The 72,089-nt window shown below is 40.5% G+C and overlaps 2 protein-coding genes across 2 annotated transcripts; one reads left to right on the top strand and one right to left on the bottom strand.

Moving 5' to 3' along the window:
• Nucleotides 1-15,543: 15,543 nt before the first annotated feature.
• LOC143035230 (uncharacterized) lies at nucleotides 15,544-37,000 on the top strand. The gene is made up of 3 exons (XM_076202003.1): nucleotides 15,544-16,009; nucleotides 21,168-21,345; nucleotides 36,523-37,000. The coding sequence occupies exons 1-3, from the start codon at nucleotides 15,817-15,819 to the stop codon at nucleotides 36,953-36,955; spliced, it is 804 nt and encodes a 267-aa protein (XP_076058118.1). The 5' UTR covers nucleotides 15,544-15,816; the 3' UTR covers nucleotides 36,956-37,000.
• Nucleotides 37,001-54,717: 17,717 nt separating this feature from the next.
• LOC143034949 (52 kDa repressor of the inhibitor of the protein kinase-like) lies at nucleotides 54,718-57,267 on the bottom strand. Its single transcript, XM_076201297.1, has 2 exons — nucleotides 56,252-57,267; nucleotides 54,718-56,150 (listed from the first exon to the last, which is right to left on the bottom strand). The coding sequence occupies exons 1-2, from the start codon at nucleotides 56,610-56,612 to the stop codon at nucleotides 54,718-54,720; spliced, it is 1,794 nt and encodes a 597-aa protein (XP_076057412.1). The 5' UTR covers nucleotides 56,613-57,267.
• Between the last annotated feature and the right edge of the window lie 14,822 nt (nucleotides 57,268-72,089).

Raw genomic sequence — 72,089 nt, 5'->3', positions numbered from 1 at the left:
ACCTCTGTTTTAATGCGACCTCTTCGGTATTTTCCACGATAAACCTCAACAAAATGCAACACAGGGTCAAATCTTCAGCGTGGCATGAGTAGTTGTATCAGGAAGACCAGCCCTCACTTGAAGAACGTCCTTTGGGAAACAAAGATTGTTCCCCCCTCCCCTTTGCAGACTCGCTACCCAACGAATACTGAGTCGGAGAGATACCACCAACCTTACTTCCTGACGATTCAATGCGGACATTCGATGAAAGAAATCTCAAAGGATCGCCGTAGTTCTCCCTCCCCGGGATGACAGCATACCGCGGTTACAGAAGTCTTCTGTCACGTGCACTCCGGATATCACTCGCCTATTTTTCTTTGTCCATACTGTGGTACTTTAGGAAAGAGGCCAAACGCAAATTGTGTGTACACCATTTTTATGTTTGTTTCTCCCCGCAAGCTCGGGCTATATAAGGAGTAAAATGTTTCTCAACTGTGTTATTTCTGAAGAAGCCCTGCTGGGCGAAACGTCAAATATATTGGATCCCATACTCTGCGTTTGGCCTCTCTCCTACAGTGCTGTTGCAGTCGTTGTTGCTTTTACTCAACTGTGGTATTTGTTGGTTTCTAGCGAACTGCGAGCAAACTTCAACCAGATCATCTATAATAAACGTGTTCAAGAAACAGGAATTCCATGGACCTACCATCAAGTGAAAGATGAAGAAGGGAGAGGAAAAAAGTAAAGACAGAAGAAAAAAATGAGAGATCAAGGATGAGAAAAGAGAAGGAAGTGTGAAGGGAAGAAGAAGAACACGGGGAGTAGAATAAGAAATGATAAACGTCGGAATAAAGAAGTGGTAGGAAAGAAAAACGAGAGGAGAAAAGAGATTAAGGAAGAACGATGAAAAAAGAAAAGAAAGAAGAAAGGAAGAAAAAAAAAGTCAAAAGAGCTAAAGGAAAAGTGGGAAAGAAAATAAATTATTGAAGGAAAATAGATGGACAAAGAAGAAGTGAGAGGAGAAGAAACAGAAGAAAGGGTGGAAAAAGAAGAACAAAGAAAGAAAAGAAACGTGAAAGGGGAAAGAAAAAAAGAGTAAATAAAGAAGAAAAGACACAGGAAAAGAGAAAATAGAGAGACTGAAAGAGAAAAGGAAGAATAGAAAGGAAGAGTGACGAAATATGTAAACAGGAAAAAAAAAATCAAGAGGAATGAAAAAATAATGGAGAGAGAAAAATAGAGGGAATTGAATGAGGGATGAAGGAAAAGAGGCAAGCAAGAAAAGAGAAGAAGTAAAGGAAAGGAAAAAAGAGGAAGGAAAGAATATAAGATGAAAAACAGAATAGAAAAAGTTCTTGACAAGAAAGAAAAATAAAGAAAAGACAAAAAAATAATCAGAAAAGTAAAAGAAGGCAGAAATAGAGAAGAAAAGAAAATAAGAGGTAAGACAGAAAGGGAAGAAGTAAAGAAAATGGGAAACAAGAGAAACATTAAAGAAGGGGAAAAGGATGAAAGAACGAAAAGAGAATAAAAGAAAAATAACAAAAAAGAAAGAGAATAGGGAAGAAAGAAAATAAGATGTATAGAAAATAAGAAAAATGTGATTAAAGAAGGAAAGGAGTAAAAAGGAAAATAGGATGAAAAAGTAAAAAAAGAAGTGGGGAAAGGAAAAAAAGAATAATAGAAAACAAGTGAAGGAGGAGAAAGCAAGGAATGGGAAGAAAAGAAAAGAAACACACACACACACAAACACACACACACACACACACACACACACACACACACACACACACACACACACACACACACACACACACACACACACACACACACACACACACACACACACACACACACACACACACACACACACACACACACACACACACACACACACACACACACACACACACACACACACACACACACACACACACACACACACACACACACAGGGGAAGGGGAGAGGGAGGGAGGAAGGGACGGAGGGAAAGAGAGAAAGAGGGAGGGAGGTCAATATTTAAGGTATACTTTCGCTATTTGAGTAAGTCGTTCTTATTTCAGGGAATCTCTCCTAGTACCCGCTATAGTTTTCCCAAGGATATATACAGTGTATATGTATATATATATATATATATATATATTATATATATATATATACATATATATAACAACGGCCTTTTCCCCCTTATAAAAGAGGTAAAAAAAAAAAAACATAAAATCCACTCCCACCCATTCCATGTGTGTGCATGTGATTCTATTGTAATTTAAATTATGTACACACGTTATTAATACTAATCACAAAATCAATCTCAGCTGTCCGCGACTTAATGTCACTTCGTATGCGAACCACGGCGAGTCATAAAAACTTTGGACGATTCTTTTTAACACTCGAAAAGGCTTCCCCACTTTCCCGACGGCGAGCATCTGAGGCAGGACACCAAAAGACCTGTCGAGTCTCGTAGGTCGCGCGACCGAGCCGCGAGACAGCCCAAGACTGAGAAACCTTAAAGGGGTTGGGTTCGTCTCCTTATGGGTCTAGACCCAAGGGCTTCTGAGGACAGGTCCGTGAGGACTCTTCACCTTTGAGGGAATTGACGGGGTCATCTTCCATCGTCGCAGGTCCACGTAAGGATCCTCCAGGCACTTCTTCTGTAGGGGCGAGGGGGTTTCTTTAGTGGGGTTCTCCGGCCCATAGTCGGCGCACTGTCTGGGTGACTCCTTCTCCCTCTTCTTCTTCTTCTTTCTCCTCTTCTTCTTTCTCTTCTTCTTCTTTCTCTTCTTTTTCTTTTTCTTCTTCTTTCCCTTCTTCTTTCTCTTCTTCTTTCTCTTTTTCTTTCTCTTCTTCCTCTTTCCCTTCTTCTTTCATTTCTTTCTCTTCTTTCTCTTCTTTTTTTCCTTCTTTCTCTACTTTCTCTTATTCTTTCTCTTCTTCTTCTTTCCCTTCTTCTTTCTTTTCTTTCTCTTCTTTTTTTCCCTTCTTCCTTTCCTTTCTCTTATTCTTTCTCTTCTTCTCTTCTTTCTCTTCTTCTTCTTTCCCTTCTTCTTTCTTTTCTTTCTTTTATTTTTCCCCTTCTTCCTTTCCTTTCTCTTTTTCTTTCTCTTCTTCTCTTCTTTCTCTTCCTCTTTCTCTTCTTCTTCTTTCCCTTCTCTCTTTTCTTTCTCTTCTTTCTCTTCTTTTTTTCCCCTTCTTTCTCTCCTTTCTCTTATTCTTTCTCTTCTTCTTTCTCTTTTTTCTCTTCTTCTTTCCCTTTCCCTTTCTTTTCTTTCTCTTCTTCTTCCTCCTCCTGATGAGGAACCTGGGCAACCTAGATGCCCAGCGCTTCGGAGGGAATCCCAAAGGAGCCTGAAGAACGGATGAGAGTCCCTCGGGACATTGGGCTCTTAAGAAAAGGACTTACTGAAATGGGCTCTTAAGAGCCGAGCTTACTGAAATGGTGTCTCAGAAACAGGCTTTTAGGAACGGACGTATAGAAAAGGCTTATTTAAAAGCGGGCCTATAAAGAAACGGGTTTATTGAAGCGGGCTTATAAAGAAACGGGTTTATTGAAACGAGCTAATTAAAATGGGCTCACAGAAACGGGCTCAGCAAAATGGGCTCTTAGAAACGCGCTCATAGGAAAAGGCTTATAGAAAAGGGCTTCAAGAAACGGGCTTAAAAAATGGTTTCATAGGAAAATGTTCATAGAAACGGGCTCTTAGAAATGGGATCATAGATACGGGTTTATAGAAAATGGCTTCAAGAAAACGGGCTTATACAAAATGGCTTCAAGGAACGGGCTTATTGAAATGGACTCGTAGAAACAGACTTCAAGAATTGGACTTTACGAAGTGGGCTTTGTGAGCCTTTGTACAAGAGAAGAAAATGAGACAGAGGCACATCTGTTTGACTTCTGCAAATGAGCCTTTAGTACGGCCTTGACCGTAGGAGGTTTCCCCTCAGGCGAATGTAGTCGCCGTGTGGCAACCAGAACAAAGTCGATGCGACTTCAGCCTCTGACCACAAGAGAATTTCACTTCAGCTTAACATGATCGACTGGCGACAGAGTATTACAAGTGGAATTTAATCCTTTGAACACATGTGGTTTCTCTCTGTTTGATATATATACATATATATATATATATATATATATATATACATATATATATACATATATATATATATGCATATATATATGCATATATATATACATATATATATGTATACATACATACATATATATATATATATATATACATATATATGTATATATATATACATATATATATATATGTGTAACATATATATATACATATATGTATATATATATATATATATATATATATATATATATATATATATATATATATATATATATATATATATATATATTCCGGATATTATGTTCGGAGTCCACAGCTCCTTTGAAATACTGATATTGGGAATATGTTCTATTAATGTGGATTCAACCATCTTCCTCCTGAACCCGCAACCAGATATAAGGTCATTTTTGTCCCAGTTGAGACGGTGATTAAACTGATTCACGTGTTAGAACATTCCCGAATTTTCTTGCCCTTATCTGATTGAATGTTTTTGTTCATTCAGCCTTGTCCCCAAATCTCTCCCTGTCTGGCCAATGTAAGCTAGATTACAATCCTTAAATGGGACCGAATATACACCTGGATTGTGTTCTTCTTTCAACCTTTGATGAACGTTAACTACTTTTTTATTTATGGTATTCGGGTAATTGAGAACTAAGTGTAACATATATTTGGGAAGAATTTTGGTCAATTGGTTAATGATTCGGAAAAGGGAATAATAATGGAACTTTTATGGATGAATGGTTTGGCAGTATCGGAGGGGGTGTTCAGAAACTAGTTTTGACTTGGCTGAGGATTTTATACAGGAACCAAGACGGGTAAGCTACTTAAACTAGCTGGGACCTGATCGAATTTAATTGATCTAAAGATTGGGGGCTACAAATTCTAAGTACTCGAAGAAAAAGTCCCGAACCTACACTTCTTTTAACGTTTTCTGGATGTTAACTGCAAAAGGTGACACAAAGAAACCAAATAACTACAGGCCTATAAGCTTGAATTCAATCGTAGGAAATATGATGGAAACTATCATCAGAGATGCTATCGAACACCATTTAGAAAGTAACAGTTTGATAAATGATAGCCAGCATGGATTCAGACGGAAACGTTCTTGCGTGACTAATTTACTCGAATTCTACAACAGTCATTTCGAATTATGACAAAAACAATGTAGATTTAAAATATCTAGAATTTGCAAAAGCTTTTGATATCGTCCCCCACGAAAGACTACTTACTAAATTAGCTTCACACAGAATAAGTGGTAGCCTTAAGTTGGACTAGTAATTGGTTAAACGATCGAAAACAGAGTTGTTTTAAATGGTAAAACTTCTAGATGGAAAAAAGGTTACTAGTTGAGTTCCTCAGGGTTCTGTTCTTGGACCACCTCTATTCATAGTATATATAAATGATATAGAGCACGGACTGAAATCTATTGTCTCCAAATTTGCTCATAATACAAAACTGTGCGGAATAGCAAATGATCACTTAAACCAATTAGATATTTAAGTAAACATTGTATCACTATTTCGACTTTGCCCTGCCGTTCACACGGTTGCTCTGCTACTGTCTGGACGACAGGACAATGAAAACAAAATGGCGGGGCTGCCTGTCCCGACATTTTGTGTCGAAGGCTGGAGTGCCTCAAGGGTCAGTCCTTGCACCCTCTCTATACAATCTATTTACAAATAACCTGCCAGAGCCGGCTTACCCACGCAACCAGGCTCTTGCTCTTTCGTATGCGGACGACACTAATCAGATTTGCAGACACAAAAACGCTGAAGGGAGCGTTACACGTAAAGCAGAACGTGCTAGACGGGGCACACGCATGGGAGCAGCAGTGACGCATTAAGACCAGCACATCGAAATGCAAATCTTTATACTTACGTTGCAAGAAAGCCAACAGAACAATCATAAATACTTCTCTTAAGATAAACAAGACAAACATCCCAGTGAAAGATCATGTCTGTGTACTGGGTAGCACACCGGACAGTGACCTTACCTGGACCCCACACTTCCGTAGACAGGGAGTGAGAGCTATTGCTGTGTTGGGAAGGCTTAAGCGCTTCAGAACCGCAAAACCTTCATCCAAGCGTCGTTTTGTACTTAGGTTTATTCAGACCGCCCTTGTGCCAGTCCCCTAGATTAAGCCAGATATATCCCACAAACAACTGCGAGCATCAGAAGGTTCAGAATGTTGCAGTCCGATTCATCACGGGTTCTTGATGGAGCGACTGCAGAACATCTGAGTTTCTACACATATCTGCCAACATCCGTCCACTCAACCAACACCAATATAAACTACACATGAGGCATCTAGAAAGACTGTACGCCAAACACAAACACCTGATCCAACACATCACACCCAGACTTCACCATACAGACTATTTGTCAGATGCGCCAATTCCCCCGTGCTGTATACACAAGAAACCGTGTATAACCGTGTCTTCATACACCGCTGTATACTGTAACTAGAGGGCGTTAATGTCAACTTTTACCAGCTTAGACTGACCGTGACCAGACGCTCCACGATGTGCTGGGTCCTGTCTGACCGAGTACTCGTACCACGGACATAATCCGTCTGGAACCAGCGGCATGCGTGAGGATAGGTAGCTGGTTCTCAGTCCACGTGACTTGGATAATCAATTGGTGACTGCAGCTTACTCTTGTTGATGAAACATTAAGGAGGGAGCGAAGAGCGCTGTATCAACAGTGGAATTGCTTCCGAGATATTCTTCAATCAAGTAATCAAGTAATCAAGCTATGGCTGGCAGGGACCAGTCCTCGCTGGATACATTCACTCATGTTGTGTGCTCTACTCATGCTTGTCTCCCCGGCAAAACTGTTCCGCTACTTTAGGTCTGTTTTGCCGGGAGAGGACAGGCTATGGCTCAAACATTATATTATGAGGCAGCAACCTTCCCTGCGTGGCACACATACACAAGCGCATCGCAAACAAAAAACGCTACTACACCCACAAGCATCTACATACACTTTCACTCCTACTAAAGAGTTCTTTCCAACTTTCTCTACTACTGCATCTTCTCATTTCAATTTAACCTTCCACTAAATATCTGTTCATCTTTCTAGCTATCCCTATGACTCCTCCGACTCCTTTCCTAACTTTGTTAGGATGTTAATTAATATTAAATGTTCCAAAATGAATTCCCTACAATACCGAAGCACGCTTCGCACTCCAGGTTCCCTGAGCCACGACACAAACTTCAATAAATATCCCTGAATACCGCCCAGTGTCAATAGTCCCCTTTTATAAACAACTATCTTTTCATTTTACTACAGATTTCGCTTCCCCTCCTACAAATACCGATCCCATGCGAGCTTGTCTTCTCTAGATACTTAGTCCATTACCACGAAAGATGTGCGTCATTTTGTGAATGATTTGTTATTTGTAAATGATAACCAAAGTTTATGTACATAATTTTCTACGTGCAATGGAAACCGACTTAAAGCGTGTGGGAAGTTCATTATGAAAATGTTGTTTCAGTCATATGCGCGTTATTTCAATGTATCGGTATATATATATATTTTTTTTTTGGGGGGGGTTGCATGTATAAATTATCCTTGTATTGAAAAGTCGTAGGACGTGTGTGTGATACTTTGGTAAATGTGAAAATCTAGTCAGAGAAGTGTGTCATTCCTTAGGTAATAATTTGCTGTTTGACAGGCAATTACTACCTTGCATTGAAAAGTCACCAAAGTCTGTGTACAGAATATTCTATGTGTGCTAGTGTAAATTAATAAAGAGAGTGTGATATCTACAGTATGTGATATTTATGGCAGAATTTGCTAGGGCAGGCTGTAACGTAATTATATCATTTCATGGGCTTGAGGGTTTTATATCTCTGATTGTTATTCTCGTTTAGCTAATTTACTAGTGTACTTAAACAAACGTTAAATAACCTCAGCAGCCAGTCCACCATAACTGTACCTCCTTTCTTCAGACATTCTGCATAGCATCCATCCAACCCAGGTGCCTTACCTGCTCTCATCATCTTAACAGCTGCTTTCACTTCATCTTTCCCTATTTCTCCTCCATTTTCCTCACTCATCACTCTCATTTTCTTAGCGCTTCCCACTGCAACTACCTTTCCCTCCCTATCCTCCTTCACATCTAACAACTCCCTAAAATACTCTGCCCACCTTCCTCTCACTGCCCTCTCTTCCATTATCATCTCACCATCTGCACCTTTTACCTTTTCTTCTCTACTTGATTCGCCTCCTCTTCCTCTCTTAATTTCTTTCCAAAACATCTTTTTATTACTTTCAAAATTTTCTGTCATACTCTTACCCCATTTCACATCTGCTCTCCTCTTTGCTTCCTTTATCATATGCTTAACTTCCCTTCTCTTTACTTTCTACCTCTCATACGATTCCCTCGTCCTAATTTGTATCCGATCTATGAAAGCCTGATTCTTCTCTTCTACACCTTTATTTGCTTCCTCATCCCACCACTTACTACCCTTCCTTCTATTTCCTCTCGCCCTCCTTGTTCCACACACCATCTTTGCACACCTTAAGACTCCCTCCTTGAACCATCCCCATTCTTCCTCCACTCCTAGTTCTACTCTATCCTTCACTCCCTCCCACTCCTCTCTCAGCTTCTTTTTATACTCATTCTCCTTTTCTTTCTCATTTAAGCAGTTCACTCTAAATACTTTCCTACTTTCTGCCCTCTTCCTCTACCTATTCTCCACTCTCAAATTACCTTCCACCAGAAAATGATCTGATATTCCCCCACTCTCTCCCCTTAGAACATGTACATCCTTAACTCTTCCTACCATACTCCTGGTCACCACTACATAGTCCATTAACGCTCTATCTGCCACCCTTCCATCCACCACCCTCTCCCATGTGTACTTATCCTTGACTTTCTTCCTAAACACTGTATCTGCTATCATCAACTCTCTTTCAAGACACATCTCCACCATCGATTCTCCACTACGATTTTTCCTGGAACTCCATACTTCCCAATCACTCCGTCTATTGGTTCGTTTCCTACCCTAGCATTAAGGTCTCCTAATACAACTACATTGACATTTCTCCCTAATCCCTCTATGCACTCATTTAAATCTACCCAAAAATCCTCCCTATCCTCTATGATCTTCTCACTACCAGGCCCACACGCACTTACAAAAACCAACATCTCCCCTCCTAGCTTCACCTTCATCCACATCAACCTTGAAGAAACCTTCTTCCATTCCACTACACGCTTACCTATCTCTTCACTTACTAGTATAGCCACTCCTTCTCTCCTGAGAACCTCACAACTACACTCCCAAACTCACACTCGCCCCTCCTTCTCAATTTAGTTTTACTCAAAGCCAGCACGTCCATCTTTCTTCTCACAAACATACTGCCTATCTCTTTCCTTTTACTCTCATCTGTACCACATCCACACACATTAAAAGACACAACTCTTAGGGTATTGGTTGGAAAACTCCTAGACCCTCTTATACCTTTATTTATTTATTTATTTATTTTTTTTTTATTTTTTTTTTTTTTTTAGGAATGTCCCCTGTGGGGCTACAGGTAGCAGGGTTCCTAGTCCTAACCCCCGTCCCGTTTTTTTGTCGCTTGGTGGCAGCATTCTATCCCCCACCACAAGGTAGGCGAAAAATGGAAATGAATATTCAGAGAAATAGTACAGAACAGTAACAAGGGGTTGGGGGACAGCATAACGGAGGGACAGTCGTAATATAATAAAAGAGGTGTGGAAGGCAGAGGTCGAAGGAGTGAATATGAGGGGGCGTCCTAGGATGAGATGGGTGGATGGGGTAAAAGGGGCATTACGAAAGAGGAATCTCTGTTGAGGAAGGAAAGGAGAGGACAGAAGATAGGGGTGAATGGAGAAGGGTTGTGTATGCATGATGCTGTGATGCATAAGGGGGAGTGGGTGGGGGATGGGGGGTGAGGAAGTATGTATGAGAAATAAATTGACGCAGCCCGAAGGGATTTCTCCCCGTCTTCTCCTTTTCTGCATGAGGGGACGGAGAGGGGGGGTTGCCAAATTAATGAAGCGGCCTTGCTGTCGATGTGCTGTCTTGCGACACTGCTTCTGACCCAGGGTAGTGGACAGAATGCAGGGATGACCCGTTATCCAGGAAGTGCAAAGATGAAAGGGAGGGAGGAGGGTGGAGGGGAGTGGAGTATGTAGGGGATGGAATGGGTGGGAGTGGTTTCTATGCCTTTTTCTTTTTTGCTACCCCCCGTGTAAAGGGGAAAAAAGCCTTTGGTATATGTATGTATGTACTAGTGTACTGGTTTTTTTTATTATTATAAAAATATTTTGAAGATTAAAAGAAAGTGACCTTTTGTATTCTATTTTATCAGTGTTTTCCATCATGTGCCAAGTAATTGAATGTGAATAAATTGATAATACCTATATTCGTGTTGGTGTTTTCACCTCAGGGTTCCCTTTTGTGGGACTCGGATAGGGAACGGATCTTATGTGACTGGCGAAACAGCTAAGATCAATCTATGGCTTGTAGCCTAATATTGGGTCATTTTAAAATGGAATCATTGAGCCACAGAAAGCGGTCCACAAATATTTTAAGCCCCCCCCCCCCCCACCTTCCCCCTTTGATTAAACGACTTTGGGGAAAGGAGATCGATCGTTCTCTCAAACACACCGGCACAATACATGTACGATTGATCCTCATTTTTCTCTCTTTCTCTCTCTCTCTTTGATCTCTTTGAAGAATTCCGCTCTCGGTTTGCCTCCGCTGCGACCGGTCAACTCTGCTTCTCCAACGCTGTGTAGGCTGTCCAGACAGTTTGTAGCAGTGTTGGATTATCCCGGTGCTCGGGAGCTCATAAGATATCACCAGCCATCTGTCCAGTTGACGCTTGAAAGAGTCGGTTTGGACCCATGTCTGCTCCCGAATTGCCTTTGGTGCGGCATTGAAAAGACGAATTCCTTCCATGTATAGCTGTTGTGGTTTGTGGCTTCTGTTCTCTTGATGAAGCATAGTTGTAATTTTCTTAAATGGTTGTTTAATTAAGTCCCACATTAGGAACAAGGCCTTTCAAGATCTTCCACACATAGATATGTAGCGTTCAAGTCTTCTCTGCAAAGATTTCAAATTTAACTCGGCCAGCCGCTCCCGATAGTTCATATGTTGAAGACCCCATATTTTGGTTATGAAGGTTCTTTGTATTGATTTGAATTTGGCTGTATTTCTTACAGTAAATCTTTTGGAAGAGGCCTTCTAGGCCTGTACGTCCAGCTCTGGACTTTCAGTGGCAGTGACATCAGTATTAATCTAATATATCATACTTGTATTGAATTTCCGCCTTATATTTTGTAACTAAATCCTGATTAAACCAAACTTGATCTAAATTAATTTCAAATTTAATATTAGACTCTGAATCTATCACATACTGAGGCAATCCAATCCAATTGTCAATTACTCTAATACAAAACGAATTCTTTCTCTTAGGTCTTGTTCTTTCTTGATACATTTTCATTCGTTCTTCCTTTTTGCTGACCCACTCCCCCTCATGCTGTGATGCACGAAGGGGAGTGGGTGGGGGATGGGGGTGAGGAAGTATGTATGAGAAAAAAGATTGACGCAGCCCGAAGGGATTTCTCCCCGTCTTCTCCTTTTCTGCATGAGGGGACGGAGAGGAGGGTCGCCGAATTTATGAAGCGGCCTTGCTGTGGATGTGCTGTGTCTTGCGACACTGCTTCTGACCCAGGGCAGTGGACAGGATGCAGGGATGACCCGTCATCCAGGAGGTGCCAAGATAGGAGGGAGGGAGGAGGAGGGAGGGGAGTGGAATATATAGGGAATGGAACGGGTGGGAGTCTATGCCTTTTTCTTTTTTGGCTACCCCCCCCCCGTGTAGGGGGAAAAAGCCTTTGGTATATGTATGTATGTACAAAGGTATCATTACATACACCCTCACAGAGTATCTTATGTCTCTATCACGTCTCCTCGTTCCCTCCTTTATGCCGACGTTGGCAGCAAAGCAGTACTCAAACTTTGAGAGATTACCATCGTACCCCCATACCATGTGGCGTGATGCAGTACGAGTCTTCTTGCCGCGTATTTCACAATACACGTGGTTGCACTGTAAATATTAACATTATGTCACCAATATTGATCATATGAAATATGACGCATATGATGCATCACAGCATCATCCATACACAACCATTCTCCACCCACTCCTATCTTCTGTCTTCTCCTTTCTCAACAGACATTCTTTTCTTTCCCAATGCCCCTTTTACACATAAGGTGCGCACACTAGTGCACAATTCCTTCGTCGCCCCCTCATGTTCACTCCTTCCACCTCTGCCTTCCACACCTCTTTTACTAATCTTTCCTCACTCATTCTTTCCATATGTCCAAACCATCCCAATACTCTTTCATCAACCCTATCTCCCAACTCCCTTTCCACCCCCGTTTTTCTCACCTCGTTTCTCACTATCCAACCTAGTAATACCTACCATACTTCTCAGGCATTTCATCTCAAACACACTCAAACGCCTCCTCTCTTCATCTCTTATGTTCCATATTGGTAAAAGTAAGGTGATGAGATGTACAAAGGGAGAAAGTGGCAGCAAATTGGAAGTGAGTCTCAAGGGAGAGAGACTGGAAGAAGTGGATAGCCTTAGATACTTGGGTGGGAATGTGGCGGGGAAGAGAAGAGTGGAGGTGGAGGTAAAATGTAGATTGAGAGAAGCAAGTAAATGCCTTGGTGGATTAAAAAGTGTAATGAGAAATAGACATTTGGGAATGGGTGCTAAGAGGAGAATGTATGAAGTAGTGATTATGCCGACAGCACTGTATGGGGCAGAAACATGTAACATGTAGTTGATAAGAGGAAAACACACACACACACACACACACACACACACACACACACACACACACACACACACACACACACACACACACACACACACACACACAACACACATATATATATATATATATATATATATTCCAAGAAAAAAGATACAGCAAGTGCCTGAGCATCTTGGATATTGAAAGGCACAAATTTCAGTTTTTAATAGAAAAATCAAGTCGCAAACAGGATAAAAGATGACGACGAGGATCTAATGTTCTTCAAGAACCTCTTACCTCATGTTAAAATAATTCCAGTTGCAGAGAGGCTGTTATCCATAGGCCGTATACAAGAAATTGTACAACAGTTTGTATATGAAGCTCCAATCACGTGTCCCTCTCCACATACCTGTGGATCCTGTGACCCAGCTTCTGTTTCCACTCCACAGGTGTCTCCTCATTCCTACACCCACTCTCCTTTGAATCCTCACACCTTTACCCAATCTCTTTTGGAACCTCAAAATGTAGCCAGTGATAGTATTCTTCATTCCACATATAGGTAAACAGAGGGATTTTTGTGCTATTATTATATAAAATTTATGTGTATCTATGCCATATCCAGTATAATGTTTACCAGTACCATTAAGGAACAAACTGTATTTCAAAACAAAAAGGAAAATTATTTAGTCTCCAGAAATGTCATTATATATTTTCAGTACCACAATGGATTTATTTTGGAACTTTATTTCAGCTCGCCTGAGAGTGACGACTTGTCTTTCTTCTGGTGGATTAGGCTGTCTGCCAGTTACACCATGGCTTTCCCAGGCGGTGCTCGAATTATTTTGAGAATGTAGTCATAAGTATCTTGACTCATCCGTGTATATTCAAAAAAACCTTCTCGAGTTCCTTTACAGATCACTAAAAAAGATGATATTCTCCATACTATTTTCTTTTGCGATTTATTACATGTATTCCTCCTTTTTTCCTATTCAGTTTTAAATGAGTACTCTCGAGCAATAATAGATCATCATCGGACGATGAGCTTGAAAGGTTTACTTCACAGCTGGTAAATCACAACTGACAGTGACAGATACCCCTGCTACCGTGTCCCTCCCTGCTCCAGTCGGAGCAGATTACCCGCGTCCTATGCGGTCACCTACCAACGCCGGAACGCGCTAGTTGCTCGCACGAAAAAAAACTAACGTTTTCTGTGCACGTACGCTTAGAATATTACGACACCGTCTGGGATCTACACACTAACAATGACATATATAAATTAGAGTCCACACAAAATAAAGCAGGAAGATGGATCAGACGTGATTACGGACACGCTACATCAGCCACTAGGTTAAAACAAGACTTGGACCGCTTGAAACAAGAAGATGAATATCCTACCCAAGCTGGAATACTGCTACCAACTGTGGTCCCTCCACACCATCTACGACATCACTACCCTTGAAGCCATCCAGAGAACCTTTACCAGCAGGATTTAGGGAGTTCAGCACATGAACTACTGGGAAAGACTCGTCCACATTGCCATATATGCGTGGAAGATCCTTGAGAGAAGAGTACCAAATGTGGGACTACGAGAAAACACCCACCCAAGAAGAGGAAGATTGTGATATGTGAAGACCACCCACGGCACAACACGGTTGCGCACACTGGTGCATAATTCCTTCACGCACAATGACATTTTTAACAATCTCCCATGAGAGATTCAAGACCACACAGGCACCTCCGTGGAAAGCTTCAAAAGAAGACTTGATAAATGGCTGAGCACAATACCAGCCGAACCCCCAACACCAGGGGCCGAATTTATAAAAGATCCTAACCCCTAAGTCTAGACATAAATCTTCAAAATGGCGGAGATTTTAACGAAATCTTTATGTCGGCGACCTAAATTCTTATGTCTAGAATGTCTAGACATAAGCATTAAGGTTGTCGACAATGGGATTTAGGTAAAATCTCCGCCATTTTGAATGTTTATGTTTAGAATTAGAGGTTAAGATTTTTTTATAGATTCGACCCCAGGATACTCAAACTCCCACCACAACATCCTCCCAGAAATCACACGGAGGGTAGATCAAAAACCAGGAACCAGTGGAGGACCACCTCAGCTGCGAAATTATCCTAAGTAAGAATACACAAACAAATTATGTACAAAATCACAAACAATTTAGCTGACACAAACGAAGAAACTTACACCCCAAAAATACACGAATAACTAGGGGCACTCACAACCTAAAATACCACACATACCAAACAAGCACCAACATATTTAAGTATCAACCCCCCCCCCTCCAGTAGCATGCAAGAGTGGCATCACCTCCCATTCCATGTAGTTAATAGTCCCACTCTTAGTACTTTTAGAAATGGGATCACCAATCCTCCCTTTCCTCAATCCAAATCCCAGTCCTGACCCCACCCTAACCTTTATTCTAGTCCAAATCCTGTCCCCAACCCTTAATATCCCCGCTCAGCGCCCGCAAATCATGCTGCCCGTGAGTGGCCCTTTGCTGGTTCCCGCAAAAAATAAGACATAAACAAGTAAATAAATAAAAATAAAAGAAATTGTATCACAAGAAACGTCCAGACGGTTTAGAATCGCCCGGGCTTACCGCCCGATCGAAATCGGACGTATTCGGACAGAACCGGTCATCACCGCGATCCCCACATGCGCCTGACCCTGGATTTGTAAACAAACAAATGTGTCTTTGCGGAGGTGCCCCGGAGTGAAATTGTATCGTTTAAAGAATCGACACTGTTGGACATCAAAGTGTTGTTCAAAAATCAACTCTATTGGACATCAAACAGGAAGATAATTAATAAGCTGCGTGTTGCAGCAAAACATGACAGAGTGAAGTGGAAGCCCTATCTTCGACGGAGAAATCGTGATTTCAGTGGCCGTGTGACTGTGAGAGGTGAATTATAAACGTGGAAAGGACAAACAAAAATGGTTGAAAGTAAAGTTTCTAGTGGATTTACTGATGACGATGATCGGAGTGGTGATGAAGAAAAGCCTGGGAAAAGAAGGAAACCAGGCATTATATATCTTTCATCAATTCCAATTAATATGAACGTGTCCAAAATTCGAGAATACTTTTCCAAGTATGGTGAGATCGACAGAGTTTTTCTTCAGCCTTCAAGTAAGTGTAACATAGTGCTCTATTTCCAACTGCAGTTTCTTTGGTTTACATTTTCTCCACTATACATGTAGGGATTTTCACTTAAGTTTTGTTTTTGAGAGGTTTATTTATTGGTGTAGGGTTAACTCAGCCCATCTACTCGACCAAGTCGGCCCATCGTCTACTTGGTCCATCTACTCGACCAAGTCGCCCCATTGTCTACTTGGTCCAAGTACTTGACCAAGTCGACTCACCATGGTTAGGTTAGGTAGGTTAAGTTAGGGAAGTAGGTAGGTCGGTCGGTCGGTCAGGTAGGTTAGGTTAGAGTAGGTGAATTTATGAAACTTTAAATTCTTCAGCCTCCGCATTTTTCAAAACAAAAAATGGGGTCTCAAGCAGCTGATGGGGTGAGTTGGTGATGGGCCAAGCTGGGTGGCAAGCAATATTAATATTTTCTCTGAAATTCAACCACTTGTTCATCAGTACTCCCAGAGTTGATTTCAAATATAGAGATGTTTGCCAGTCATACAGAAGTGCACACCTATGTGATATAGTAACAGAAAATCAAATATTATTTTGTAAATTAAAATACATCAGCATAATGTACTTTTTCTTGGCAGAAATCGACAAAAAAAGAAAAAACCTTGCTAAAAGCAAATACATTATCGAATGGAGCTGTGACAATAGGTTTGAGACACCATATTGTTGTTTGTCCAGTCCCATCAGAGTGAGGTTGATGATGGCATTGTTGAAGTATACTGGGTGTTCTCCTACTCCAAGTGATATCACCACGTTAAATATTTTAAAAACGGTGCTATGGAGCTGAAATTCATGCTTTTCTTCATGCTATGAAACCCCTTCACACCCTACAGTCCGAATGGATGCCAAAACCTGCTGTCAATGTCCCTGATGATGAGGACGACCCTGATGGCTGGTAGAATTACAGTCATTGAATTACTAAATTCAGGTTAGGTGAGACTAAATGAATTTATCATACATTTCTTTGATTGGCCTCACATCTGTCAAAACAAATATGTCTTCTCAAGCAGTTGTGGCTCCATTTGTTAATGTAACACTTTGCAACTTTTTCTGTTATTGATTTCTGCTAAGAAAAATATAAATTACATTGATGTATTACAACTTAACAAAATTAAGGTTCAATATTCTGTTGCTATATCGTGTAGGTATGCATTTCTAAAAAATTACCAAAAGAATACTTGTACTGGCGCTTTATGTTTATTACCAACTTCATTCTTGTCCTGTCACTTTCTATTTGCTGCCATCTTCATTGTTGTTTGAAGTGTTGTTTGGAGTTACTGGATGTGGCTTATGATTCTGGTCACCTGGTAGGGAATAGAGCCATTCCATGTGGATGAGTGTTTCCACTTTATGGGTGTTTATAAATAGATATCTGGCCAAATAATGAAAGAGGAATTTGCTATGTATCCCAGGCATCTTCATCCACTCTTCAACATCTCTTTGTTAAACAAATAAAAGGGGAAAAGAAAAAAAAAGAAATTGCTACTGATGTTACTATTGATTTGAGGTACTTATTTATGATGTTCAAAATACTCAGAATGATAAGAGCTACCCAATGGTATAGATAGGAATTGCATCTGTGAGACTGGCAAATATCTTTATAAATACCCCAAATGGTTAATGAACATCAGTTCCTCTCAGATATAACCCTCCCAACTACACTGAACAAACTGACTCCTATAAAACTACAATCACATTTGTCTCTCTTTCCCTTGTACAGCAGAACTATGCAGGCACTCCTTCAGTTCTCTGGCACTCTACCCTCCCATAGACACATATTAAACAGCCTCACTAGTCAGTCCACAATTACTGTACCTAACCACTTAACCTAAAAACCATTGGTCATAATAAGCAATGTCAACAAGAGACACCTAATGTCAACCAGCATCAGTAATTAAAAACAGTATTAACTAATTCATTTTACAGATTTTGCATCAGATATCGGATATTGAATTATGTGTCATTTCTGAGAGGTTCCTTGCATTTCATGCATAAATAACAGTGCTGGAGAGGAATTTATTTGCATGGAATCTAGTGATAACAACTCCACCACAAGGCAATCATGGCAGTGCAGTGGTTGCTTATAAAACAAGTAAAAACACATGTCATCTAATTAATTTTATAGATTTTTGCATCAGGTAATATAGTTTATTGAATTGTGTGTCATTTATGAAAGGTTCCTTGCATTTGGTGCATGAATAACTGCTGGAGAGAATTTTATTTGCAAAGAATCTAGTGTCAACAATTCAGACTCTGGGTGATCATGGCAGTGCAGTGGTTGCTTATAAAACAAGTAAAAATGCATCATCAGCTAATTCATTTTACACTTTTTTTGCATCAGATAATATCATTTATTGAATTATGTGTTGTTTCTGAGAGGTTTCTTGCATTTGGTGCATGAATAATTGTGGTTCCTGGAAAAACCAAAATGGGCAGGATCAGGAAGGGTTGGAATGGATTGGAGACATTGGGAGTAGATAGTTCAGTTTTCATGCAAGTATACCCTCAGAGTATCATGAATATGATTGTAATGAGGGTATGAACATGATGGAATTGGCATAATAAGGTGTGGAGGCATCTAGACTGTACTGGTATATTCAACACTATCAGCAAACATCAGTTCTTCCATACATGCTAATATTTAAAGGATGATTGATGTAATATTCATTTATTTATTCATGCACCAAATGGAAAGAACTTATCAAAAATAATACATAATTCAACTAACAATATCATCAGATGTAAAAATCTGTAAAATTAATTAGTTGACAGTGTGTTTTTACTTGTTTCATATGAAACCACTGCATTGCTATCATCAGGTGGCGGAGTTGTTGATGCTAGATTCCCTGCAAATGAAATCCTCTCCAGTGGTGTTATTTTTCTACCAAATGCAAGGAACCCCTCAGAAATGATACATTCTTTGATAAATTATATTATCCAATGCAAAAAAATGTAAAAAAAAGAATGAGATGATGCTGTGTTTTTACTTGTTGATGCTGATTGACGCTAGTTATCTCATGCTGATGCTGTTTAGTATGACCCAAAACCTTACAGGTAGTCTCAAATACTTAAGTTACTTCCACCCCAACCCAACCCAACTTGTTCCAAGAGAAATGTGATTTCCTTCTTCAGTTTGTGTCTTTTTTCTCTCTCTCTCTCTCTCTCTCTCTCTTTTTCTCTTTCTCTAAATCCTTGGTATCCAGTCAAAATGGCCCCGCATTCTACAGTGCTCGACAAGGAAGTACGAACGGTTAGTGAGAATGAGTGAGTTGTAAATCAATAAACAAAAGCTCACTTCGTACCTCTAATACTTTGATGGGATGGCCTTTAAGTGCATTGATCTCACGAAGGCAGTTTGGAATGGAAGTGGCGTACTTGGCAAGATGTGCAGGGGTTATACTAGTCCAGGATTGGCGAATGGCTGCCTCGAGCTTGGGCACAGAGCTCGTATCTTTACCCTGCAGGTCTTGTTTAATGTGGTTCCACAGGTTTTCTATTGGGTTTATGTCAGGACTATTGCCTGGCCAGTCTGCTATGTAAGGTATATGACAGTCTTTAAGCCACTGAGTAACACTACGAGCAGTGTGGGCTGGGGCGTGATCATGACAAACAATTCGTTTAGGCGATCAGACTTCACATCTAGAACTAATGTAGTGTACCAATATTATTGTTCTACAGGGGATTGTAAGCCTCTCTCTCACACCTACATTGGTTTTACTAGATGTAAAGTCAGCTGTCGCCTATCTTTACATCAACAAGAGGGAGCAATCAAAGGGATGAATTGATCAATAACACCAAAATTATTGGATCGAGTGATGACCCTAGGAGACTACAATTACTCGAAGCCTTTCACATTAGAGACAAAGCTCCAGTCATTAGCATCCAGAGCAATTTAATCTCTACTATCCCATTATATATAAATAAAAATCCCCCACTCCCCCCTCTCTCCCTTCACCTCCACCTCCTCTCTCACCCTCGGTGACAACACCCGCCTAACCCTCCCCCACTCCCAACCCCCTTGACCTCTGAGATCCCTTTTGTCTGACCTGATCTTAGGCCTATATATACATCGGTCAGCCTCGACTTGTCACTTTCTCTCTTCCCTTTATGTGTAAGTCTTCTTTATTTGCACATAATTGTCATCTTTATTATATGTAATTTTTGTCACCATTACTGTAACTATGTAATTTTTGTTATTTCAGTTTACTCTTGAAAATGTCTTCTTCAAGACGAAACATTGAATTCAAATAAGAAAAAATGGAAGAATATAGAGACTTAGTTTCAATTCACCCAGTTAATGGAAAATCTCTAATCAGGAAAATCGAGAATACAAAGAAAAAACTGAATAACTACAACAATGCTGTAATTTTTAACTCCACGTGTATTACTGAGAACCTGCTCCCCTCCTTCACTAATATATATATATATATATATATATATATATATATATATGTATGTGGATTTGTTGTAATCTATGGCAGTTCTGTGCCTTGTATATGAGAATGTAAAAGTTTACCCAGTTAGGTATAACCTTAACCTAATGTAATCACCCCCTATCCTGTTGGTTAGACCTGAGTAGGACTACTTGCCCTGGACCATGTCCCACAAATAGCATTATTTCTGGATCCTTGCTCCAGTGTGTCCAAAATATGGTTTTGATTAATAATCATGTCACTTTTTTTTTCTCTTTTGTGTAAAGGAATGAACTTTTTCTAAGGAAATTATCTTTTGTTGACAAATCATTGGAGATGAATGATAGTGACACTTGAATTTTAGAATTAATCAAATTGATTTGTCACGAGTTATTTATAACATGCTTGAATGCTAGTTACACAATTTCTTTGTTTCCTTTAGGATTTTTTTCTGGAAGTAGATTTATTTCAATAAGATGGTGCAAAAAAATAAACAAGTAAAAAAAAAAAAAAATGTGTACACATACCAAAACGGGTGTGGCTAAGTTGAGTATACATCCACCCTACAGCCAGAGTGTATGTGAGGTTCCACAGTTACTGTTTAGCTGTGGGTCTCTGATTGGTAAAACTTGGGGAACAATTTTCATTATTGTTGTTCTACTGCAGGGTGATGAACCAATTGTAGGGAACTAGTTGCACAATTGTTTAGATGTTTCTTGTAATTACAGAAAAGAACAAAGAGGCTGGTAAGAAATCAAAAAGGCCTAGATTCACTGAAGGCTGGATTGAATTCAAGAATAAAAGAAGAGCTAAAGATGTACATCTTTACCTAAACAATGAGCATGTAGGAGGCAAGAAGACTAGCAAACAGTATGATGTCCTATGGAATATCAAGTATTTACCAAGGTATGCTAATAATTTGTTTTCTTTTGATGTTCATGCACATGTGCTTTAGATTTGTGTGTCTGTTTAGTTTTTTAACAAGTCAGTGAAGCCATTTAAACATGATTTATTGTAATATGTAATTTAACCTTGGATAACGAATGCTCCATTTAACGAACAAGTTTTTTTTTTCTGTTAACAAATGATACTTAGGAGTACAAACATATGCCAAAACCTACACACACAGGATAGGTGTATGTATATATATTCACATACATATACCTAGAGTCCTTATCCCTCTTGTAAGGGAGATGGCTGAGTCAAAGTTTATACAGTAACCCCAATACACCCATCCAAAAACCCATTTATTTTTCCTCACATTTTAACACTTCATGGATTAAAGGTCATCCCTGTCCCCTGCCATGCTGCTCAGGTTAGAAGCAATGCATCATGATGTAACACTTACACAGCAGGGGTTGATGGCTGGAACTGGTGTATGCCCGCTGCTTCATTATCTGTAAACTCCCCACTCCCACCCCCCTCATCCACATGAGAAATTATCTGAGGAGACAAGGATATCTTAAATTGTCATTTCCTCCTCCATTCACTCTCTCTTTCATTCAATGCCAGTCACCCCATCCATTCACCACATTATTGATCTTTCCCTCAAGTTCCCTCTGCTTTCTATGTTTTTTTGCTAGCCTTTCTTCACTTGTTCATTTCATCTGCCCAGACCTACCTGGCATTATTTGATCAACACCGTCTTTCCATCCATGCTTTCCACCTCCACATTTGTCACTTGTGATACCCATACTTCTTAAATATTTAATCTCAAAGACATCTAAGCTATTGCTTTTTGTCTTCTTGAAATTCTAAGTCTGCTGCATACAGTGTCATTTGTGTACATCCCCATATACATGTTCTTGACAATTTTCATTCCTCCAGATATATACTTGCTTCCCCTATTCTTACAATTCACTACCTCCACACTTCCATTTCTTGCTATGCGATCCCAAATACTTAAGCTCTCCACTTCCTACTTGTCATCAATTAACCATCACAATCACCTTTTATGCATCTCATCACCTTTACTTTTGGCCACATTTACTTTCAGCTTGCTCCTTTCTTATACCCTCCTAAACTCCACCACCAACTGAATCAGTGTATAATGAAAAAAATAAAGTATGGAGAGAAAATAATACTATTGCTATGGTATTTATCTACCAGTATTTTAATCTTTATTTTTATAATGAAATTTTATGTGAAGCTTTGTAACTATCTCAACTGTGTGATATACATTACAGGTATATTCTGGACTGTAGTGTTATTCATTTGGAACATTCTTAGATTGAAGTGATTAGAATAATTTTCATTCAACTTTTTATCCAGGTGATTTATAAATTTTGTCTTAAGAAATGACAAATTATTATATTCAGGTGAGGGATAATCCAGAATATACTAATGAAGTGTAGTAAAATGTTGATTTTTTTTTATCCACTTTGTGGTTTGTCACCCAAGCCTTGGATGATGTACCACAAAGTGCATAAAATTATAAGAACATAAGAATGAAGGAGACTGCAAGAGACCATAAAGCCTACACTAGGCAGCTCCATATCCATCACCACCTGTCATCCCCATTCATAAAGTTGTCTAATTGTTTCTTAAAGCAACTGATAGTTGCAGGCATTATGTTTGAGATGAAATACCTGAGAAGTATGGCAAGGGTTACTAGGCTGGATAGAATGATAAATGAGGAGGTGGGGAGGAGAGTGATAGAAAGGGAGTTGGGAGACCAGTTTGATGAAAAAGTATTGGGGTGGTTTGGACACATGGAAAGAATGAATAAATAAAGATTAGTAAAAGAGATGTGGAAGACAGAGGTGGAAGGAGTGAAGATGAGGGGGCAACCAAGGATGAGATGGATGGATGGGGTAAAAGGGGCATTGGGAAAGAGGAGAATGTCTATTGAGGAAGGGAGAAGACAGAAGATAGGGGTGAGTTGAGAATGGTTGTGTATGAATAATGATGTGATGCATGGAAGGGAGTGGGTAGGGGATGGGGGGGGGGTGAGGGAGTATGTGTGAATGATATTCTGATGCAGCCCGGAGGGATTTCTTCCCTTCTCTTTTTCTGCATGAGGGGACAAAGAGGGGAGGTGGCCAAATAAAAGAAGCAGTCTTGCTGTGGCTGTGCTAGGTCTTGCTACATTGCTTCCGTTACAAGAATGAAATATTCAGTCCTTTAAATGTCCAGTGTGCACACACACTCACACACCCATTTTAGTCAGGATGTCAGATCACAACCTCTCCAGTAAACTCCTGCAGGTCCTATTGTGTCAGACCTCATCTGAAGTCATTTAGCTGAGTGCAAAAGGACACCTGCAGCTGCTGTTGCCAACTACAAGTCATCATATGACCAATATATTTTTAATGTGATCCATTGCTTTTTATATATAAAACCTATGCATGAGTACTGAGTGTCCATACTTGGTTCATGTATTGTACATTGTAAAAGTAGATTAAGCAGTAGATAGTAAAGAATAAATTGTACATAACATTTTTATTTGGCAACAGCTACCATTTCAATTTGTAAATAACACCATTGGCATCCACCAATGTTTTCCTCATGAAATGATCTGAGATGTAGATCAGTCTAGATGGAGAGGTTAAAGAAAACAAACCACAACTTCATTTGTCTCAATGTCTCCATACCCAATGTAGACTACAAACAAATCTATATTCTAATGGCAAATGGTGGATATGAAGCATCAACTCTACATTCTGGCAGCATTGGTTACAGATTAGTGGATTCTACTTGCTGAGAAGCTGTATAAGATCAACACTGGTTTAACATAGCCACTTCCCAACTCTACACTGAGCTGCATCAAGCATCATACGAGCCATAATCTTTGCTGCATTGTCAGGCATCATACAAGCCAACGCTATTTGCTGCATTGCCAAGCATCATACAAGCTAATGCTCTTCGCTGCATCGCCAAGCATCATTCTTGAGAACCAATGCTCTTCGCTGCAGCATCAAGCATCATACATATGAGCCAGTGCTCTTCACTGCATTGTCAAGCATCATACTTATGAGCCAATGATCTTTGCTATATCGCCAAGCATCATATGTACAACCCAATGCTCTTAGCTGCATAGCCACATTCCTACCAACATTCTGGTAGCCTATAAGACAATCCTCTCCGTGGCATTGTTCACCACCCATAACAAGACAACCCTTGTCGCCACATTCAGTATTACTCCCATGAGTTGGACATCCTGTGCCTTCTCCACACCACCAGTGGGTTGGACAACGACCTCCACCCCCATATCTAGCTTTGCACCAGCATTGTCTTCACATGAGTGTTGACCTTCAAATCCATTTCAATGCCAATGTCTCTTCTTCTTTGACATTTTAATTTTTATGTTTTTGCAGGTTCACATTTTCTAGGATATATCATTTCTATAACACACCAGCCGACATTGTACTAACTCCTCCCCCTGTTTACAGCAGTGCATCTTCTCACCAAATTGTCCCACTGCATCCTCATTCACAGAGCCAAACTCCTACTTCATCCTGTATATGTAGGTATTTTTCCACCTTCAGTATCACCTAGGAGGCATTATGGTCTATTGTTTTTTATTTTTATTTATTTATTTATTTTTTTTATCAGAGTCCATGAATGTGTCCAAACATCTTTCTGACTCAACATACCGATACTACATGTAGCTGCTCTATGTTTCCATTACACCAGACATGTCCCCTCCCTCTGCTAACAGCTCTTTGGAAAATTTACCTGTTACTCAAAACACCATGAAAGCTTATCACAGTAGTCAAGAATGAGACCACATTACCTCTCTTTAACGGCAAGAACATTCCTGTACAAAATTTCCTCTCTGAGGTTGAGTCAGAGATAACACAGATAACAAAGGTAAAATATCCATTCTAGTATCCAGAATAGAAGAATAACACATTAGTTGGTGATGTCATTCAGTCTGATCTATTTGAGGAAACTGAATCTTATGATTTTGTAGAGCACTTTAAAAAGTCCTTTGCATCATTTAAGCCACTTGGATCACCCCCAACCCCACCCATGCTCTTTGGCTAGAACTTACAATCATGGTCCACAACACACCAAAAATAAAGCTGTAAAAATTCCTTCAACATTTAAGAGTAAACACTGAGAAATCCTCAAAAACTCCGACTAGGTCTTAGACAACAAGATTTCATTGGAACACTTAGTCTCACTCATGGTATACTTTTAACTACTATCCCAATTACATCCAGACATGCTCCAGAAAGCTAGTACTATTCCATTCACACCAGGTATCACACTAGGCAAATTCTAAAGGAAATTCTCTGACATGGACAAAGTTGTCACTTGGATCCAGAGCCAGTCAGTACCCATTGCACCTAGGTCACACAGTCTCTCCCACATAACATGAGATCAAAATGTACATCTTGTATTCAACACTGCTCATGCCAATGTTCTCCATCAAGAACACAACTGGTTTGACATATTGTCACAAACTAGGACACCTCACCAACATGTGTTACCACAGAAACCCTTCACAACCAAACCACACTGCAATTATCATGGTACATGTTTCCACATGAGTGATCATTGCCATGTGCTTTTAGCATGGAGGCAACACAGACCAGACTCCTTAGGTCACTCTCCCACAAGGCATTCACATAACAATTCTTTATAACTACAGAACACCAAGATTCAGTGCACATCAAGGACAGTTACTCCATACCTGGAAATTCCCTCATCAACCGTACCTGTACACAGGGCTGTGGAGTCGGAGTCGGAAGCAATTACGGTGTCACTGGAGTCAGAGTTGGTAAAAATATACAGACTCCAACTCCAGTTAAATTTACACTTTATAAGGCCTTCGTTTAGTCTGTAGAGTTATGCAGTGCACACTCCTTATAAGTAGATTATATAAAAAAGATTATAGAATGTAATAAATCTCATTGTCTTATCTTCGTGGTCATTCCACTAAAGCCCCAAAATGTCCTTGTGCAATGCTGGCTTTCAAATTTATACATAGACCGATAAACATCCAAAGTATTATTTGAATAAATTAAATAAACACCCCCATTTTATACCTTCTGTTGACACACAGTCATGGGAGCTGTAATATTCCTGTCAAGTTCCATATGCATCGTTTCCATCACTCCAGTTTGGTGGTTTCTCCCACTGCTGTGTTGCCAAACAGTAGGATAATTATGATTTCAACTGTAGACTAATGCAATAATACTCTATCCTCTCCTATCCCCTTCTTTTTTTCCCCTCTATACTTTTGAACATTGAATTATTGAAATAAGGATATTTAAAGTTGAAAAAAAGTTTCACATTTCAAACATGTTCAGCTGTATCTTGTATTGTACTTGTATCGATAAGATCGGTTCCAGAACCAGAGTAATGTCCATCGCAATAATCGCATAGCAGTACCAGTATGTAGTTAAACCAAGAGGTACTTGTGTCAGTAATTTCAGTACAGTAAGACAAAAGTAGGTATGAAAACATGAAGGATAATGATACCCAAAAAGTATGTATGATACATATACCTTTCAGTATCATACATGTTCAGCTGTAACACTCGACCTTGTACCATACTCGTATCAATAAGGTTTGTTCCAAAAACAGTAAATGTGTGATGCATAGCATTGTGTAGTTATAAAGTATTAATGAAGAGGTCAAACATAGGAAAGCCACACCATAACATATATCTTTATTCTTTGATATAAACCAGTTATAATGATATAAGTCTACTCAAGATTGGAGCGTATGTGTGTTGTATAGGCTTTATAAAATATGTAGGCCATAATCAGTTAATTACATGAGGAGTCAGAGTCAGAGGTGCCAAAAATAGAGGAGTCGGAGTCGGAGGTTTTGTGTTCCGACTCCACAGCCCTGCCTGTACATACCCTGGATATTCCAGACATGTCTTCCCATTCCTTAATGTTTAATACTATGTCTAGCAACACCAAAGTGACAGTCTTTCTCAACATGGGTTCCCCAGTCAACATAATGTCAACACACAATTTCCATAAATTCCGCACTGCAACTAAATGTGTCATCATTTTGGAACTCCCGACATCAACCTCTGTAATATAGATGTTGTACCATTCTTGATAGTTGGTAAATTCTTTGTAGACATTAACTTCAAAGATTAGTGCCCATCCATTCCAGTTACTGCCATGTAGTTGACGTTCATTTTCCTGCTGATATACTTATATGTTTAACATTGATGAAGCAACATAACATAATCAGAATGGTATCATTTATGCAAACCATTTCCCTGCATTGCCATCAGCAACTCCTCATAAAGTAAATCACATTCATGTGGTCGAGCAGGCACAGGCAGACCATGGCCCCATGTCAGTTGCTTGTACTTTCTCCCTTCAAATTCAGTCCTTGTCATCACATGAGGATGCTGCAGCTGCCAGTACAAATTGTTCCACCACCTTCATACAGAGTTCCCAGTGCTCAACCAGTCCAACCCCTCCTCAGGACTCTTAACTCTTTTACTTTACTGATGGCTGTGGACATGCATTCCAAATGTGACATACTATCTACTGCATGGCCAAATCAGCAAATATCAGGACTAAACGCCCATTAAATACCATTGGTTTTTCACCGCTTGAGGAAACTTTCTTGTCCCTCTTAGAGGAATTCAACATCAAATCCACCCTAGTCTCAGGAGTGTTATCTACATTCAAACACAAGCAGTGCTTATCAGCCCTAAGATGCTGTTCCCTTGTGAGTGTATAAAGATTCACCTAAAAGTTTTGCAACCACAAGATACTGATGTATTCCATATGCCAGAAACTTGCCGTGTCAGTGGTATTTCCCTCCTTTCAGACATGAACTCTATGTCAAAGAAAGGTCACACTTGCATTTTAATTGCCAATGACACTAACACCCCACCATCTTACAGTTGGTATAATCATTTGCGATTTAGAAGTATATCCCTCACGCATCAAAGTCATGGGTGACCAGTTCCTACTTATCAAGTTTGTACCATAATTTCCAACATGCCCACAGCACAAGAACCCATTGATGCATCACATTTCAACCCCATAATCTTCTCTGATGCACAAGCAGACTTGCTTGAACTTAAGAACAAGTTCAGACATACTGTTGCCACTCCAGGTGAACCCCTTGGAGGTACTAATCTCATTCTGCATCATATACCCCTTCGTGAGAACTTTAAACCACATTACATTTCTGCATATAGAATGGCACAGTAAATGCATGATTGTTGATAACCTTATCCAAAACTTGATTGTACAAGACATCATTGAACTATCAATCAGTGAATGGAATTTCCCTCTGTTGTCCTTAAACACAATTATTCCTTCTGCTCAGTTGTAGACTTCAAGGAATTAGATAAGCTCTCAATACTAGATAGACATCCCATCCCTGTATTACAGGACCTCTTACATTCCATTGGTGAAAATGATGTTCTTATGACCTTGTGTCAGAATATTTCCAGATTCCCCTTGCTCCAGAGTCTAGCCCTCTGACAGCCTTTAGTACCCCTATCAGTCATTATTACTTCAAACAACTAGCCATGGGTCTTGTTTCAGCTCCTTCAGTGTTCACATGACTTGCACACACAGTCCTTTCAGGTCTTTTTGGTCATTCAGTGTTTATGTACCTTGGTGATGTGATCATCTCTTTGAAATCCATTAGTGAACACTTACACATTCTTTACACTGTCTTTTCACAACTAGCAAAAGGAGGCCTCAAACTGAAGCTTAAGAATTACTCCTTTCGTCAGAAAGAAATGCACTTCTTACAGCATGTCCTTAGCTCACAAGGAATTTTAACCTCACAGGACAAGGTCAAGACAGTCATTGATTTTCCACACCCTACTTCTGTTGTGATCACATATGTTCATTCCTTGGTCTATCAGGATTTTGCAGGCATTACATTAAAGGTTATACTATTATAGCAGCACCTTTAACTTTGCTAATTAAGAAGGACACCCCTTTCATTTGGACACCTGACCAAGAGAAAGCTTTTAATGACTTAAGGAGAGCCTTAACCATGGCACCTGGCCTTGTTTTCCCAAACCACAAGCTTCCTTTCATAACATGCAACAACACGACACAGAACTCAGACCAATTGCCTATGCTTGCTGGACACTCAACAAACACAAATAAAATTATTCAGTCACAGACATGGAAGCCTTAGCTGTTATATACACACTCAAACATTTCAAAGAGATCATCCTTGGTTACAACATACACATCTGCATGGACCATCAAGCAGTCTTACACCTCTTCAAACGAAAGACTCTTTTAGGAAAGCTTGCCCACTGGTTCATTATCATACATGAGTTAGTACCCACTTTTAATTTTGTTCATGGTAAAGCAAACCTAGTAGCAGATACTCTCATTCACCATATGACCATCACTCAAAATCCAATTTCAGTAACTCTTACACAAGTGTGCATAGCTGCAGTGCAGAGATTGGACCTTCTTTGGAAACATGTTATATACTTCCTTGAATCTGCAGACACATCTGATACAGATAATTTCCCTCTCAATCTTGATAATTACACATCAGTTAATGATTTACTGTATCGCAAAACAACACTAACGAACAAACATGATTCCAACTGGTTAAAGTTTTAGCTCGTCCCTACAGACCTCATTCTGAAAGTTCTGAAGCTCCAACATGACTCCTCCATTTCTGCACACCAGGGCAAGGAGAAATGCATTATACAAGCAGATTGCACTACTGGTTAACCATGAGGAAGGATATACACTCCCACATTGATGCTTGTCACTCTTGTGCAAATCACAAAGGTCATATCAAGGGTCATGTTCCAATCTTATCTTACCCCTTGTAAACCATTTGACACAGTAGCTGTTGATCTTAAGTTACCACTTACATCGGAAACCAATACCTCTTTGTGTCAACCATTTTTCATGATTCTGTATTCTTTCCCCCTACCAGTTAAGACGACACAACACGTGGCAATGACCCATATTGATAGACTTGTACGCCCCTATGCTACACCCAAAACTCTGATTTCTGACAACAGGACTAAGTTCAACAATGAGATTCTTTCAAATGTAATTACTTTCAGATCACAAAATATAATACTACTGCTTATCACCCTAGTTCAAATAGCTTAGTTGTTGTTGTTGTTGTCGTTCCCTAGACTGTCTGTCCGAGCAGTCCCGTCTCCCCAAGGAATGCCACAGCCGAAACTGGGTTTTCCCACAAATCCTTTTATAGAGTGTATTTTGTGTTGTTTGCGTGCATGATTGTGTATAATGCAGTCTTCCATTATGTGTTGTATGGTATGGGGTGAAGTGTTACATCCTGGGCAGCTGTTCACAACACGGTCGTCCAGCCTCTTCTGGTAGCTTAGAAGTGCTGGGTGGTGACCGCATCGCAGTCTGGCCAAGTGGACTCTGTCCTTACGTGGGAGAGAGGATTCAGAAGGGTGGATATCAGGGGGTCTGGCATGTAGCAGTGTGTTGTCTTTCAGTGTGTTAATGGAGCGGTGAGTGATATGATTATGAATATGTTTCCGTAGGCTGGTATTTGGTGGTTGTGGAGGAAGAGAAGAGAGTATCTGTGTGTAATAAAGGTCTATGGGTGTAGTTTTAATGTTTCTTGGTGTGTGTGGGTGTTCTGCTATGTAGTGTAGCGGGTGTGATGTGTTTGTGGTGGCTGCAGCAAGTGTTTGTGTGCCTCTCATGTCGAGGTGGTCCTTGACTTTGAGGACTTTTGTTTCATGGTGTAAATGGTCTGTAGGTGATGTATTTGTGCAGCCTGTAATTGTTTTTAGGGCTTTGTTTTGTATGATTTGAAGGGTGTTGTGGTGTGTCTCACTGAGATTAGGAGCCCATGCAGGACTCGCATAATTCATCACTGAGCGTATGCATTGTTTGTATATTGTTATATTAGTTTCTTTGTTTTGTCCAAATGTTGTTCCAGTGATTGACTTAAGTGCGTTAAGTCTAGGTGTGCATTTGTTTTTTATGTTTGTGAGGTGTTGTTTGAAAGACATGGATGTATCGTATGTTACACCAAGAATTTTCGGTGTGTTTGTGTGTGGTATTAGAGTGTTGTTGATGTAGAGATGAGGTATGTATTTGTGTTCTTTTGTCCAGTTGGTGAGAAGTGTTGCTGTAGATTTGGTTGGAGCTATTTTGAGTCTGTTTGTGATGAACCATGTGTTGAGTGTGTCAAGGTAAGGCTGGATTGTTTCTGCAGCTTTGTCTGTGTTACGATGTGTGCATGTGATTGTTATGTCGTCTGCGTAGGAAGAGATTTGTATTTCTGAGGTGTCTGGCGTGGGTAAGTCATGCATGTATAGATTAAATAATGTGGGGGATAGAACTGAGCCCTGTGGTACTCCGTTCTTAATGTTTCTGATGTGCGATGATTGGCCATTATATGACACATGAGCATTCCTGCCTGCCAGATAATTGGCCAGCCATCTTTTGGTGTTATTGTGCATGTCTGTGTTATATATTTTATTTGTTAGGTTGTGGCGGGGGATAGCATCAAAAGCTTTACTAATGTCCAATGTTATAAGAAGTGTTCTGTGGTGGGGCCTATCTGAATTGATGCCATCTAAAATTCTTTGTGTGAGGTTTGTCAGAAGAGTGTTTGTGGAGTGTAGTGGCCTAAAACCGTGTTGTGAGTCAGCAAGGGGAATATATGGTGTGACAAGTTTAAGTATTAGGCGTTCAATGACTTTAGAGGGGGTGCAGAGAAGTGTGATTGGGCGGTGCGATGTTGGGATTGTTGGGTCTTTGTTCGGTTTTGGAATGGTGATTATTTTACCATGCTTCCAGATGTCGGGTATAGTGTTGTGTGAATAGCTGTAGTTTGCAATGTTTGTGAGTGCGTGTATACCTTGTGGTCCAATGTGTTTTAGGTGGATGTTGCTTATGTTATCAGGGCCACAGGCAGATGAGTGCTTGAGACTATGCATTATGAGTTTTGTCTGACTGTCTATGAAGGGTGTATAGTCTGAGTCTGTGGGAAAGTCTTTCTTACGTCGAATGGTGCGTCGGTCGTCAGGGTGAGATGTAAGATGGCTCGTCTGTGCAAAATGACGTATGAGTGCGTTTGCTTGTTGTCTGTTTGAGGGTAGATTATCTGTTGTTGTGATTATTGCTGCGTGAGAGCGTGTAGTGTTAGTGTTGGATAGTGTGATGCTGTTGAGTGTTTTGTACAATTTGCTGGTGTTTGTTTTGTGATCAAGTGTATTGATAAAGTTTTGCCAATTTTGTGTTTTTTGTTCATGTATTTTGTTGGCAATCACAGTGTTTAGTGTTTGTATTTGGTCTGCTATGTTTTGAGGGATAGGTGTGGGGGTATCGTGTTTAAGTGTGTCACGTTGTCTGATGAGGCCTTGGATTTCTGGTGTGAAGTTGGGGTTGTGTGATTTTCTGTTGCCTCTAGGGATGTATCTCTTGTCTGCGTTTTGTATGATTGTATTAAAAGCGTGCACAGCATTGTTTATGTTTGTGATTGGTGTACTGTTAAGTGTTTCAAAATGTTGTTCTGTCTCTTCATTAAAGGCTTCCCAGTTAGCTCTCTTGTAATTGGTGTAAGTGTGTCTGTGGCCAGCTGGGGTGCATCTTGTTTTGGTGGTGATGATGATTGGAAGGTGGTCAGAACCAAGGGCTCCGACCACTCTCCATGATGTTGTTGGGGTTAGGCAGGGGGAGCAAAAGGTGATATCAGGAGAGGAGGGCTTGGTATGGGATATGTGTATGATTATGCGTGTTGTTCATGATAGTCAATGAGTCGAATTGAGTCTGTATATCAAGCCCTCTGTCTGTGTCAGGGTTGTCGACAAACCAGGCAGACGACTTGGCGTTGAAGTCACCACCCATGATCAGGTTGGGGATTGAGGTTAGTTGGCTGAGTTGAGGTCTGAAGGTGTTTGGAACTGTGGGGGATGATGGGGGGGGAATGTACATGTTAACTATTGTTAGTGTTGAATTGTTGCCTGTGCGGATACGAATGGATTGGGTTTCTGTTGTGTTATCTGTGGTAGGGAGGAGAATTTTGGTTGTGGCACTTGTGTCCACAAAACAGATGGAATGGTGGATCAGGGTGATGAGTCCACCGCCATTGCCGTCAGTCCAGTCTTGTCTGATGGTGGTGTAATTATGAAATGATGGTGTTTTGTGTGAGTGTCTTAATTTTGTTTCTTGTAGAATTGCAATGTGTATGTTGTGTTGTTTAAGAAAGTGTTCAAGTTCATGTTTTTTAGTGTTAATACCGTCAATGTTGTGTGTTTTGTATGTGTTGTATGTTGCCGTTTGGGGTTGAGGTTGGGGTGGTAGTGGGGAAGGTGTAGGATCTGGGTCAGAGGGGGGGAAAGGAGAGATCGGGGACAAAGGAAGGGGAGTACTAATCGGGGGTAAGGGCAAAGGGAAATTGGGAGTGGGTAAGGGTGTTGGCTGTGGTTGGGGAGGTGGGATTGGGGTTACTGGAGGGCAGGTAGAACATGTCCAAGTGTTTGTGTATTGGTTTGTGTCAGCAAGTGTTGTACAAGTGAGGTGGGCCCAGTTTTTGCACATATTGCACTGAACTGAGCCCTTCGTCTGTCTGCTCGAAGTAATGGGTTTAGAGCATGTTGGGCATGTGTATTTTGTGGTGGGCCCAGGATTGCTCTCTACATCTCCGGCTAAAAGTAGAAGAAGAGGGGTGATCGCCGGAAAATGACCCCTCAGTGCAGAAAAAACGTAACATTGTGTGTTGGAAAAAAAGGATTGTGGTACTCCCCCAGGTAGGCGTAGCTCCTCCTTGGGGATCGGTGCCATCTGCGTAGAGCTGATGGCCAGGGGTAGTTGCCGCTGATTGGCCCCCAACTCTTGGGGTTGGGGGGTGGTCCCACGACGTAGACGTTGCAGCTCCAGGACCAAATAGCTTAGTTGAATGATAGAATAGAAAAATTCTCAATGTTCTTTGACATCTTGCTTCTGATCTTCACCCTTCTTGGGATGAACATATCCCCATGATTAAGCTTGCATTAACAGTTCCATTAACAGGTCAATATTGGGGTCACCTCATTTTGTCCTCTTTGGACAAAAAACTCCCATATGACCTTCTTGTTTCAGAATTATATCCCATTTATAATTTCAGTGATTATGTCAAGGTAGTAAATTTCAATAATCTTTTCAAAAGAATCCATAATCCTCTTCATCTGACTAAGGACGAAATGGTCTGCATAGCAAATCAGCCTGAGATTGTACCTTTGAACTTGGAGACATTGTTTACACACTCAACCACACCCTAGCGTCAAAGCTCTTTCCTAAATTCTCTGGACTCTATTGCATCATTGGACATGAGTCAAATAACAAAATCAGAGCACTCAGGTTGCACAATCTTACAGAGACTGTATTACACAAAGATCATATCAAAAGAATTCCCCGTGGCCTTGACATAGAGGCTGTTCCTTCATCAGTTCATACTACCTTTACAATAGAGGACCATCACTAATCCTCTCCACTGCTTCCTCCTATTTTTCTCCCACATTACAACCTTCGCAGTTGAGCCACAGGTTCAGAAGATTACATTTTGCCTAGGTGAAAGGAAATAATATCTACTTCCACATGTTCATGAAATTAAGTCAATTCGATTTTAATCATTAGCATTTCCTGATACCACCATTGCTCAAATACTATGTGTATTTATCTGTGTGTCCAAAATTCTTGTATTATTTCTTATCTTCCTTGAGCATACCTCACTGTGGTCAGTGAGTGATAGCTGAGCTAGCATCTGTTGGAAGATGAATGAAGTATTCATTTCCTTAGATGTTCAGCATACACACAGACTTGTACACACATTTTAGCTACAGGACGTCAGATCACAACCTCTCCAGAAAACTCCCACAGGACCTATTGTGTCGGACCTCATCTGTGGTCATTTGGCTGAGCACAAAAAAAACACCAGCAGCTGCCATTGCCAACTATAAATCATCATATGACCAATATGTTCTTAATATGTAATCCATGACTTGTGTATATATACAGGTAAACGTCGACTTACGATGGCATTAGGTTTCAATAGATCCATCGTAAGACGATTTCATCGTAAGTCAATCCCCAATTTGTGTATCACTCTGTTCCGTGGTCACTGTACCTAGCCTACCTGTATATTAACCACCAGAGATACTGAATATAGCCTATTAAACATGTACAGTAGTTTATTTAATTATTTTTATCCTTTTTACCATATTCAAACACTATAATATGTATTTTCAGTACGGACTTAAATCTCGCGGGCAGAAGCCAATGCCAGCCGTACGACGTGTCGTAATAATACTCGCATCATAAAATATAGTCACCGCTTATATCGATCGTTCTCTCTTTCACCCGCGAATTTTGAAAACCACAGAGAATGGGATTCAGGGCACATTTGAGAGAATGTAAAAACACAGGGGCGACTACAATAAATATAATCAAGATATGGCAGCGTCGATATGGCAGCGTCGCGAATCCACTTGCTCCTCATGACGCCTACGTGTGCGGCACGTCGTCATCGTAAAGTCGAAAAATCGTAAGTCGCGGCCATCGTAAGTCGACGTTTACCTGTATATATATATATATATATATATATATATATATATATATATATATATAAAAACTATGCATGAATACTGAGTGTCCATACTCAGTTCATGTATTGTACGTTGTAGAAGTAAATTAAGCAGTATAGTAGAGAATAAATTGTACATTACATTTTTATTTGGCAACGGGTACCATTTCAATTTGCATGTAAATAGCACCATTGGCATCCACCACTGTTTTCCTTGTGAAATGGTCTGGGATGTAAATTGGTCTAAATAGAGAGATTAAAGAAAACCCACAATTTGTTTGTCTCAGTGCCTCCATACCCAATGTAAACCACAAACAAATCTACACATCTGACCCAGGGCAGTGAGCAAGATGCAGGGATTACCCATCATCCAGAAGGAGCCAAGAAAAGAGGGAGGGTAGGATGGTGAATGGGAGTGGAGTATGTGGGGATGAAATGGGTGGAAGTGGATTGACTTTGACTTTGACTACCTCCATTGTAAGGGGGGAAAAGCTGTTGGTATATGTATGTATGTGCTTTATCAGTGGAAGTACTGAGCAAACTTTATTATATTACTAGTTTACAAAGTGTCACATTGACTTCTTTTTTCTTTTCTTCCAGGTTTAAATGGGCATATTTGAGCCAAAGGTTGGAGTATGAACGAGAAGTAAGGCGCCAGCGGATGAACATGGGCATATCTCAAGCACGCAAAGAAACAGACCATTATATTTATGCTGCAGAAAGGAGTGAAAAGGCAAGAAAGTTGAAAAGGAAATTAGAAAGTGAAACACAGATTCCCAGTACTAGTGAGACAAAAGATAATGAGCAGAAGGATAATGCAGATAACACTAAGGAGAAGGCCAGGACTCCCTATGTATTCAAACAGAAATTAACTGAAGAAGAAGTACTCCAAAGGAAAGAGGCAAAAAGATTGAAAACAGAAAAATTCAGAAGGATTAGAGAAATGAAGAAACAAAAACGAAGAGAGAAGAAGGGCAAGAAGGACAATAATGTTGATAGTGATTTCTTGGGATCTGTGTTTGTTGGCAAATGAAATGTATATTCCAAATAAAAGTGAAATATACTAGGTTTTCCATTTCTTGTTTATTTTATTGATATAATCCTCTCTGAAGCCAAGATGAAAGGGAAAACAATTGGGTGATGGATGGCAGTGGGATGAATAGGGATGAAGCATACTGGACAACAGAATAAAACTAAACCCATCTCCAAGCAATTAATAAGAACCTCCCTCCTCAATAAACAAGACAAACACAAACAATTCACAAATTTTACAGAATGGAGCACTGAAAATAATAACAGGATGCACCAAAACTAATCCAGTTGGACAGCTACCCCAGAAACCACAATCCTCCCCATAAAACACCACATGAAAATAACAGGGACACAATTTATTCCATCTTTGTTAATGTTGCACATCCATCACACTATATATCAGTGGCATTCTACTCAAACATTTATCATAACCTAACCTGTTGTCAAAATATCCATACACAACCATTCTCCACACAACCCTATTCCCTGCTTCCTTCCTTGCTCAACAGACTGTATCCCCTTGTTCAAAGCCCCTTTCACCCAATCTATCCATCTTGTCCTCAGTCATCCCCAAAAGTTCACTCCAACCACCTCTGCTTTCCACACACTTTGCTAGTTTTTCTTCTCATTCTTTCCAAGTGCCCAAATCCTACTGATAATCTTTCATCAGCCCTATCTGCCAACTCCCTGTCCATCCCCATTCTCCTTCTCACCTCCCCAAGCTCTTGAATTCAATGGCAAGTACCTACAAATAATGGTCTTGCAAGATGAGAGTGAATCATCTTCCCATTCAAGATGAAAACCTATCAATACTCTCACCTTTATCTGAAGGTGTGTCTGTGAGAAGCTAACACTCAGTCTCTCGGCAACTGCTACCCTCTTACTACCACAGTAAATTAGTGACATGAAAGTCCCACACTAATATAACTAGGACAAAAGTCCAATATTCCATTCTAGAGAGGCCTGTAGGCCCCAAGACCTGATGCCAGCTACTGTAGGGGTGGCCTGGGTCTGCACAAAGCCAGCCTCACTCGATACTCAAACTGGTTTTACGAGAAGTTGCCCATTTTTAGCAAATTACCTGAAGAATAACTGGGCCAATCCAGACTACTTTATTCATCTTATTGGCACTCATTTATTAGCAATAGGCCTGTAGCCTCAATTTTGGGCAACCCTTTCTGACCTAGATATTGTTCTTTTATTCAGAAAGACCACATTCATTCACGTAGCAGACTTTTGGTAGTTATACCCATTCCAATTAAAAATTACACAATTTCTGCTGTGCAGCTCAGTACAGTTGGAAGTCCTGTAGACTCCTGCTCCACATAGGTACCACTGATATGCAAATTCCTTTCCTCCTTTCAGAAAATATTATATTTCTCTACTTTGTTCAAAAGATAGGAAAATTTTGTTTCAGTCATTAGAAAGAGACAACTGTCCAAAGTTTCTTTTCACAGAGATCTGTAGGAGGACCTAAGGACCATTGCCAGCCACTGTGGGGCTGCAGTTTTTCCACATAATGAAACTTGAGGCAACATTTGTTATCATTGTCACCTAGCTGCTTACATATGAATTGAAATGCACATCAACCACATACAGTAGAGGGTATTGAAATTATAACTGGCAGATTTGGAGGGCTACAAAGTATGTACTCATTGTTCAAATACTATTAGTGTCCAGTTTGTAAGACACCCATAGAAACCTCTTTGAAACCCTAACAGTCCATGAGCCCCTAAATGATAATTTATTCAACATTTCTTGGAATATAAGGCAATGTAAATATGAGGATCGGAAAACAACGATATAGAGTGAGTTGGAACCATGCCTATATTTGAAGCTAGGTTTGATAAACTGGAGAGTAGGAGAAATCACATGAGCATTGCTCCTTTTCTGTATACTACAATTACCTAAATTAGGTAAATACATCCTTTCCCTATAAAAACCTTTACCAGGGAGAGGTCACCCTACAAAAGAAAAACTTTGGCCATATGAAAAAGTGGATAAAGTTAATTCTGTATTGTTGTTGTTCCCAAGTCTGTCTGGCTGAGAAGTCCTGTCTCCTTGAAGAATGCCTTGGCTGGAACAGGGTTTTGCCACAAATCCCTCATAGAGTGTATATTGTGTTGTTTGCGTGCGTAATTGTGTACAATGCAGTATTCCACAATATGTTGTATAGTATGGGGTGAAGTGTTGCATCCTGGATGTTAACTGTGATGTAGTCATCCAGCCTCTTCTGGTAGCTTAGAAGGGCTGGGTGGTGGCCACACCACAATCTGGCCAGGTGGACTCTGTCCTGTTGGAGGAGAGAGGATTCAGAGGGATGGATATCAGGGGTCTGGCATGCAATAATGTTGTACAATCTGTGACAACCACGTGGCATGAAGCATATGTTGTCGCTTACATGGCAAGACCTGACGTTCCTATGACAGTGCCCTGCTTGACCCAACCTAACCTAATACAGTGCAATGGTGTAATTACGCACCATGGGTCACTACCCAGGCGGTATATATATATCGGCCCCTTGCCACAGGTAAAATCAGCTCTGTTTTCACTATGACAGTATGTACACTGGGAGAGAATATGAAATAAATGTAAAGCCACACTGGCTAATAAAGTAATATCTCCATCCTGATGGCATCCTTCACGGATTTTCTTCTGGTTGATACCAGGCATTTTTATCAAGTTGATGAATTCTGCCTAAAGGGATTAAGTCTATCTCATTTAATCTTTTCAGTTCCATCCCTCTACAAATTTTATTCATATTGATGCCAGATGCCTTTATCCATCTGAGGGATGGGTCCTAGGCTGAAGGGGTTGACTATATTAAATCATAATCATATATATCTTTTCCTTGTTTCATATGTTCTTGGTTAGGAGAAAATCAGAGATGAAAGCTCGACTATGGAGAAGGACCGAGATCAACCAGTGTCAGGGATCAGTGACCTGATGGCCACCCCAAACAATCGTCTTAAGGTTATCCATGTGATACTTGCATGGTGAGATAGTAAACTGCTAATTATGAATATATTTTTAGAGGGATCAGTCTGTTGAGTGTAGTAGATGTTCAGGTGTTAAGAGGGGACTGTAGGGAGTAACTAAAGAAGAGCAGCGTGGGTTTAGGAGAAGAAGGTGTATAGATCAAGTGTTTGTAGTAAGAAGTTTTTGTCAAAAAATGGGGGATAGTTGTTTGTGTTTTCATGGGTTTGGAGAAAGCATTTGACATGGTTGATGGATATGCATTGTGGAGTGGATTGCAGATGTATAAAATGGGCAGGGGGAGTCTGTTGAAAGTATGCAAATGTTTTTACATGAGTAGTAGGGCACATGAGGAGGCCAGTGAATGGAGAGAATGTATGGTTTGAAGTAAATGTAGGGCTGCATAAGGATTGTGTGATGTTGCTATAGTTGTACAATCTATATATGGATGGTTTGGTAAGAGAGGTAAAGGCAAAAGTGCTACGCAGAGGTTTACAAAGGAAGAGCATGCAACAGGAGGCCTCTTGGTCCATAACTAGGTCAGATGGGAAAAAATATATAAAAGAAATAAATCGATAAAGATGATATATAAACGAATAATCAGATAAGAAAACAGAATAAATTATGATAAATGATAAAGATAAATAATTATTTTGATTAAATAATGGTTAAATAATAGAAAATGAACATAAATTATGATGAATAAATAACACTAGATAGAAAACTGAAATAAAATAAATGGCAGGCATTACAGCATATTGCTTAGGTGTTAATTTAATCTAAATTAATCTTAAAACTTCGAACTGTACTACATTGTATTGCCTCTGCAAGAAGTTAATTCCATTCGTTTACTAAATGGTTGGCGAAGTTGTTTCTACCCACTTCCAAATTAAATCTAGGTACTTCCTGCCGGTTCGAGACCATTATTTCTTGTTTGATTTACATTCAGTGTGAAAATTTCGTTACTTTTGATGTCAGATCACTTTAAAATCAGGACCTATATCAAATCACCCTCAAAGGTCAGATATCAAGACTTCCGTAACTTTTTGTATTTACAGTTTAATGTACATAAAAAAGCATACTGACAGTATTCTATATAATTCCACCATCTACATCTTATCAAATTTGGCAAAAACAGTTGTTTGTCTTCATCTCATTGCGTCGTCTGCTATTCGAAACAACCCGCCCGTGCGCTTCGGGAACGTTCGGGGAATTCCGCGTTCGTGACGTCACAGTTGCCAAACAATATTGTTATTCTGAGAGTGCATCGTATCGCTTTTGCATTGTCAGTCGTGTGTCGTCTCTTAAGTGTCTCAATTTTTTTTTTATCTTATTGTCACAAAATTGTGATAATAATGGTGTACTGCGTTGCCGCAGACTGCAACAATGGTAGTGGAAGTGGGAGGAGTTTCTTTCAATTTCCTACGGAGCCAGCCCGACGATCGGAATGGATAGAAAGGTGAACAGAGCAGGCAAAAGACCGGGCAAATTGTGGGAGCCTTCGAAGTTTTCAGAACTTTGCTCTGACCACTTCGAAGAGGAATGCTTCGAAATGAATCTAGCGTTATCGATTGGATTTATGGAGAAGACCAGGAGACATCTAAAACCTGATGCCGTGCCCTCAATTTTTGCAGCTACTACAAAGCATTCCACGCCGAAACCAAAAAAGAAAAGTAGGAGGTCAGCGTTTGATAAACGCCGGAGGCTTGAGGTACCGTAGGCATTTACTTTTTCTGACTCCATGCATCATGTGCATGCGTTAGGCTTAGGCCTATGCCTATGTCAGAGAGGGCTTGTTATAAATTCCATGGACATACAGGATGGCCTATATAGGCCTAGTGAATTAAACTGGCCCTGAAGCCATGGACTGGAGCAGTGGCGGCGCCAGGGGGGGGGCTTTAGCCCCCCCAAAAAAGTGGCCAGCCCCCCCCCATTAGCCCCCCCCCAACTGAAATGAGCAAATTGAAAATTTAAAACACTCATTGAAATAATTTTATTAAGTGGAATTTTTAATTGCCAGGGCTAAAGATTTGTCAGCCATCAGTGCTAGCCCTACCATTAACCCCCTCCCCTTCTGAAATGAAGATAATATATGTGTATTATCATATTACTATTAGCCCCCAAAATTTGCTCAGCCCCCCCTTAGCCTCCCCAACTAAAAATTCCTGGCGCCGCCGCTGGACCGGAGGTATAAAATATTGCAGATACCTACAAAAGACACTAAATCAGATGTAGTGTCTGAAAGACAATCGCGAACACGGTATAATCATTGAAGCACTGACTAGGTTGTGTACAGCAGCAGTATTGCCATCACATAAACATGATAAAGAGTCAACAGACTAGTACATGGTACATGACTTTGTAATCAAACTAACAGTGATTTCATAAGTCCACATTGCTTCCTGATATTTATATCACATGTCATTGCGTTCACATCAAACTTGGGGATATTTGAAACCACAGTATGTATAGTCCTCACTTTCCCACTGTGCACGAATTCGTGAAACTGCACAAGATGGCAAAACTTTTCTGTTTTTTTTTTTTTACCAAGGATGTGGTAAATCCATCTGGTGAAGTGCCGGTAAGCAATATATCTGTATAGCCTGAAAGAAACAACTGCATAAATATTGATACTCATTTTATGATGTTTTTCCTTGTACATATTTTTATTTTTATGCACTTTACTGTGTTTAGTAAAATAGAAAATACAAAGTTGACAGTACGTATTAAAAGATTATTTGGCTTCATTTTATTTACATGTATTCATTCATTCATTCCAGTATTTTAAATGAATAATCTTGATCTTGCAGGAAGAAATGGCCACACGGCAATTCATATAATTTAATTTTCCCCCCATGCTTGCAATGATAGCCTAAATAAGGTAGGAATAATGCACTGAATTTCATACCAGTTGGTATTCCCAATCCTATGAGAGTGGTCAAGATATTTTGCGTTTGCGTCCAGGAGGGGTGGTAGGCCCATCTTGATTCTCGGCACCGTCTAAATCAACGTCGCCGTCGAATTCCGTCTCCACCCCCGTGGTCTCGGGTTCTGAATCTGACAAATCGCTTTCCCCTTCTTCCTCGCTATTTTGTTCACCACTTTCTTCATCTTCACTTGCACTGTATTCCGACGAAGAAACGGGCTGTCCTATTATCAGTTCGAACTGGTAAGGCTTTACAATGCGATGTTCGGCGATATCAAACTCCTCTTCCTCTTCTTCTTCCACCATACATACTATCCTTCCGAATTGGAATGCACAATGGGCCATTTTTGCGAACAAATTTGGATTAAAAACGAACATGAAGCTGAATAACTCGATTGGAATGACTGAGCTGAACTACAGCGTGTGTTTCTTTGTCCGATTGTTTGGCAACTGTGACGTCATCGCCGGTTCACCTAGCGGCGATTACTGGTACTAATTACTAATCGACTAGAACATCTAGACTTCGGAAAAGTGGTATGTGAGGCGCAATTAAAAGTGAATTTTCTGAATAAATTCTTCTGTAACAGGTAAAAAATTTATATGTATGCTTTTAAAAAGTACTTTTTCGAGCAATACGATGATTTTTAGCGAATGGTATATCTGTTGATATCTGACCTTTAAGTTTTCGCCTTTTTAGGATAATAGATTCATACGTTTAAGTCGATATTCCTATGATTTCTTCTGATATTTGGAATCAGTTTTGTGGCTCGTCGTTGTACTTTTTTTTTTGTCAATGTCTTCAATGAGATTTGGTGACCATACGGAAACGGTATATTCCAAATGTGGATGAACTTATGACAGATGGACTTTTAAATCATAAGCTCGAGTTATCAGTCCTAAAATCTTATTTGTTTTCTCTGAGGTGGAAATACACTAAGATGATTTGAGATCATTATTGATAATTACACCGGGATCTTTTTGACTATCCACTTTTGTTGTTTAGAGTTGATGGATGTGAGCCAGTCGTGGATGTCAAGATTCCACTGACGTCCATATTGTGCCTTTCCGTATGACGAACTTTATATCCATTGGCAAAGCCCTTTTCTGGCTTAACACGTACGTGCTCCTCCTGCGAACAGTCTACGAGGGAGGAGTTCTTAGCATGAGCCAGTCTTGTTTAAGTTGTCTGTCATCCCACTCTTGTTTTTTTCCTCTTCTCTTCTCTCCTCTCCCCTCTTCTCTTCTCTTCTCTTCTCTCTCTATCTATCTGTTCTTTTCCTTCTCTCGTTTCTCTTTTTTTTTTTCTTGTCTTCTGAACTTTCACTTGATCAACGTTCACACGAACAACGCCCACTTTTACCTTTACCTTGTGTTAGCCTTTTCCCCACCGAGGGGAGGAGGTACTACGAAGATGAATAGAATAACCTGGTGGCAGCCAGAGCAAAAGGAGATATACCGTGTGGCACAGAGCGCGTTCGTTGAAGCAAGTAGCAACTATCCTTCGCCTCAGAGGAGATGAATGAAGTAAACTTGCCGTAAATGGAATACACGCAATACATAAAGAGGTTCTATTCCAGTATCACGCAAACAAAAATTTCACTTTCTTGCATTTCAAAAATCTATTTCTATTATGTAAGGTTACGTTAGGTTAGATTAAGTTTGGTTATATTAGGTTAAGAGCTATTGGACAACGTAACATTCATTGAATATCCGCGTTTGCGTGATTCTGAAATTTTACCAAATAAAAGTGCCTCAAAGTTTGGAAGGAGATGATGGAAATGTTATCAGTCCGCTCCATAGCAGTGATATACTAGTGTACGCGTTGTAGTTGTATGCCCTGGTTCTTGGCCACGTCATGCTCTACGTTAGACTGACCTTACGGTGTGTGTAAAATGAAAACCCGAGAACATGGAGACAATTGTCGTATTGTAATTTGCCATGGACGAACAACAACGAAATTTCTTGTTTACTTCTGTCACGAAGACCATCACTGGCGTACATTTTTTCTTGGTTCGTTTGTGCGTATCATACTAACATGTAACAAAAATAAATAAAATAAAAATAATTCTATCCTTAAAGGGAGAGCAATTCCCCATAAACTTTGCTTCACGCTCTCCCTTTTCAACAAGCAATTTTGTAAAAAGTTTGTATATATGTAAGTATAAATTGTATTTTATTTTGTTGAATAAACCTTAATTAACTATATAGATAAAAAAAAAAAAATCTCTCAGTCCCAGCGTGTCTTTGTAAAGTGCCGACAAACTTGTACTCCCTACTGTTTGCCACATTAGGGACTCGAGTCAGGGTGGTATGTTCTGTTGCGTCATGAGTCGGTGGTCTATATTATATAACTACGTAAGAGCATCCAAAGTATTCAAGTGATTGTAACAAAGTGGCCCTTAAGCCGTATTTTAGGTTAGGTGCAATTTATTCTCTTGGTAATCTCGGTTATTTACGACTTGTGTGTATATGCACATACCACATGTCTACGCGCGCGCACACACACACACACACACACTTCAACGAACGGACGGCATAGACGACATTCTGAAGAAAAAGTGAAATTCGTGGATCCCAAAGCAAAGGAAGTACCTATTGTTTTTACAGGGTGGGGGGGGAAATTGCTCGTGGTGTAGGGAAAGTAAGGAAAAAGGAGAAGGGGAGGGATTACTGAGGGAAATGGAAGGAAATGAGGAAGGTGAGGACTTGGCCCAGGCAGGCAGACGAAATCTAAACAAACGAAGGCCGGACCAATTTAGCAATGATGAAATGTCTAACAAAAATGTAAAGATTAGAAGTATAGATAAGAGCAATACAGTAGAAGATGATGAGAATATTTTCCAGGGATTTAAAGAGGGTGGGGGGGACACAACCCCCCCCCCCCCGATTAACAAGACTAGAAGAGAAACTCGATAAGATGATCGAGCACTGGGAATTTAAGTTCGGTCACGTTAACAACATTGTGCAGAGAGTTGAAAAAATGGAAGAACTAGAGAAGGCGAACAAAAACTTAACTAAGGAAATTGAAGAATTAAAAAAACAGTTAAAAGAAGTAAAAGAAGAGAATAAAGTCTTAAAGGAGAATAATAAGGACAACAAAGAGGGTTGGAAAAAAATCCAAGAAAATAGCAAAGATGCATTCACTGACATAATCAGACAGCAAATGAATGAACAAACTGAAGACTCAGTTATTAAAGTGATGAGACAGAAGGAGAATATAGTAAGAGACTTAGCAGACAGAAAGAAATGTATAATTATATTAGGAATGGAAGAGAAACATAACCCAGATAGAACCACAAGAATCAAAGAGGAAAATGAAAAAGTAAGAAATTTATTAGAATTAGTTCAGGAAGATGAACCAGAAATAATGAAGCAAATCGAAGAGAAATTCAGGCTCGGGAAATATAGTACAGACAAGACCAGACCAATTAAGATTAAATTCAGGTCACAAACTACGGCTGAGAATATCTTATCCAAAACAGGGAAACTAGCAACAAATGAACAATATAAAAAGGTATGGATAAAAAGAGAAATGAATAAAGAGGAAAGAGAGGAAGAAAAACAGAAAAGACTTGAAGCTAAGGAAAAAAAACGAGAGAAGAACGGAGTCGGAAAAAGAGAAATTCTATTGGAGAGTAGTGAATATGAAACCAAAGAAAGTCGACATACAAGAGAAAAACAAAAGGGAAACAGAGAACACAATGGAAGTGGCAGAAAACTAAGAGTGTCTTACACAAATATAGATGGATTAATAACAGGATTGAATGAGCTCAATGATTATTTGAAGGAAAAAGAACCAGACATAATGGGAATTGTAGAAACAAAATTAAAAGGTCCACTACCACCCAACAGTGTAGGACATGATGCATATAATTATTGGATTAGAAACAGAGTGAAAAAGGAAGGGGGTGGAGTTATGTTCCTGACTAAGAAGGATATAAACGTGAAGTGTGTCACATATGGAAAGAATACAGTAGAGATGATAATGATGGAAGTAGAAGACAGAGATAAGAAGAGCAGAAAGTTTGTGATAAATTATGTGCCCCCGAAAACAGCCTCATGGGAAGAGAGTGAACATAAAAGTATGTTAGAGGACACAAAGATAGCATTAAACAAGATAATGGAAGAGGGAGGAAGAATAGTTATGATGGGCGACTTTAATTGCAAAGAAATCTGCTGGGAAGAAATGACAGTAAAGGGTGGAGACGGCTCATGGGGAAACGCTCTACTTGAGATGGTTACTGACCATACAATGACACAATGGATACAGGAGAACACTAGGTATAGAAATGAAGAAGAGCCATCGAGACTAGACCTAATAATTACATCTGAACCTAGAATAGTGGACAAAATTGAATATAAAACACCAATAAGTGAAAATGACCACATATTGATTGAACTGGAACTTAATGAATAAAAATATATGAAAAGAAATGAACAATATAGAAAAGGAAGAATGATGTATGAAAAAACAAACTTTGATAAAATAAGATAATTCTTTCAACAAGAAAACTGGGAAGAAATATACAAAGAAGAAACAACAGTAGAAGAGAAATGGAATATTTTGACAAAAATTTACAAAAAGGAGTGGAAAAGTATGTCCCAAGACAAAAACAAGAAAAAGAATATGTAAAATGCTGGTACAACAAAAGTTGTAGGGAGTTAAAAGACAAAAGAGACAAAGCCTGGACCAGATGGAAAAAAGACAGACCTGAAAAATGGAAAATATATACCTGTTATAGAAATGAATATGTACAAACGTGCAGAGAGGAAAAGAGAAAATATGAAAAAGATATCATAGAAAAATGTAAAGATCAACCAAAACTATTCTACAGATTTGTAAACAATAAACTGAAAAACAAACAAGACTTGGAGAAATTAAGACGAGGGAGTTGAATACACTGAGGAAATGGAAATGGCGGAAATTATGAACAAACATTTTAAATCAGTGTTTACAAGGGAGAACATACAACCTGAAGAGAACGAATGGAAAGAGAAAGTCCCCCCTATGGAAGAAATAGAAGTAACAAAGAATGAAATATTAACACACTTGAGTAATCTTGATGTCAGAAAATCGCATGGACCAGATGAAATAGCAAACTGGATACTGAAAGAATGCAGGAATGAACTGGCAGACAAAATACATAGCATAATAAACAGTTCCTTGAAAGAAGGAAAAATTCCAGAAGATTGGAAAAAAGCAAATATAGTACCTATATATAAAGGAGGAAATAAAGAAGAACCTACCAACTATAGACCAGTCTCTCTAACAAGTACAATAGCAAAAATTTGTGAAAGAATTATCAAAAGTAGATGGGTAAAATATTTAGAAAAAAAAAAAGTGTTAAATCCAAGGCAATTTGGATTCAGACAAGGACGATCATGCGTCACCAATTTAATATGTTTCTATTCAAGGCTAATAGATATAATACAAGAAAGAGATGGATGGGCGGACTGTGCATTTCTAGACCTAAAGAAAGCTTTTGACAAAGTACCACATAAGAAGTTGCTTAAGAAATTAGAAACTGAAGGAGGAATACAGGGCAAGCTACTAAATTGGATGGAAGACTTTTTGCAAGAAAGAAAAATGAGAGTAGTGATAAGAAACCAGCACTCAAAATGAGATGAAGTAATAAGCGGTGGAAAAGAAATGGAATATTTTGACAAAAATATATAAAAAAAGGAGTGGAAAAATATGTTCCAAGACAAAAACAAGGAAAAGAATATGTAAGTGCTGGTACAACAAAAGTTGTAGGGAGTTAAAAGACAAAAGAGATAAAGCCTGGACCAAATAGAAGAAAGACAAAGACCTGAAAAATGGAAAACATATACTTGTTATAGAAATGAATATGTACAAGTGTGCAGAGAGGAAAAGAGAAAATGTGAAAAGGATGTCATTGAAAAATGTAAAGATCAACCAAAACTATTTTACAGATTTGTAAACATACATAAACATATACCAAGGCTTTTTCACCCTTACTAGGGAGGTAGCCAAAAAGGAAAAGGCAGAAAATAATTTCCACCCATTCCATCCCTGAATACACTCCACACCCCTCCACCCTCCCTCTCATCTTAGCACCTCCTAGATGACGGGTCATCCCTGCACCCTGTCCACTGCCCTGGGTCAGAAGCAGTGTCGCAAGACACAGCACATCCACAGCAAGGCCGCTTCATTAAATCGGCGACCCCCCTCTCCGTCCCCCCCCCCCCATATAAAGGAGAGGACGGGGAGAAATCCCTTCGGGCTGCGTCAAAATTTTGCTCACACACACTACCTCACCCCCCATCCCCCCGTCCATTCCACCTCATGCATCACAACATCATCCATATACAACCATTCTCCATTCACCCCTGTCTTCTGTCCTCTCCCGTCCTTCCTCAACAGACATTCCCCTCTTCCCCTAAGCCCCCTTCACCCCATCCATCCATCTCATCCTAGGACGTCCCCTCATGTTCACTCCCTCCACATCCGCCTTCCATACCTCCTTTACTAGTCTTTCTTCACTCATTCTTTCCATGTGTCCAAACCATCCTAATATTCTTTCATCAACCCTATCTCCCAACTCCCTTTCCACCCCTGTTCTCCTCCTCACCTCCTCATTTCTCACTCTATCTAGCCTAGTAACCCCCATCATACTTCTCAGATACCTCATCTCAAACACATTCAAGCTCCTCTCTTCCTCTCTTATGTTCCATGTTTCTGCTCCATACAGTGCTGTTGGCACAATCACTCCTTCATACAGTCTCCTCTTAGCATCCATTCCCAAATGTCTATTCCTCATTACACTTTTTAATCCACCAAGGCATTTACTCGCTTCTCTCAATCTACACTCTACCTCCACCTTTACTCCACCTTTTCCTGCCACATTTGCACCCAAGTATCTAAAACTATCCACTTCCTCCAGTTGCTCTCCCTTAATGCTCACTTCCAGATTACTGCCACTTTTACCCCTTGTACATCTCAGCACCTTACTTTTATCCACATTTATCTTCAGCTTTCTTCTATCACACACTCTCCCAAACTCTGTCACCAACTTCCTCAATCCCTCCTCCGATCCTGCCACAAGCGCAGTGTCGTCCGCAAACAACAGCTGGCTCACCTCCCACTTTTCTCCATTTTCTTTAACCATCTCCAATCCCTGACCCACTACCCTTGCATTTACCTCTCGCACTACCCCATCCATGTATAAGTTGAACAGCCAGGGTGACATAACGCATCCTTGACGAAGTCCCACCTTTACCTCAAAGCACTCACTCTCTCCATTTCTAATCCTGACACAAGCTCTACTACTCTCATAAAAACTCTTGACAGCTCCTAGAAGCTTTCCTCCTATCCCATATATCTGCATAACCTCCCACAGTGCCTTTCTGTCTACCCTGTCATAAGCCTTTTCCAGATCCATAAAGGCCAAAAAAACATCCTTCCCCTTTCCTATAGCTTTCTCACATATTTGTCTTACCACAAAGATCTGATCTACACAACCTCTACCTGTCCTAAATCCACACTGTTCCTCACCAATTACCCCCTCTGTTCCTCTCCTAATCCTCTCAATCAAGATCATCCCATAAGCCTTCCCAACTACACTTAACAAGCTAATCCCTCTGAAACTACTACATTCACACTTGTCCCCCTTTCCCTTGTAAAGTGGAACTATACAAGGCATTCTACCTTCTCTCCAGCAAACATTAAATAACCTCACCCACCAGTCCACCATCACTGTACCTCCTTTTTTAAGACATTCTGCATGGCATCCATCCAGACCAGGCGCTTTTGTAAACAACAAATTGAAAAACAAACAAGATTTAGAGAAATTAAGACAAGGAGGAGTTGAATACACAGAGGAAATAGAAATGGCAGAAATTATGAACAAGCATTTTAAGTCAGTGTTTACAAGGGAGAAAATACAACCTAGAGAGATAGAATGGGAAGAGAAAGTCCCCCCTATGAAAGAAATAGAGGTAACAAAGAATGAAACAATGAAACACTTGAGTAATCTTGATGTCAGAAAATCGCATGGACCAGATGAAATAGCAAACTGGATTTTGAAAGAATGCAGGAATGAACTGGCAGACAAAATACATATAATAAACAGTTCCTTGAAAGAAGGAAAAGTTCCAAAAGATTGGAAAAAAGCAAATATAGTACCTATATATAAAGGGGGAAATAAAGAAGACCCTACCAACTATAGACCAGTCTCTCTAACAAGTACAATAGCAAAAATTTGTGAAAGAATTGTCAAAAGTAGATGGGTAAAATATTTAGAAAAAAAAAAAAACGTGCTAAATCCAAGGCAATTTGGATTCAGACAAGGACGATCATGCGTCACCAATTTAATATGTTTCTATTCAAGGTTAATAGATATAATACAAGAAAGAGATGGATGGGCTGATTGTGCATTTCTAGACCTAAAAAAAAGCTTTTGACAAAGTACCACATAAGAAGTTGCTTAAGAAATTAGAAACTGAAGGAGGAATACAGGGTAAACTGCTTAAATGGATGGAAGACTTTTTGCAAGAAAGAAAAATGAGAAAAGTGATAAGAGACAAACACTCAAATTGGGATGAAGTAATAAGTGGTGTTCCACAAGGAACAGTTTTGGCCCCAATAATGTTTGCTATATATATTAATAATATGGATGAAGAAATTGAAAGTTATATGAGCTTCTTTGTAGATGATGCAAAACTATTAAAAAAGTAAACACGGAAGAAGATTGTGAGTCACTACAGAGTGATCTAAATAAAGTCTGGGAATGGAGTAGGAAGTGGGAGATGGAGTTCAATACTAAAAAGTGCAGTATAATGGAATTTGGAAGAAGCAAAAAAAGAATAATAGGATCATATAAATTGGGAGAAGAAGGAATAAAAAAAGTAGAAAATGAGAAGGACCTGGGAGTCATTATTATGAATAATATGTCACCTGAGAAACATATAAATAAGAATTTTGGAGAAACTTATAATTTGATAAGAACAATCAAAGTGGCACTTACATACCTGGGCGAAGAAATGGTGAAGAAAATACTAGTCACTTTGATAAGACCAAGATTGGAATATGCAGCGACGACATGGTCACCAAGTACAAAAAATGTATAACAAAACTTGAAAGAATACAAAGAGCAATTACAAAATTAGCACCAACACTCTCAAAACTATATGAAGAGAGACTAGCAAAACTTGAGCTACAGACATTAGAGCAAAGAAGAGAGAGGAGATTTGACAACTATTTATAGACTCATGAAAGGCATAGAAACTATTGATAGAGAGGATCTAATAAAATGGGATAGTAGAAACACAAGAGGATACGGAAAGAGAATCAAGAAAGACAGTTATAGAAGAGATCTGAAAAAGAACAGCTTTCCCCACAGAGTAATAGACATTTGGAACAAGTTAGATGAGAAAGTGGTGTGTGCAAAAACAATACACGAATTTAAAACCAGTCTAGATAAAATGATATATGAAGACACTACGAGCATAGCTCCTCTTCCCGTAAAATACTAGTTAAATACACACACACACACGGTCACGACCCCATAGCGCGGTTGGTAGAGGTCCTGGTTGACACTACGGAGGTCCGGGTTCGGATCCCGCCCAGGACTGAAATAATTTCAGTATCGCTGCTCTGCGGGTCATTACTCCAACTCTCGTGAGCTGGGAGTTGGGGTGTGTGTACGTGTAAGGTCACAGCATTACCCATAGATCTGTGATATATGAGCTCTGAGCTCTCTTCCTCGAGGGAAATAGCTGTCGATCACGAGTCCAACACGTGATCCAAGACCATGGTGAATCACCATGTTGAATCACACACACACATACAGACACACACACACACACACGTCCTTACCCACGAAAGTAGTGGTGATTCACAGTGCAACGATGCTGAAATAAGCCCTGAGGAGGAACAGAACTTTGATCGTTGAATTAGCAGTTGAGAGCGGTACCACTGCACCGTCGACCAGGTGTGTGTGTGTGTGTGTGTGTGTGTGTGTGTGTGTGTGTGTCTGTGTGTGCGCGCACGTGCGTGTGTGTGTTTGTGTTTGTGTGTGCGTATATGTGTGTGTGTGTGTGTGTGTGTGTGATTCACCATGGTCTTGGATCACGTGTTGGACTCATGATCGACAGTTATTAACCTCCCGGATGAGAGCTCAGAGTATGTATGATCGATCTGTGGGTAATATTGTGACCTTACACGCACACACACACACAACTCCCCGCCCACGAGAGTTGGAGTAACACCCCGCAGCTCAGCGATTGTGAAATTGTTTCAGCCCTGGGCGGGAGTCGAACTTGAACCACCGTAGTGGCAGACGAGAACTCTAACCACAGCGCCACAAGGTGTGTGTGTGTGTGTGTGTGTGTGTGTGTGTGTGTGTGTGTGTGTGTGTGTGTGTGTGTGTGTGAGAGAGAGAGAGAGAGAGAGAGAGAGAGAGAGGTCACAACAGGAGATGACAGCTGTTGATCACGTCCAGCACGTGATCCAAATCTTGGTGAGTCTCTCTCTCTCTCTCTCTCTCTCTCTCTCTCTCTCTCTCTCTCTCTCTCTCTCTCTCTCTCTCTGGAAATGGGACAAGAAATTCAAAAGTTGCACCTGCAAATATGGATGGCTTATGATAAACCAATTTATGAATCAACTATATCTCATCTATTAGCAAATGAACCCGATATACTGTGTTTGGTCGAGACAAACTATCAGGAATGTTAGACCTACATTTGGGAAACAGTAGACACACGATTTGAAGACGGAATGAACAAAATGGAACACATGGTGATGATAGTTAAAAACGAAATGAAACTGAATGAAGTAACATCGAGCGAAGGAAAGGCTGAGGCAGTAAACTGAAATTTGGAACAATCTATCGTAATAAACTAGTAGCCTTTGTCTGTCTGCCTGATTGTTTATTTGTTTGTTTGTTTATACACGAACTCCTCCTAGGATTTTAGAGATAGACCCCCATAACCATATATATTCTGATTCCCTATCACTCCAGGTACTTGGATAACTATATTTCATTTCGAAAAAAAAAAAGGTTAGGGTTAAGGGTTAAAGTTAGGAGGTTTATGTAGTATCCCCTGAAGTCACGTAGTATTTTTTGTGACTTAAGAATTATCATGATTAAACAAACCATTGTATGTATCCATTAATATTGTTCACATTTGTGAAATTAATGTTGCCACAAACCATGATAGCTTTGTAAGAAGAAAGCATGTTTATGGAAAATGATTGTATAATTTTTCCAAATGCTGAAATATTGGTTATTCTAATTTAATTTTTGTGCGGGCGGAAATAGTTTATTCACAAACTCCTACGCTTTTGCAGATAAACCCCTATAACTATATATATTCTGAAGATAAATAAACTAGATACATTTCTTCACCTTTCAGCTGTAGACATTTATTGTCAATCCACACACACACACACACATGCACATACACACGCACACAAAAGAATGTGTACACATGATATTTGTGTTTGTGTCAGGCGCGGATCTAGGAACAAAGTTTGGGGGGGGCCCGACGGCAGAATTTTCGGTTGTTTAACGAGCATTAGCATTACCGTTTCTCCACTCACGGGATTCTTATTTGTTAATAACTGGCGGACTGACCTAAATGAATGGGCATAACCATCTGCTCTAGGTGCCAGTGTTTCTCTTCGGATTCAAATGAGAGAGGAATTTTGTATCTTATCAAAACTTTATTGAAAGTAAGAAATTAATAGCTAGAGACCTAGAGACATTAGACCTCAATTTAAATGTAGAATATATATTTATAAGACAGTAAGCATTATACTTTATAATATTACCTATCATAGTAGCCTTAAAAGTAACATGCAAAGGTTATTACACTGAAAGGATTAATCACACTGCAGCCTAAGCAAAGAGAAGACGGCGGTTCCTTTCCGCAAACTTGTTGATCACACGATCAACAGGAACATCTACATCGTTATGGACGGCGAGTAGTGCGAGGCCGTTGAGGCGATCCTGACCTATGGTGCTCCTCAAGTATGTCTTCAGGCGTTTCAGGGCTGAGAACGATCGTTCGGCTTCTGCATTTGAGACTGGCAGGGTCAGTAGGATGGTAAGGAGCTTCGCGATGTTCGGAAACATACGGGCCTCGGCGTATTCCTTTGCTTTCTTGACAGATTCGAAGGCCGGAGCGGAACATGTCCACCGATGTGTTTCCGTCTGCACGAGCAAAAGTGACTCAACGTCACTTTCGTAGAGTTTAGTGGCTTTAAGAACAGCATCCACGTTTGCTTTTGAGCCCCTGAGCAGCTCTTTCAATTGGAGAGCAACGGGCACAGTGTCATCATCAAATCTGCTCTTCAACTCAGCGACCACATGGTCAACGAACGGAATATACACCGAGCGCCGATAGTACTCCTCAGCAGATGCCGCTGGGACATTCGCGCGTTGTGCCTGTCGTGCACAGACTCTGGGAATAGGGATGCCATCGTGAGCTGAGCCCACTTCAACTAGAAGATCTTCGGCTATCACGAACACAGCTCTAAATTTGGCGAATAGAGTACCAATTTCACGAATCAGTGCGTACGCACATACCAGGTCACCTTCCTTTTTCTGTAGGATTCTGCTTGGCTGAAGCGTGTGTGCCAAAACGGACTCGGCCACAACCAACCCAACGAGAAAGCGGGGGTCCCGAATCGCAGCGAGTAGGAGTCCGGCGTTGGCATCCAACTTCATCTCATCCTCCAGAAAAATAGCGATGAGAGGCAGAAACTCGATGAACACGAGGACAGCATCGTGCCGCTCGACCCATCTGGTGGGGCACAGGGGCACCAGCTTTTCCCGCTTGGCTGAGGATAGCTTCACGAGTTTGGTAAACCGAAGCGTACGCATGTTGCTGGAATGGATGAAGTTGTACACCTCGTTCAGCGTCTGGAGGGCGAGTTTGACTTCTTTGACATCACAGGCCTTAGTCAGCACCAGGTTCAGTCGGTGACTGAAACAGTGGATCGGTTTCGCCAGGGGGTATTGCTGCATGATGATGGCGGCACAACCTCTGAACTTCCCCATCATGGCACTCGCCCCGTCGAAGCCTAGCCCTCGGCATTTTGACATCTCCAAACCGAGGCCCTCGACGGCGTGGATGAGCAGTTGGGCCAGGCCTTCACCAGTGAGATCATGGGCATGAACGAAAGCGAGGAAATCCTCCTTGACATCTTCTTTGACGTGTCGAATGATGATGGTTGCTTGTTCCTTCCCTGAGACGTCAGTGGTCTCGTCCATTAGCACTGCATATACCCCCGACACTCCTGCCAAGATCTCCTCCTGCACCAATCTACCTGCGAAGCAAAATAGGTCTCAGTAACATCTGCCCTCAGCATGTATTTTACTCAAAGAATAAGAGAGCTATTTTATGGTGTGACTTCCATGTGTGACCCACCTGTGATATCGATCAACTCGTTCTGAATGGTCTTGCTGATGAGGGTAGAAATCCCGGTCCGGCTGACAAAGCTGATGAGGAGGTGGGTGAGGTCGGAATCTCCTCCCTGGGCTCGATAACGTAGCAGCGCTCTAAAGATTCCCTCTCCGGTCTTGCTCGGAACAGAGAGGTCCAATGGACCGTCATCCCGATGTCCACGGAGGGGCAGCATATTTCGTCCGCAGAAGAGGATGGTCTCAATGACTGGAACCAGCAAGCGCCGGTTGGTTTCGACCTGCTCCTTCCTCTTCGAGTGTAGCATAGTGTCCACAGCCCTCGTCGGGTTTCGTACAGTGTAGACAAACCCCTCCATTTTCGACATAGCCGCCGCATGATATCTGATTGCGCACTCGATTCAAATGGAATTGAGCTTCTAATATTGAACACCATGCTTCGACGCTTTCAAACATAAATGGTGGAGCCCTGATTTGTACGGCCATAGCTACATTTTCTTCTTGCTCCATGCTAACAAATCAATGAATTCAAATCCTTAAATATCCAAAGTCGAATAATCCAAATCAAAAATCGAACAGCCACGAGAGACCAGAAAAACCACAAAACTCAATGAGACGAAATCAGACAAATCAAAAAACAACTACAAAAACGACCGTAACAAAATCGTACAATAAAATCCTCACACGGGGCACCAATGTAGTGAGTTCCAGCGATAAACCTTTCATATATTTAACCAAACAGCAAAACAACCACTCAATGCGGCAGATACCAACAGAAAGAGAGAGAGTCGAACGCAGCGGTCACTTATATAGGCGGAAATTAGCGGAAAAACAGTCAGCGGAAATCAAGATGTTATCGAACCTTCCAGAACTTTCCATAACTTTCATAAATGATACAATGATAATAAAAATGGATTATAACATGGATTAAACATGGATTATAAAAATGAAATAGTGAACTGAAATGAAATCGGGCCAAAGGGCCAAAGCCAAAAGGGGGGGGGCCCGGGCCCCCTGGGCCCCCCCCTTATATCCGCGCCTGGTTTGTGTATGCATGTATTTTCAAACTAGGGTTTCCCAACTTCGGGAGGGGGGCGCACACCTGGGAGGGGGAGTATTTAAAGCTATATTTAATTAAAAATATATATATATTTTGGTTAGGGTTAAGGGTTAAAGTTAGGTGGTTTATGGTGAGGGAACACGCCACTACTGTAGTTCCCCCTTAAGTTATTATTTTTGTAACATAAGAATCAATATAATTAAACAAACCATTGTATGTGTTCATAAATATTATTCATATTTGTGAAATTAATGTTGCCACAAACCATGATAGCTTTTGTAAGAAAAAATTATGCAAATGTAAAATGATTGTATAATTTTTACCAAATGTTGAAATATTGCTTATTTTCATTTAATTTTACTGCGGCGGAAATTTATTATTTACAAACTCTTCCTAGGTTTTTCCAAATAAACCCCTATAACCATATATATTCTGAAGATAAAGTAGATACATTTCTTCACCTTTTAGCTGTAGGCATTTATTGTCAATCCACATACACACTCACACACGCAAAAGAATGTGCACATGATATTTGTGTTTGTGTATGCATGTATTTTCAAAACTAGGGTTTCCCAACCTTTGGGTAGGGAGGCGCACATCTGGGAGGGGGAGTGTTTAAAGCTATAGTTCATTTAAAATATATTTTGGTTAGGTGTAAGGGTTAAAGTTAGGTATGGTATGGTTAGGTTAGGGATTATTCACGAACTCGCAGCAACACACGGGTAATTGGCTAGCACAGGATAAAAAGCTTCATGGTACCATACAAACCACACAAGACGAAGCGTGGTAATTATGAAAACTACCAAATTTTGTCAGAGAAATCTCTCCTGTTGAAGAAAGTAATGACATAATCCTGAAAGGCGAGTTTGATTGCAGTTAGATTGGGAGGAGTGAAATATATCTGGGATAATGATATGTGAATTGTTGCTTTGGGAGACACAATAAAAGAAGTGACACAAGTAAGGTAAGACATTATAGCAAGACAGAACCAGCTACTAACAAAGTAAACGGACATTATTGAACATTTGATTCAGGTGTACTCCAAAAGAAAGAGGGACTTTTAGCAGTCGAATTCCAACTGCTTCATGCCTTGCAGATAAAACGTACAACGAGGGATTGAAAGCTGTGAACTTACCATCATTGCAAGAGAAAAGAGTAAGAGGTAACTTGACAATAGAAAAAAGAAAGTGTTTAAAGGATGTTGATAGATAGAACTTTCCATGCAGATGCATTAACTCATAGAATACCTTAAAAGCTAAAATTGTCTAAGCTAGATTCATAAGCAATTAAAAAACCGTATAATAGCTAGATAATAAGAGACGATATCTCACGAGTATAACTGGTTTCCTGCAGAATCGCTTAAAAAAAAAGTCCAGTGGAAAATGTAAGCAATTTTTAAGTCAGGTTTGGCCGATAGAAATAGAGGTGGGGCCCAGGAATATAGCTCTTTTCCTGTGCATTGTGATTAGGTGAGTTCTGTTAGGTATAATGTACACACACACACACACACACACACACACACACACACACACACACACACACACACACACACACACACACACAATTTATACACGATTTTAAGAACAAACTGGATGTGGAGAGATACGAAAACGGGTCATTACGAGCATAGCTCTCGTCCCGTAAAATACAACTAGGTAAATACAACTAGGTAAATACACACACATGCACGCACCGATGGTGAAGTCAGTTTTGTGCTCAGTCATGATGACCGGCCAGACCACCACGGTGAAGCAAAGAATTTACTCGACTCTGTAGTAATTGTAATGCTCGATGAATTACGTTTGGGTATGTTTCGAAAAGGGAGAGACGGGATAACACGAATTGTTCCTATGTGTCTTATGGCGATTCGGTTGAACAGTTTAACGTCGTAAAGTAAACTCCCCCTGTTAGGTGGTTAGGACGGTGCCCCTCACAGAGAGCCTTGTAGCGTGGAAATTAATGAACCATGCCCTTGGTTCAACTCGCTGGCGACAGTGTTCGAACTGCCGTCACCTCGACCCCCGCCACAAGTAGCGACGCTCTAACCCGCTCGGCCAGCATTGTATAGCACCTTTCCGTTTATGCTGACTGCAGCCAGTATATTCTGTTCATATTCGTGAAACCCTATGCCAACCCCTTCCATACTGTGTAACACGATACCTTTCATTCTGGCTGACAGTAATCTTTACTTGTCTCCGTAGGGAGGGATATAGTAAGACTATACAGGCCAGTCTTGAGGCGAGCTGTTCACCAGGGTAACAGTAAACATACTGCTATTGTCCTGTCCATATGATGGGAGACCTTGATGGGTGAGGGTGGTGAGGAGTTCCCTCCTCACCTCTCACACTCATCTCAGCTCCTGCTCGGAGAGTATTTCTTGGAATGCGGAGATGGCAAAGTAGCCAAGGTCAACTCGGGGCTCGCCGTGGCTCGGTGGTAGTGAGCGTGTCTGGTAATCGCGTCTGGATTTCGGGTGTTTATTCGAAATCTAGCCATGACACAGACGTTATGAAGGGCATCCACATTGAATAATGGCCCCCAACACATCTGGGCATCACTACATTAGCTTCCTCCGGTATCGTAACTGCAGTGGATACTCTTCCCTGCGTTCATGTATAAACTGTTTCGGACTGTGGTGTACACATGTACCCCATAAGTATACTTGTAGGTGCAAATCGATGCATGAAGAGTTGTATGGTAGTCTGACCTGACTCGACGCTCGAAGGTTAGGATGGGTCACTCCACTTAGGTCGGGTCTGGTCAAGGCGTCATATCAGGCCTGGGTATATATACCGCCTGTTCCGAGCGGGCAGGCCGCAGCAGATATTCCACTCAGTCTCATTCAGTCTGTCCTCTGTTCTGTAGCTTGTCGCTAGGCCTTCACGCGGTCCCCCACGTGGAGACCATGCCATGTCAGTCCTTAGGGCGAGGCACAAGTATCCACCTGAATAAACCGCATCAGACACACCGAGGGTCAATCTCTCCCTACATCACCTAGTCTAGTAACATACACCTTTATGTTACAGGACCAGCTGTAAGGCAAACTCCTTCATTACGCTGGCTAAAACGCGTTTGTGCCTATCACCTCGGTATTCCGTGACCCATTGATGGCTGGCTAGATGGTCAGGTCGCTCACTGGACCTCGGTAATCTTTAGTGACAAATCAAAGTGGTGACCTCGCACTGGTGGTCCAGTACGAGGTCAGATACAAATTGTATATATGTACTGTATATGCAAATGTAAATATTATGTGTATGTATGATGTGGGTGTGTATTATAGTATGTATTTTTAAGTAGTGCATATATGCGTATATTTACACACACACACACACACACACACACACACACACACACACACACACACACACACACACACACACACACACACACACATATATATATATATATATATATATATATATATATATGTATATATATATATATATATATATATATATATATATAAGTGTATCTATATACCAAGGGCTTTCCCCACTTACAAGAGGGGTAGCCAAGTTAAAAGACAAGTACCCACTCCCGCCCATTTCACTCCCACTCATTCCACTCCATCTACCACCCTTTCCTCCCTCTCATTTTAGCTCCTCATGGATGATGGGTCATCCCTGTATCCCAGCCACTGCCCTGGGTCAGAAGCAACCAAATAAGACGCAGCACATTCACAGCAAGTTCGCTTCACTTAATGGGTGAATCCACCTCTCTGTCCACTTATGCAGAAAAAGAGAAGACGGGAAGAAATTACTTCGGGTTGTGTCAAAATATCATTCATACATAACCATTCCCTACTCCTCCCATCCCTCATCCATTCCCTTCCATGCATCACAGTATCATCTATACACAGCCTTTCTCCACTCATCCTTATCTCCTGCCTTCTTCCTTAATCAATAGACATTTCCCTCTTGCTCAATGCCCCTTTCACCCCAACCATCCATCTCATCCTCGGCCGTCCCCACAAGTTCACTCCCTTCACCTCTACCTTCTACACCTCTTTTACTAATCTTCTCCCGTTCTTTCCATGCGTCCAAACACCCCAATACTTTTTCATCACCTATCTGCCATCTCCTTTTTCACCTCAACTTTCCTCTTCACCTCCTCGTTTTTTACTCTGTCCAACCTTGTAACCCCTACCATACTTCTAAGATGTTTCAGCCCAAATACATCTAATATTTTCCTCTCTGGATTACTTATACAGTGCCGTCGGCACAATCATCCCTTCTTATAGTCTCCCAAATGTCTATTTCTCATGATGCTTTTTAGTCCCCCAAGGCATTTACTTGCTTCTCTCAATCTACAACTTACTTCCACCGCCACTCCCTTTCCTGCCACATGTAACCTCAAATACCTAAGCTATTCACTTCCTCCAGCCTCCCTCCTTTTAGATTTACTTTCAACTCATTGTCATTTTCTCCCCTTGTACATCTCATCACCTTTTACCCACATTTACCTTCAACATTCTCCTATCACATACCCTCCCAAACTCCGTCACTAACTCCCTTAATCCCTTCTCTGACCCTTCCATAAGCGCAGTGTCATCAGCAAACAACAACTGGCTCACCTCCCATGTTTCTCTATTTTTTTTAATCATCTCCAATCCCCTACCCATTACCCTTGCCTTTAATTCCCGCACCACCCCATCCATGTACATATTAAACAGCCATGGCGACATGACATATCCTTGTCGTAGTTCCTTGATATCTCAAACCACTTGTTCTCTCCATTTCCAATTCTAATACAAGCTCTACTACTCTCGTAAAAACTATCAACAACTTTCCTTCAATCCCATTTATCTGCTAAACCTCCCAAAGTACCTTTCTGTCTAACCTGTTATTAGCCTTTTTCAAATTCATAAAGGCCCAAAAATATTCTTACTTTTTGTTAAAACTTTCTCACATATCTGCCTTGCCACAAACATCTGATTCCCTAAACCCACACTGTTCCTCACCAATTACTCCTTTTGTTCTTCTCCTAATCCTCTCAATTAAAACCCTCCCATATGCCTTCCCAACTACATTCAACAAACTGATCCCTGTGAAACTACACTTACACTTGTCTCCTTTTTTCTTGTAAAGCGGAACTATACAAGTGTAAAAGGCTCGTAGATAAAGGTAGGCAAGTGAGTAGATAGTGGGATAGGTGGCGAGAATTCAATCTTTATGAGTTGGATGTTTGATAAACAACAGTCGTAGGCGAAGGAATTGCACAACCTCGCTCCTCACTTTAGACTTTACAAGCAATCGCGGGGGACCCGATTTCATTGCTGTATTATGTTGATGTAACAGTATGTAAACTAAGTCGATAGAGCATTGATTTCGAGATTGCTTGACGAAGCAATATTGCTTAAGGGGCTTGTAACAGCCTTTCTGATTGGAGAAAGGGTGGAGGAGGAGAAAATTCAATTGCTTCATGGGAGTAGAGTCACGCCCTTAGGGGGACGTACTTAGATGTCAAAGTGAAGATCATTGGACTAAAGAAATCATGACGTCAATGCGAACTGACCTAGTGATCAAATTGAGAATTCTAGGTGGGAGTCCTCTGGTGTAACTAAGACAATCACGTTGTAGAAGAATTAGTGAAGAAAATCCAGAAAAATATCAACAGTTTTTATACCCTCTCTTAGACAGAGTAACATGAACAGACTTCCTACAGAAGAATTTGTGAATGACTTTCTTGCGTAAGACAGTGATGAAAAGAAAGTAGAAAGTAAAAGAAGTAATACAGAACTATAAAAGTGAACAGTAAACAGTGGTAACAACGGCGGTGACACAACCACTCCTCCAGTCCTCCGACAGTCTACCCTCAGACACACATTAAACAACCTCACCAACCAGTCCACTGTTATTGTACCTTCCTTCTTCAGACACTCCACATGACACCCATCTAGCCCAGGTGCATTACCTGCTCTCATCATTTTCAAAAGTACTTGCACATAATTTTTTCTTATTTTTCCATAATTTTCCTCTCCCATCACTTTTATTTTATTATCACCTTCCACTGGCACCACCAATCCCTCCTTATCTTCCTCCACATTCAACAGCTGTCTTAAAAATTGCTCTCCTTTTTGCCTCTTTTATATTTTATATTTTCCCGTATTTCACTGCGGATAACCAGCAGCACTTCTTCCTTGAGTATAGTATCGCGCCGAAGTGGTAGAGTCAAATAGGTAGTAAAAAAAGAAAAGAAGAAGAAGAAGGAGGGCAGAAGAAAGGAGTAGAAAGTAAAAGTGGTTATATAATTCTAAGTTGATATTAGTTTTCAATCACAAAATGATATTACGTGACTGACTTGTAAGGGTGATAGTAACTTCCAGTGCACGGCGCTGCATCTTCAGGAAATATTGATATGTTTTACAAGAAATATGATTCGGTTTAACGTCACCAACTCCCACCCCCCTCATCAGGAGCCTAAGACGGTGCCCCTTACAGAAGATTTTGTAGCGTGGAATCTAATGAACCATGCCCCTTGGTCCAACTCGCTGGCAGCAGGGTTCGAACTACTGCTGACACTTCGCCCTCCGCCAGCGAGCATCCTACAATAATTAAATGTAACATAAACATACAGGAAGTACAGGCATGGTCAATGATGGCAAGTTACGATCAAAAATGAACACACTTTTATACTTTTATATGATATGCATTTGCCTTAACATCCAGAGCCTATTCATCAAATGAGTTACATATATACACACGCAGCAGAAGTTGATATAGCCAATCTACAACTCTAAACGTGGCATGATAATCAGAGAGAAATAGGCAGGATATCACGAGTGCACCTCCTTTTCTGTAAATCATGATTAGTTAAACTCACATAATTCCTCAAGTTGCTTTTTAGAATCCAACTAGTTTCCTCCCATAGTTTTCAATGGAGCCTTTCATTTGACCTCAAATATGTGTCTATTTACCTGATTGTAGTATTCAAGAAAGGAGCAACGTTCGTTGGATCCTGTCTCATACGCTCCAATCTATCATACCTAACCTCAAGTTCATGTACAGTATAGTTCCAGCTTAATCTATATCCTTGTTATACTATGTGCGTGTGCGTGCATTTGTGTGTGTGTAAGTGCACGTGTGTGTATTTATCTAGTTGTATTTACCTAGTTGTATTTTACGGGAAGGGGAGCTGTGCTCGAGTGTCCCGTCTTCATATCTCGTTTTTATCTAGACTGTTTTTAAATTCGTGTATTGTGTGTGTGTGTCTGTGTATGTGTGTGTGTGCTCCTGAGCAAGTTATGAATACATAGCTGCCTGTATGAAATATAGATGTGTGAACGCAAGCACGCCCGTAACTAGGACGTGATAAAGTTGATTAATTCACGCATGTAAAAGAAAAACGTTATTACAAAGCAAAAATTTCGCTGCGCTTGCGACTTAGCTGCATGCTGTATCATCGCCTGTGCTGTGTGCTGGAACAGCCAAAGCAATAGGAAGTCACCGATGAACGTTGAGGTTCGAATATGGTAGAAAAGGATAGAAAAAAAAAAAAGAGGGGGTATATGTACGAGTATATGTGTGTGCGCGCGTTTATGTGTATGTGTGTATGTGTGCGTTTGTGTGTGCGCGGGTGTGTCTACGGTTGTCTTTCATGACATCACCATTAGCGTTTTCATGCTCGAAGACATCTCTGCCCAAGGTGATCCATGAGCGAGGAGGTCGGGGAGTGTGAATTACCACTTCGATATGAATCAGTCCCACAATCGTTGCCCTGGGTAAATTCATTTTACTTTGAATAGTATTGAGATGCCACTGTCTCGGCCATACTTAAGAAGTTAATGATGTCGATCGTAAACTTCGCCTATATGCATTGCATGGGTCACCAGACTTTACTGAGTCATCAGGGATCCGAGAGCGAGAGAAAGACAAGTCCGTTGCATCAGCTGATGCAATGCATTACAGAGAACGAGGGGGGATGCAGATTGATAGGTGAAATGAAATGAACAGATAAACAGAGATAGAATAATTATTAAGTAAATAAATAAATGATAAAGAAAAAAACATCCCAGTGCCTTTCTGTCTACCCTGTCGTAAGCCTTTTCCAGATCCATAAAGGCCCAAAAACATCCTTCCCCTTTCCTATAGCTTTCTCACATATCTGTCTTACCACAAAAATCTGATCTACACAACCTCTACCTATCCTAAATCCACACTGTTCCTCATCAATTACTCCCTCTGTTCCCTTCCTAATCCTCTCAATCAAGATCCTCCCATAAGCATTCCCAACTACACTTAACAAGCTAATCCCTCTGAAACTACTACATTCACACTTGTCCTCTTTTCCCTTGTAAAGTGGAACTATACAGGCACTCCTCCAGTCCTCCGGCACTCTACCCTCTCCCCAGCAAACATCAAATAACCTCACAAACCAGTCCACCATCACTGTACCTCCTTTTTTTTTTAGACATTCTGCATGGCATCCATCCAGACTAGGTGCCTTACCTGCTTTCATCATCTTAACAACTGCCTTCACTTCGTCCTTCCTTATTTCTCCTCCATTTTTCTCACTCATCACTCTCATTTTCTTTGCATTTCCCACTGCAGCTATCTTTCCCTCCCTATCCTCCTTCACATTTAGCAACTCCCTAAAATATTCTGCCCATCTTCCCCTTACTGCCTTCTCCTCCATTATCATCTCTCCATCTGCACCTTTAACCTTTTCTTCTCTATTTGATTCGCCTCCTCTTCCTCTCTTAATTTCTTTCCAAACCATCTTTATATTACTTTCAAAATTTTTTGTTATACTCTTACCCCATTTCACATCTGCTCTCCTGTTTGCCTCCTTTACATTTTGCTCTACTTCTCTTTTCTTTTCTTTGTACCTCTCATATGACTCCCTCGTCCTATTTTGTAACCAATCTGTGTAAGCTCGCTTCTTCTCTTCTACAACCTTCTTTGTTTCCTCATTCCACTATTCACTACCCTTCCATCTATTTCCTCCCATCTTTGCACACTTTGTGACTCCCTCCTTGAACCATCCCCATTCCTACTCCACACCTAGCTCTACTCTATCCTTCACTCCCTCCCACTCCTCCTTCAGCTTCCACTTGTACTCCTTCTCTTTTTCCTTTTCATTTAAAGAGTTCACTCTAAGTACCTCCCTACCCTTTGTCCCTTTCCTCTTCCTCCATCTATCCTCCACTCTCAACTTACCTTCCACCAAAAAATGATCTGATATTCCCCCACCCTCTCCCCTTAGCACATTTACATCCTTAACTCTTCCTATCATAACCTTATTTACAACTACATAGTCCATTAACGCTCTATCTACAACCCTTCCCTCCACTATTTTCTCCCATGTGCATTTATGCTTGACTTTCTTCCGAAACACTGTATTTGCTATCATCAACTCTCTTTCTAGACACGTTTCCACCATCAACTCTCCACTACGATTCTTTCCTGGAACTCCACATTCCCCAACCACTCCATCAATTGGATCCTTTCCTACCCTAGCATTAAGGTCTCCTAGTACTATTACATTAATATTTCTCCCTAAGTCCTCTATGCACTCATTTAAATCTATCCAAAAAGACTCCCTTTCTCTCTCTCTTCTACGCTCTTCTCACTGCCAGGCCCATATGCACTTACAAAGACCCACATCTCCTTTCCCAGTTTCACCTTCATCCACATTATCCTTGAGGAAACCTCTTTCCACTCCACTACACGTTTACCTATCTCTTCACTTGTTAGTATAGCCACCCCTTCCTTCCCCCGCCCTCTCTTCACTCCTGATAACCTCCCACTTACACTCTCAAACTTACACTCGCCCTTCCCTTTCAGCTTAGTTTCACTCATAGCCAGCACATCCATCTTTCTTCTCACAAACATACTACCTATCTCTTCCCTTTTACTCTCATCTGTACCACATCCACGCACATTAAAAGACCCAAACTTTAGGGTGCTGGTCGGAAAACTCCCAGACCCTCTTATGCCTTTACTTTTTCGTTTAGGAATGTCCCCTGTGGGGCTACAAGGAGAAGGATGCCTAGTCCCAATCCCCGTCCCTTTCTTCTCGCCTTTTACGAACCAAGTGGAAATACTTGGTGGTAGTATTCTTTTCCCCCACCACAGGGATAACAAGCTCTACTACTCTCGTAAAAACAATTAACAACTTTCCTTCAATCCCATTTATCTGCTGAACCTCCCACAGTACCTTTCTGTCTAACCTATTATTAGCCTTTTTCAAATTCATAAAGGCCCAAAAACATCCTTACTTTTTGTTAAAACTTTCTCACATATCTGCCTTGCCACAAACATCTGATTCCCAAAACCCACACTATTCCTCACCAATTACTCCTTTCATTCTTCTCCTAATCCTCTCAGTTAAAACCCTCCCATATGTCTTCCCAACTACATTCAACAAACTGAAACCTCTGAAACTACACTTACACTTGTCTCCTTTTTTCTTGTAAAGCGGAACTATACAAGTGTAAGAGGCTCATAGATAAAGGTAGACAAGTAAGGTAGATAGAGGGGTAGGTGGCGAGAATTAATTTTTATGAATTGGATGTTTGATAAACAACAGTCGTGGGCGAAGGAATTGCATAACCTTGCTCCTCCTAAAAGTTTACAAACAATCGCGGGGGACCCGATTTCATTGCTATATTATGTATGTAAACTAAGTCAGTAGTGCATTAATTTTTAGATTACTTGACTAAGCAATACTGCTTTAAGGGTTTGTAACGGTCTTTCTGATTGGAGAAAAGGTGGAGGAGGAGAAAATTCAATTGCTTCATGGGAGTAAAGTCACGCCCTTAGGGGGACGTACTTAGATGTAAAAGTGAAGATCATTGGACCAAAGAAATCATGACGTCAATGCGAACTGACCTAGTGATCAAATTGAGAATTCCAGATGTGAGTAGTCTGGTGTAACTAAGACAATTACGTTGTAGAAGAATTAATGAAGAAAATCCAAAAAATATCAACAGTTTTTATACCCTCTCTTAGACAGAGTAACATGAGCAGACTTCCTACAGAAGAATTTGTGAATAACTTTCTTGCGTAAGACAGTGATGAAAAGAAAGTAGAAAGTAAGAGAAGTAATACAAAACTATAAAAGTGAACAGCGAACAGTGGTAACAACGGCGGTGACACAACCACTCCTCCATTCCTCCGACATTCTACCCTCAGACACACATCAAACAACCTCACCAGCCAGTCCACTATTACTGTACCTTCCTTCTACAGACACTCCACATGACACCCATCTAGCCCAGGTGGATTACCTGCTCTCATCATTTTCAAAACTACTTGCACCTCATCTTTTCTTATTTTTCCACCATTTTCCTCTCCCATCACTGTTATTTTATTAGCACCTCCCACTGGTACCACCAATCCCTCCCTATCTTCCTTCACATTCAACAGCTGTCTTAAAAACTGCTCTCCTTTTTGCCTCTTTTATATTTCATATTTTCCCGTATTTCACTGACGATAACCAGCAGCACTTCTTCCTTGAGTATAATATCGCGCCGAAGTGGTAGAGTCAAATAGGTAGTAAAAAAAAAAAAAAAAGAAGAAGAAGAAGGAGTTAAGGAGGGCAGAAGAAAGGAGGAGTAGAATGGTTATATGATTCTAATTTGATATTAGTTTTCAATCACAAAATGATATTACGTGACTGACTTGTATGGGTGCTAGTAACTTCCAGTGCACGGCGTTGCATCTTTAGGAAATATTGATATGTTTTACAAGAAATATGATTCGGTTTAACGTCACCAACTCCCACCCCCCTCATCAGGAGTCTAAGACGGTGCCCCTTACAGAAGATTTTGTAGCGTGGAATCTAATGAACCATGCCCCTTGGTCCAACTCGCTGGCGGCAGGGTTCGAACTACTGCTGACACTTCGCCCTCCGCCAGCGAGCATCCTACAATAATTAAATGTAACATAAACATACAGGAAGTACAGGCATGGTCAATGATGGCAAGTTACGATAAAAAATGAACACACTTTTATACTTTTATATGATATGCATTTGCCTTAACATCCAGAGCCTATTCATCAAATGAGTTACATATTACTTAATATTACATTACTTAATATTACATATTACATATTACTTCACATATTACATTACATATTACATATTACATTATATACACACGCAGCAGAAGTTGATATAGCCAATCTACAACTCTAAACGTGGCATGATAATCAGAGAGAAATAGGCAGGATATCACGAGTGCACCTCCTTTTCTGTAAATCATGATTAGTTAAACTCACATAATTCCTCAAGTTACTTTTTAGAATCCAACTAGTTTCCTCCCATAGTTTTCAATGGAGCCTTTCATTTGACCTCAAATATGTGTCTATTTACCTGATTGTAGTATTCAAGAAAGGAGCAACGTTCGTTGGATCCTGTCTCATACGCTCCAATCTATCATACCTAACCTCAAGTTCATGTACAGTATAGTTCCAGCTTAATCTATATCCTTGTTATACTATGTGCGTGTGCGTGCATTTGTGTGTGTGTAAGTGCACGTGTGTGTATTTATCTAGTTGTATTTACCTAGTTGTATTTTACGGGAAGGGGAGCTGTGCTCGAGTGTCCCGTCTTCATATCTCGTTTTTATCTAGACTGTTTTTAAATTCGTGTATTGTGTGTGTGTGTCTGTGTATGTGTGTGTGTGCTCCTGAGCAAGTTATGAATACATAGCTGCCTGTATGAATTATAGATGTGTGAACGCAAGCACGCCCGTACCTAGGACGTGATAAAGTTTATTAATTCACGCATGTAAAAGAAAAACGTTATTACAAAGCAAAAAATTTCGCTGCGCTTGCGACTTAGCTGCATGCTGTATCATCGCCTGTGCTGTGTGCTGGAACAGCCAAAGCAATAGGAAGTCACCGATGAACGTTGAGGTTCGAAGATGATAGAAAAGAATAGAAAATAAATGGAGGGGGTATATGTACGAGTATATGTGTGTGCGCGCGTTTATGTGTATTTGTGTATGTGTGCGTTTGTGTGTGCGCGCGTGTGTCTACGGTTGTCTTTCATGACATCACCATAAGCGTTTTCATGCTCGAACACATCTCTGCCCAAGGTGACCCATGAGCGAGGAGGTCGGGGAGTGTGAATTACCACTTCGATATGAATCAGTCCCACAATCGTTGCCCTGGGTAAATTCATTTTACTTTGAATAGTATTGAGATGCCACTGTCTCGGCCATACTTAAGAAGTTAATGTTGTCGATCGTAAACTTCGCCTATATGCATTGCATGGGTCACCAGACTTTACTGTCATCAGGGATCCGAGAGCGAGAGAAAGACAAGTCCGTTGCATCAGCTGATGCAATGCATTACAGAGAACGAAGGGGGATGCAGATTGATAGGTGAAATGAAATGAACAGATAAACAGCGATAGAATAATTATTAAGTAAATAAATAAATGATAAAGAAAAAAAACATCCCAGTGCCTTTCTGTCTACCCTGTCGTAAGCTTTTTCCAGATCCATAAAGGCCCAAAAACATCCTTCCCCTTTCCTATAGCTTTCTCACATATCTGTCTTACCACAAAAATCTGATCTACACAACCTCTACCTGTCCTAAATCCACACTGTTCCTCACCAATTACTCCCTCTGTTCCTCTCCTAATCCTCTCAATCAAGATCCTCCCATAAGCCTTCCCAACTACACTTAACATGCTAATCCCTCTGAAACTACTACATTCACACTTGTCCTCTTTTCCCTTGTAAAGTGGAACTATACAGGCACTCCTCCAGTCCTCCGGCACTCTACCCTCTCTCCAGCAAACATCAAATAACCTCACAAACCAGTCCACCATCACTGTACCTCCTTTTTTTTTTAGACATTCTGCATGGCATCCATCCAGACTAGGTGCCTTACCTGCTTTCATCATCTTAACAACTGCCTTCACTTCGTCCTTCCTTATTTCTCCTCCATTTTCCTCACTCATCACTCTCATTTTCTTTGCATTTCCCACTGCAGCTATCTTTCCCTCCCTATCCTCCTTCACATTTAGCAACTCCCTAAAATATTCTGCCCATCTTCCCCTTACTGCCTTCTCCTCCATTATCATCTCTCCATCTGCACCTTTAACCTTTTCTTCTCTATTTGATTCGCCTCCTCTTACTCTCTTAATTTATTTCCAAAACATCTTTATATTACTTTCAAAATTTTTTGTTATACTCTTACCCCATTTCACATCTGCTCTCCTGTTTGCCTCCTTTACATTTTGCTCTACTTCTCTTTTCTTTTCTTTGTACCTCTCATATGACTCCCTCGTCCTATTTTGTAACCAATCTGTGTAAGCTCGCTTCTTCTCTTCTACAACCTTCTTTGTTTCCTCATCCCACTATTCACTACCCTTCCATCTATTTCCTCCCATTCTTCTTGTTCAACACACCATCTTTGCACACTTTGTGACTCCCTCCTTGAACCATCCCCATTCCTCCTCCACACCTAGCTCTACTCTATACTTCACTCCCTCCCACTCCTCCTTCAGCTTCCTCTTGTACTCCTTCTCTTTTTCCTTTTCATTTAAAGAGTTCACTCTAAGTACCCGCCTACCCTTTGTCCCTTTCCTCTTCCTCCATCTATCCTCCACTCTCAACTTACCTTCCACCAAAAAATGATCTGATATTCCCCCACCCTCTCCCCTTAGCACATGTACATCCTTAACTCTTCCTATCATAACCCTATTTACCACTACATAGTCCATTAACGCTCTATCTACAACCCTTCCCTCCACCATTTTCTCCCATATGCATTTATGCTTGACTTTCTTCCGAAACACTGTATTTGCTATCATCAACTCTCTTTCT

The sequence above is a fragment of the Oratosquilla oratoria genome, chromosome 18, assembly GCF_046742065.1.
Source record: "Oratosquilla oratoria isolate Oo_2021 chromosome 18, ASM4674206v1, whole genome shotgun sequence".
Lineage (NCBI taxonomy): Eukaryota > Metazoa > Arthropoda > Malacostraca > Stomatopoda > Squillidae > Oratosquilla > Oratosquilla oratoria.
This window is presented reverse-complemented; position numbering and strand designations above follow the sequence as displayed.

What these genes read in the sequence shown, in the direction of transcription:
- LOC143034949 (XM_076201297.1), bottom strand. Translation starts at nt 56,612, where the DNA reads ATGTCGAAAATGGAGGGGTTTGTCTACACTGTACGAAACCCGACGAGG. An exon ending in CGAGTTGATCGATATCACAG is followed by an intron (nt 56,151 to 56,251) that starts GTGGGTCACACA and finishes TTTGCTTCGCAG; the next exon opens with GTAGATTGGTGCAGGAGGAG.
- LOC143035230 (XM_076202003.1), top strand. Translation starts at nt 15,817, where the DNA reads ATGGTTGAAAGTAAAGTTTCTAGTGGATTTACTGATGACGATGATCGG. An exon ending in AGTTTTTCTTCAGCCTTCAA is followed by an intron (nt 16,010 to 21,167) that starts GTAAGTGTAACA and finishes TTGTAATTACAG; the next exon opens with AAAAGAACAAAGAGGCTGGT. An exon ending in AATATCAAGTATTTACCAAG is followed by an intron (nt 21,346 to 36,522) that starts GTATGCTAATAA and finishes CTTTTCTTCCAG; the next exon opens with GTTTAAATGGGCATATTTGA.